At 39.6% G+C, this 72,089-nt stretch overlaps 4 protein-coding genes across 4 annotated transcripts; all 4 read left to right on the top strand.

Moving 5' to 3' along the window:
* The first annotated feature begins 14,831 nt into the window (after positions 1–14,831).
* Positions 14,832–16,330, top strand: LOC131026042 (uncharacterized). Its single transcript, XM_057955818.1, has 3 exons — positions 14,832–14,964; positions 15,046–15,937; positions 15,970–16,330. Exons 1-3 carry the CDS (start codon positions 14,832–14,834, stop codon positions 16,070–16,072), a joined length of 1,128 nt encoding a protein of 375 aa, XP_057811801.1. The 3' UTR covers positions 16,073–16,330.
* A 20,748-nt stretch (positions 16,331–37,078) lies between these two features.
* LOC130987069 (uncharacterized) lies at positions 37,079–41,792 on the top strand. Its single transcript, XM_057910654.1, has 3 exons — positions 37,079–37,200; positions 37,506–38,643; positions 41,574–41,792. Exon 2 carries the CDS (start codon positions 37,508–37,510, stop codon positions 38,609–38,611), a length of 1,104 nt encoding a protein of 367 aa, XP_057766637.1. The 5' UTR covers positions 37,079–37,200; positions 37,506–37,507; the 3' UTR covers positions 38,612–38,643; positions 41,574–41,792.
* A 7,407-nt stretch (positions 41,793–49,199) lies between these two features.
* LOC130987067 (F-box/kelch-repeat protein At3g23880-like) lies at positions 49,200–50,999 on the top strand. Its single transcript, XM_057910653.1, has 2 exons — positions 49,200–49,337; positions 49,643–50,999. The coding sequence occupies exon 2, from the start codon at positions 49,645–49,647 to the stop codon at positions 50,698–50,700; it is 1,056 nt and encodes a 351-aa protein (XP_057766636.1). The 5' UTR covers positions 49,200–49,337; positions 49,643–49,644; the 3' UTR covers positions 50,701–50,999.
* Positions 51,000–58,789: 7,790 nt separating this feature from the next.
* Positions 58,790–60,327, top strand: LOC131026041 (uncharacterized). Its single transcript, XM_057955817.1, has 2 exons — positions 58,790–60,163; positions 60,295–60,327. Exons 1-2 carry the CDS (start codon positions 58,790–58,792, stop codon positions 60,325–60,327), a joined length of 1,407 nt encoding a protein of 468 aa, XP_057811800.1.
* The last annotated feature ends 11,762 nt before the right edge of the window (positions 60,328–72,089 follow it).

Raw genomic sequence — 72,089 nt, 5'->3', positions numbered from 1 at the left:
CTAGCTGCTTGAGATGAAGAATTCGGTCCTATGCTAGTGTAGATACTAGTAAGGATTTGTGTACACTGAGATGGTCGTGAGTCATCGAGCGGGTTAGCCGATCACAGTGCTGCAGAGGGAGGCCTCCCTCTCAGTACTCGGCTTAACTAACCTTAGTTAAGGCGGGCTGCGACACAGCATCAGAACCCCCCGGCGATCCGGACCTGCCGGAAAAGTCATACTCTTAGATACAATAAAAAGTTTAAATCTAGCCCAATGGCGTAGACTTAAACTAGGGGAATCCAAGGGTGTACATACACCCGATGCAAAAAGAAAATAGTTTGAAGGCACAAATGCCTGATTACACATTAAATATCAAGGGCACACACACCCCGCCAAACACTATCATAGAAAAACAATGTCGATCATCATCAGCAGCACCATCATCGCTTGAGGGCTGAGTGGCCTGGCCTTGGATATCCTCCCACAATGTGAGAGTCACAGCAGTGTCCTAATCTTTGCAGGACCCGTCCAAATACTGTTGAGTCATTTCGGCCTAGGCCCGGGCGTCCATCTCATAATAAGTTACTTTAAGCTCATTGCATCGAGACGCTTCCATCTCAGCTAACTCAGCCTTCCCTATCCTTTGTGGCCAACTGAGCCTGAAGGTGCTCCCTCAAATCTGCTACCTGCTTATGACCAGCCTCAACATCTTTCTTAGCAAGTTGGAGATCCTTCCTCAGTTCAACCCTTTCTGCACGAAGAGACTCCAACTCTTTCTCGCGCTCAACCATGAGTTGTTTTAGATAAACAACATGTTGGTAGCCCTGCACACACGAAAACAAGAAAAAGTTAATCAATGATAGCAATATCCAAAATTAAAAAGGTAAACAAATAATAGTACCGCAAAGACAGTAGAGGCAGCTATGTCAAAGGCCTTGGGAGTTCCATAGTCGACCATAACAGCCCATGTCCTCCTCAAGCAATAGCTTCTTAAGCTGCCCGGACAACTGGTTATAGCCAGTTAAGGCTGAAGCACCAGGAGGTAAAGCCACAGTAGCAGAGTCGTCGGTCAAGAAAGCCTCGTCAAACTTGGCAGCCCTCTTGCCCCTAGAACGACTTGAAGGAATTTCGACGGGGTGATCAGTCATGATAGCCTGACTACCCGGTTCACCCGATCCTCCACCCTGCTTCTTCTTTTTCTTCTTTTGTTTCATTTCCAAACAAGCATCACGATTCATCTCCAACGGGTCATAGCGAAACTTAAGCTCCACCATCCAATTGTCTGCATACACTCGTTGCTCTGGGGTCAGTTTATCCAAAAGGGTAGTTTACGATTCTCCCCCTAAAATTTCTAAAGCTCTAGGACCTAACACAACACTAGATGCAGCAGAAGATTTAGGGATATAGGTACCTTGCGGGAGAGCAGGTATTGCAGCCCAAATAGATGTTTGCCTGATGTGCTTTTCGTCTAAAAGAAACTCCCAATCCTGATACCCTGAAGGAATACTCAAGAACCTGTTGTTCCCCCCAGCAATATCCAACTGCACCGGAATGGTTTTCAAAGGACCTGTACAACATACGTGTTAGAAAGTATAAATATAAGAAATGAATGACAAAAGAGCAATCATATCCCAACACTCACAAGAGTTAGACCAAGCAGAAGGAATGTGTTTCCCATCCGGAACACTCAGAGCATCATACTCTATGAAAAAGAATTTATCCTTCCATTTTCTCTCACCATCTCCTATATTGGTAACTAAAAGTTCTACATCCCTCTTCTTGGGGAGCATGTAGCGACCCTCATCCTTCGGAACACTCAACAAGTCATAATTCCTTTTGATATCAGCAATAGAAACATCAATCTTATAGAATTCACTAAGAACCTGCAGACTTAGTAGAACCCGCCAAGCATTCGGTGTGAGTTGCCCCGGTGAAATACCATGATAATGGCAAAACTCCACGATCAAATGTGGCAACGGAAGTCGTAGCCCCTGATCAAAAGGAGGTTGATACATGCATACCCAGCCCGGGGCATAAAAGTTGGCCCTCAAGTGACTCCCCGGAGCATGAAGAGCAAATTGACTAGGTATGTTATACTTCTTCCGAATACCCCACATTTGTCTCGGATCTACGAGAGTAGACTTGGGATTAGGCTTGTTCGTAAGCATCCCCGGTATAGGCGTAGCCCCCTGAAGTGAACCAAAGCTATGGACCCCACCCTCAGAACAACTGAGGCAATCGTCACTCCCTTGCCGCATTTCCATTTCGTACCCCGTTACACCCGTAAGATCATCGACACAACTATCTTAATTCTCATCATGTAAGTACATAGCCTTACTTGACGAACTGATAGAACCACCCCGGTTGCCTGACATAATAAGAAAATCTCCTAAGTCAAGAAAAATACTAAGTTCAATCAAACGAGTCACCCTGATCACCCAACCACATGGTCACAAGATAGGAAGAAAGACATGAATTCAACAAATTGATACCCCGATCGCAAGCTACCCATTTAGCTATGTATATATTGGAGCAATATATGCAAACAGCGACACTCGTAACACCACGAAGACACGAATGAATTGCGTAAATATTCAAGGGAATATCATCTACTAAGCATTCAACCGTATCACCCGAAGCACCCGCATGAGCCAGCTCTACACTATCATTTAGACTTAGTATAAATCTCTACATACTTCTACAAACAAATAAAATGCTCAAACTAAAGTAGTCACGGATCAAACAATACTTCTACAAACAAAGAATCAAAGCTATACAAGAGCACAATACGACATAACTACAACTATTCATTCTTAGAATATTCAAAGAAATACTTGAAGAACCTTCGAAGAAAGTGGGGAGAAAAAACCAACCTCTAAAGCTCTCCCAAAATCTTCTCTCTACTCCTTCTCCAAGCTCCAAATGCTCCAAACTTTTGTGTGGGGAATAAGGAGACAAGCTCCCCATTTTATAGAAAAAGGAACGGACTCCAAAAGATACTACTCCCTCCGTCCACCAATTAAAGCCCCATTTGAGTGTCGGCGCGGAAACTAAGAAAGCTGAAAAAGGTGGTGTAAAGTGGTGTAAAAGACTAAAAGGGTAGTGTTATTTTATAAGCTATTTCCTTCTTTCTTTTTTTACTCTTTAATTAAATAAACTGAAAACTGGAAATAAATAAATAAATAAACTGAAATTCAGAAAATAAATAAACTGGAATTAAATAAATAAATAAACTGAAAATTCAAAAATAAATAAATAAATTAATTAAAATCAGGAAAATTATTTTTTTTAGAAAATAAATAAACTGGAATTAAATAAATAAATAAACTGAAAATTCGAAAATAAATAAATAAATAAATTAAAATCTGGAAAATTTTTATTTTTAGAAAATAAATAAACTGGAAATAAATAAATAAATAAACTGAAAATTCGAAAATAAATGAATAAACAAACTGAAAATTCAGAAAATAAATAAACTGGAAATAAATAAATAAATAAACTGAAATTCGAGAATAAATAAATAAATAAATTAAAAACTGGAAAATAATTTTTTTAGAAAATAAATAAACTTAAAGTTCGAGAATAAATAAATAAACTGAAAATTCAGAAAATAAATAAACTGGAAATAAAAAAATAAAAAAATAAATAAATAAATAAACTGAAAATTTGAAAATAAATAAATAAATAAACTGGAATTAAATAAATAAATAAACTGAAAATTCGAAAATAAATAAATAAATTAATTAAAATCTGGAATTTTTTTTTTTGAAAATACTGGAAATAAATAAATAAATAAACTGAAATTCGAAAATAAATAAATAAATAAATTAAAAACTGGAAAATAATTTTTTTAGAAAATAAATAAACTTAAAGTTCGAAAATAAATAAATAAACTGAAAATTCAGAAAATAAATAAACTGGAAATAAATAAATAAATAAACTGAAATTTGAAAATAAATAAATAAATAAACTGGAATTAAATAAATAAATAAACTGAAAATTCGAAAATAAATAAATAAATTAATTAAAATCTGGAAAATTATTATTTTTAGAAAATAAATAAACTGGAAATAAATAAATAAATAAACTGAAAATTCGAAAATAAATGAATAAACAAACTGAAAATTTGGAAAATAAATAAACTGGAAATAAATAAATAAATAAACTAAAAATTCAGAAAATAAATAAAATGGAATTAAATAAATAAATAAACTGAAAATTCAGAAAATAAATAAACTGAAAATGAATAAATGAATAAATAAAGTGGAATTAAAATTTTCAGAAAATAAATAAATAAATAAACTGAAAATTGAAAAATAAATAAACTGAAAATTCGAAAATAAATAAACTAAAAATTCAGAAAATAAATAAACTGGAATTAAAATTTTCAGAAAATAAATAAATAAACTTAAAACTAGAAAATAATTTTTTTAGACATAGGGTAGTAATTTAAAGTAAAGAGAGAGGGTAAAAGGGTACAAAAAGCACAATAGGGCTTTAATTGGTGGACAAAAATTTAAGGGCAAGTAGGGCTTTAATTGGTGGACGGAGGGAGTATAACATTGAAGTACAATACTATCAACTTGACTTCAACTTTACCCTTTATTTTGAGGGACCTACCAATATATCTCTTTCCTAAAAAATAAGAATGGCACCCTGCAGAGCCGAACACCCTGCACATCGGGAACAGAAATACAGCTGGTGAAAAGCAAGAAGGGTTGCATCTTCCTATGCCACATACGCCATGCACGCTATGCTCACTATGCACACCCTGCACTCCAGCCAATTATGCGGCACACCTACATCATCCCTTTTTGGGTGGCCTCAGTCGCATCTTCCTACACCACGTACGCCATGCACGCTATGCTTGCCATGCATGCCCTGCACTCCAGCCAATTATGCGGCACACCTACATCATCCTATTTCGGTGGCCCCCAAAAAAAGATAATGAAGGACCGCAAAATACAAAGGCACCGAATGTCTCGAACACCCTGTAATTCTCCCGAACAACAACTCTTTAGTTATAATGAAATGAATATACATACATTATAACTAAAGAGTGGGGGACAAACTGTAGTGGATAAAATTCGTATAAAGCCGAAACTATACAGCCCAACGAGCCAGCCCAGCTCAGCTCTGCCCGGCAGCGCTCGACTGACCAGCGCAGCCTTGTCTGGCAGCGCTCGACTGACCAGCTCAGCTCTGCCTGGCAGCGCTCGACTGACCAATGCAGCCCTGCCTGGCAGTGCTCGACTGCCCAGCTCAGCACTGCCCGACAGACGCTCGACTGACCAACTCAGCTCTGCCCGGCAGCGCTCGACTGACCAGTGCAGCCCTGCCTGGTAGTGCTCGACTGCCCAGCTCAGCACTGCCCGGCAACGCTCAACTAACCAGCTCAGCTCTTCCTGGCAGTGCTCGACTGCCCAGCTCAGCTCCGCTGGCAGCGTTCGACTCACCAGCGCAGCTCTGCCCTGCAGCGCTCGACTGAACAGCGCAGCTCTGCTTGGCAGCGCTCGACTGCCCAGCTCAGCTCTGTCCGGCAGCGCTCGATTGATCAGCGCAGCCCTGCCTGGCAGCGCTCGACTGCCCAGCTCAGCTCTGTAATGCAGCGTTCGACTAACCAGCTCAGCTCTGCCTGGCAATGCTTGACTGCCCAGCTCAGCTCCACCGGCAGCGTTCGACTCACCAGCGCAGCTCTGCCCAGTAGCACTTCACTAACCAGCGCAGCCCTGCCTAGCAGCGCTCGACTGCCCAGCTCAGCTCTGTCCGGCAGCGCTCGACTGATCAGCGCAGCCCTGCCTGGCAGCGCTCGACTGCCCAGCTCAGCTCAGCTCTGCAATGCAGCGCTCAACTGACAGCGCAGCTCTGCCCGGCAGCGCTCAACTGCCGCATCCTGCCATTTTAATGGGTGAAATGCGTATGCCGAAACCATACGGCCTAACAGGCCAGCCCGATAAAGCGATCCATACCACATTCATAATATAAGGTCCAATGTAGGCCCATGTGCGGGGGATACGTGAACCCACTAAGTAAAACCCTAAACTTAACAGTTAATTAGTGACTAGGTCAGACGAAAGTCATGGCAGATGGTTTCTTAAGAAGTCGGAACCGCTAGGGTTTCAAGGAGTACTCCAGCAAAACCTAACCCTAGCCACTTCCCTGCAGGCTCGTAACCTATATATACTAATTCACTAACGTAGTCAAGGCATCCGCAGTCACTCGCATTAACTCTTGCAATCACACACGATCTATCATTCTCCTGATCTCCCGCTCTCCCCACTCTTCCGTTCCGCCTCCACGCTCACAACTCTCAAGGGTTCCGATTGCTCGACTAGCCCTGCTAGCCTGGACGTCCGTCGCCCCTTATTCCATATCGCTCATCAGCTTTGATTCAACTTCCGGGACACCCCGATCTTCCGGATACTCCATTTACTACTGTCTTTTCTTTATCATCTATTTATTTTTGTTACGTTGCATACGTTTAAAACTTATATCAGTTAACTGACTCGAGCGTCGGAGGACTTCCATCGACACCCCCACCGGTGCACTTCGGAGGGCTCTAACGTTGCTTGTGGTCTCAAGTTGCTAGTTCCCGTCGATCCAGACGTGACTGATGTCGCTTCCGTAATTGTTGGATTCATCCCCCACAAGTACACCCTGCAATTCTTGCACGACACCATCATTGTATTTCCGCACTTCAGCCCATTCTTCTTCAACGACTGCGTCGTCTTTCAAGTTAGTCGGTAATTCATGAACTGCATTAACGTCGAGTTGTAGCTTGTCCAAAAATTTATCTTCAATGGCCACCTCATCTAGCAGGTTATCAAGAAACTCATGCATTATTTCGTCCTCTTCCGGGCAGGTGCTCATCAATTTCTCCTCAACATAATTTTGGCAAGTGCTCACCAGAGCTGGCGGCCTCGTCAGAGCTGGCAGGCTCGTCAGAGCTGGCGGACTGGTCAGAGCTGACGGCCTAGTCAGAGTTGCCGGGTTGGTCAGAGCTGGCGGACTGGTCAGAGCTGGCAAAAGATTATCAGCACTGAAAATTTCCACTTCTTCCACATGGTCAGAAATCTCAACATAAGAATATATATGCAATAAAGAAGTGGAATTGGCAGGCTTCTTATCGAAAACTGAAAACGTTACCGATCTACCTGACCCGGCCATACTCAAAGTTCTATATCCCACATCAATGCGAGTCTGGGTAGTAGCCATAAAAGGCCGGCCAAGCAGAACAAGATGGTCGTTCTCTCCTCTAATGCCTTTCCCTGCATCGAGCACCACAAAATCTGCCAGCATTTTGATTCCTCTCACCGTGACTTCGACATCCTCCAAGAGTCCACGTGGGCTGCTTATAGCATCATCAGCTAGCTGAAGTCTCATATTAGTGCACTTCAGCTCATCTTCGTTCCTACCCAACTTCTGAAAAATATCAAACGGCATCAAATTGACTGCCGCACCCAAGTCTAACATGCCCGAGACCTCCCCAGCTCTACCCAAGCCAATACTAAAAATGAAGCTGCCTGGATCTCCTTGCTTCGGTAGTCGTTGGGTTGGATCAACAATCACCGGTGGCAGAGGTGGACTGGGACGTTGGCTAGCTTTGAAGGCTTCCACAGTTTTGCTCCTCCGCCTTTTTGTCTGCATCTACTATTCTACCTTCTCTTCCTGGCAGGGGTTCGTCAGAGCTGGTCTCGTCAAAGCTGGGCTCATCAGAGCTGGCGCCCTTATCGAATTTGGCGATCTTATCTGCTCTGGCGTCCTTATCAGCTCTGGTAGGGGATTGTCAGCGCTGGCAACTTTGATAACTGTTATAGCGTGGGCTTGATGTAGCTGTGGGTTTCCAGTTTGCTGCGGCTGCTGCAACTGATTCAAGGCCCCTGTGAGTTGCCCAACTGTAGTCTCGAGACGCTTAATGGTAGCACTATGAGCCTCCATCGCTTGCTTGCTAGCTTGCATAAATTTCTGCATTGTCTCCTCCAGTGAAGGTCCTAAATGTCGGTACTGTTGCTGCTGGTGCTCGAAAGTGTTTGGCTGCATGAACCCAGGATTGTACTGCTGAGGTACATTCTGCTTCCGGACAGGAGGAACTTCTAAGTTGCTCATCTTAAGCTGTTGTACTTCTCTCATAAGGGTAGCCAACTGTTTTTGCAGCTCGCCAATCGGTGCTACTGCGTTGGCCTCAACCCGGCGTCCATGGGTCGACTTCTGCTGAGAACTCTCAGCCAGAGTCTGGAAAATCCGGTTCAGCTCTGCAGCTGTCTTTCTAGCTATGTTCCCGCCTGTAGTGTTGTCCACCATAAATTGAGCAGTTTGAATCAGCCCGTGATAGAAGAATTGCATCAACATTACATTGGGCAGTTGATGCTGCGGGCACTGGCGGAGGAGTTCTTGAAATCTTTCCCAGGCCTCATGGACGAGCTCGTCGTTCCTTGGATGAAGTTCATGATTTGAGCTCTAATCTTCTGCGTCTTGTGATTCGGGTAATATTTCAGCGTGAACTTTTCACACACCTCTCCCCAAGTGGTTATGGAGGTGAGCGGCAGAGATAGCAACCACGTCCTCGCCCGATCCTTAAGTGCATAAGGAAAACACTTGAGCTTTAATTGATCCTCCGTAAGAGTCAGCAGTGGGATGGTTTGCACTTGAGTGCAAAAATCGCGAATGAACTGCAGGGCGTCCTCATTCGGCATCCCATGGAACAGAGGTAGCAAACTTGAATCATTCGGCTTCAAGTTGTAATTTCTGACTGCGGTGGGGAGCACAATAGCCGAGGTGTTAGTGTCCCCTATGACGGGCCGGGTGAAGTCTTCCATATACTGCATATTATTTTGTGCCATCTCTTCTTTGTTGTGGTTTGCTGGCTCTTCTTCCACAGACTCGTCTGAACTGGACTTGTCAGCGCTGGATTTGCCAGCTCTGGACTTGTCAGCGCTGGACTCATCAGTGCTGGACTCATCAGCGCTGGACTCGTCTGAACAGGACTCAGTTTCCTCCTCTCGTTGGTTAGGAAATAACTCCTCGATGTTCTTTCTGAACACACCACTGGTCCGATTAATGTTGTCGTCGTAGGGCACCAATTCCTGATTTAGGCTTTGGCGACCCTGCATGGGTAATGAACACGTATCATTATAATTTTTTTATGAGAATAAATAGTAAAATTATTTATTATATATCAATTCAAATATATGGCCCCAATGTAATATAGAAAATGGCGTGTACGAGGATTGAGATCCCACTGGCGTACAAGAAGTTAAAATTTTCTCTAAATTTTGCTTTTTCATATAAATTATAACACCAAATGATACCCGTCGAAATTCGACGGGTTACACACTAGTTTTTAAATATACAGTTTGAAGAATTAATTGTTGAGAATTTGAGAAAGTTCGTGTACCTCTAATTATAATTTATACTTTTTAAAATTTATTTAGTATTCAATTAATTACATAAGATTATTGAATTAGTGTTCCCTAATATAAATTATAATATATACTCCCTCCGTCCCGCCCAAGATGCTACATATTCCTTTTCGGGCCGTCTCAACGAAGATGCTACATTTCTATATTTGGCAAAAATAAGGAATTTTAAACACTTAATTAACACTAATTAAATATTTCTTTTATACCTTATCTCTCATACTTTATCACTTTATTACTTTCTCTTTTTTACTTTATCACTTTATTATTTTCTCTCTCCTACTTTATCACTTTATTATTACACACTTAAAATATTAATCTACAACTCCTTAAATCCCATGCCGAAAAGCAAATGTAGCGTCTTGGACGGGACGGAGGGAGTAATATATATCATTTATGATAATTACATAATATGCTATTAATATTTTTTTGTTATAAAATAAATAAAAATGCATAATTTGATAATTTCATAAAACTGAAATACGATTCTGATTTCAAGTTAAATAACATTACTTTTTGAAGAAATATTATTGTGATATATATATATATATATATAAATTATTTTATGTATTATCATTTTAAATTATCATAACTTGCTTATTTTAAATCTATTTTTTTACATATTATATATCAAATTAAAGGTCATTTCGTGAGCTTTCATTCAAGATGCACATTACATATTTTATCTAATACATAATTGCTTAAAAATAAAAAAAAATGTATTCTATCTATAAAATTAAAAAAAAAAGATAAAAAAAATAAAAGATTAATTGAATTTGACGGTTTCTTTTGAAATTGGATTGGACGGTTTCTAATTTTATTCCTTAGTTGTGGGATAATTTTTTAATTTTTTTTAAGTGGATAAAATATATTGAATTTTATTTTTATTTTTTAACTGCTCATTTTTTTCCAATTCCAATTACACCCTTGCAATTGAATTAACTTATACTCCCTCCGTCCGCCAAAAGTAGACTACTTTGGTTGGGCACGAGATTTAATAAAATTGTTGATGATTTTGATGTACTGGAGAAAGGGTCCCACCACTTTATGAGATGTGTGGTTTAGATTGAATTTGGGGTGGGTTTTTTTGTAAATAAAGAGTATTTGTAAGGATAAAAGATTAAAGTGGGTGGTGGGACCATTTCCATAAAAGGAAAGTGGTCTACTCTTTGCGGACGCCCAATATAGTAAAAATGGTTTACTTTTGGCGGACGGAGGGAGTATTTACTTTGCTTTTAATATATATAAAGATAAAGATAAAGATTAACATTTAGGGGGTGTATTCGTTGTGGAATTTGATGGATTTCTATGGATTTTAAAAGTCTGGGTGTATTCGTTCAAGACTTTTAAAAGTCTGCAGAAATCTGGGTGTATTCGTTCAAGACTTTTAAAAGTCCATATAAATCTGGGTGTATTCGTTCAAGACTTTTTAAAATCCATACAAATCTAGGTGTATTCGTTATTCCATTGACTTAAAATCCGGAATGACTTTCATGTATTTCATCCAAAAAATACACACGACGAAATCCGGCCAAGAACCACGAGAATTGAAATCCATGAAGTTTTAAGCGAGCGCTGAGTTCCAGCGCCTGCGGCAAGAAGCCAGCGAGCGCTGGAACTCAGCAATCGTTGAGACTCCCACCCCCTCTCAATTTCTAAACACTTTTTATTCAAGTAGCTGCACAAAGTAGTTCAGTAATGGATGCATCAAAGCTGAATCAGCTGAAGCAATTCATCGAACAGTGCAAGGCAAATCCGTCCATGCTCTCCGATCCAAATGATCTAAATGATCCAGAATTTTGAGACGATCCGTCCATGCTCTCCACACTAACCAATTTCTCTCACATTTTTAGCTTCATTTTCAACAATATAACTCCGAACAAATCTAACCAAATACACACTAACAACGATTCAACAATATGGCGCCGGCGGCCGGCGTATTGTTACTGGGCGACCGGATCCCGGCTAAGCCGATGGTGGTGCCGCAGCTCCGGTCGGTGCCAGTACCGGAGGTTGTCGCCAAGGACGCTATCATCGCGTGGTTCCGCGGCGAATTCGCGGCGGCGAACGCCATCATCGACGCACTCTGCAGCCACCTGCAGGAGCTGGAGAGCATCGGCAGCGGGGCGGATTACGGATCGGTCTTTGCGGTGATTCATCACCGGCGGCTGAATTGGGTGCCGATCCTTCAGATGCAGAAGTACTACCCGATTGTTGATGTGATGGCGGAGCTCGAGAAAGTCGCGGAGAAGTGATAAATTTTCCAGCATTTATTCAGGTAAGTGAATGAATCATCGATCATTTTTGTGATTAGTTTCCTCCAAATTTTATCATTATATACACAATTTGGGTAAGTGATAAATTTTCCAGCATTTTTCGCGATTTCACTGATTAAAATAAGCAATAAATTCTGGATCATTTAGATGACCAGTTTGGATCATTCATCGAACAGTGCAAGGCTATCATGCTGAATCCTACTTCTGCAATTATGTATGCAACCCGAGGTGTATTGCCCTGTCCCTTTCTTTTGTATTATTGATTTTCTTACATCATAAATGCTCGCTGGAACCCAACAGTCGCTGGGTTTCCATCGCTCGCTGGAACTCAGTGGTCGCTGGGTTTCCAGCGGTGCTGGGACTCCGCGGGCGCTGGTTTCATGGAATTCAATTCCAAAATTATCCCGTAAAGTCTTCGAAAATCAGTGAAAATCGGGGTGAAATCCAACCACGAATTCTTTGAAAGTCGTCTGGAATCTATGTGAATTCCATGGAATTTAAATTCCATAGACTTTTTAAAGTCTGTGGAAATCCACAACGAATACACCCTTAGTTAGTTTCGCATTTTTAATTTACTAGTACATCCTCCCGTGCGATGCACGATAAACACCGATATTAAATTATATTTTAAATAAATAAATATAAATATAAAATATAAGTAAATATAAATTATTAGTTTTTAATAGAATCATTCACATCAACTACTTAATAAATAACTTGAATCTAAAAATATTTAAATTTTAAACTTTAATTTTTCTAATAGTTGAAACTAATTATTTTTTTAATTGATCATGAGTATAAATATACAACTTATTCAGAAAAGCAAACATAAGTGATAATGAGTAACAATTATGTATTGTATACATATAATTTATTTGAGCTATATTTTTTAAATTTTATTATCTTTAAAAGTGTAATTTTCTTTCTTGAAATTATAGAATAAGCACCATTCATATTTGAAACAGAAAATTGAAATAGGTAATTTTCATTGATAATATAAATTAGATTATATATATTTATATAGTCTAAACTAATTAGCCCAAAATAATATAAATAAATATTTAAGAATCCCTAAAAAATATATTTAAGAATTCCTACTTTGTTTTATCAATTATGAGCCGCTTCTGCCCAAAAAATATATATTTATGCGCCCATCTTCTTCTCTCAATGCCCTTTTCTTTTTATTTTTATTCTATCTCCTGCAAATTTATATCTAATTCATCGTCACATTGCAAATTTGGAAGAAAAATGAGCTCATCAGAGCTGAAAGCAACATAAAAAGGATTCGTTGGAATTGAAAGTGGTTACTTTCAAATGCTTTTTCTCATCATTATACATCTTAAAATTTCAATCGTCTCTTTCAATTAAGAAAGAAAGAAAGAAAAGAAAAGAATTTTTTTAAGAAAATGTCATCATATAAGATGCCAATAGAGGCAAGTTTTTTTCTTCAGTTCTATTCCTTTTTCTTTTAATTATTCTTCTTATTTACCACGGTGAATAATTCAAAAGACATATTTCCTTCAAAAAATGTGTATGTTGTTTCCTTCAATTGCTTAAGAAATCATCAAATTTAAATGAACTTCAATCAAATCTCTCTGTCGGTGTTGTTCAAATCTGTTAAAAAAATTGTTGGTGCTGCTACTGTTGAATTTTGTTAAAACATAGGAAAATTATAAGATCTATAGAGAAATTAAGAGAGAAACTAAAAAAATGTAAACACGTTTGTTGGAAATATTTCTAAAATTTTAAGAAGAAAAACTGTCAATTTTTTTACCGAAAAAATATTACTTTTAAAAAACTGTATTTTCATATAATATATAAATAGAAATTTAGGTCATAATAATTACTTATTTCTAACTTTTTAATGTATACTACCATTTACTATTTATTTCATTGTATAATTAATAAAAGTAAATGAATAAGACATAGTTTCAATTTTTTTGAAAGTTGTATTTAAATTAATATTTTATATAATAAATAAATAAATAAAATCTAGTTAGTGGTCCAAAATTAAAAGCCCAACTAAATACATAAATACCTAAAAAAAAGCCCAAACCAATTAGCACTCTATATTTCTCGCCGCATTCTTCTTCTGCAATTCAATATTGCGTTCTAATTCTACTCTTGCAAAGCACCACTCTTTTCCTCTTTGTAATCTATTCATTTGATTCCTCCAGGTACGTGGCAATTGTTTTTCCACTTTTCGTTGCATCTTGCAATTTTTATTATGGATTAATGTAGAAGAAAAAAAAAACCAAATCTCTTCAAGTATCTTACACACTCTGTGTGTTCAACTCTAAGAAGGCCCGAAAAAATTTTGAAGCAATCCTTCACCAATTTTACAATTTTATAATTGAGTTGAAATAATTTTGGAATCCTTATGCCCACCAATTTTGTGATTTTATAATGATTTTGGAATTCTTTGATATACTTGTTTTGCGATTGTGTATTTGGATTGAAGTAAGAAACTAAATTTGTTGGAAAAACTACTGTGGAAAAAGAGTAGAGTAAAGAAATTTATTGATTACTATAACTTTGGAAGGAAGTGGTGGCGTATAAAATGGAGAGATCATGGTGTGGAATTTTTTTTCATGAAAGATAAAATTTGGCGGTAAAAAGTGCACATTAGAAATTGTATTTTCATATAATATATAGATTACTTATTACTACTAGAAATTAATAACCAAAGTGTTGATCGTCTCAGATACTTTTCTATAACAAAAAGATAAAGACAGCGGAAGGAAAAGGGAAAGGGGAAAATATTAGGGCTGCTGCGTTTCGGCGAATTTTGGTTGCCCCTTGCTTGAACCAAAACGTGATCTTCGATTCGATTGCACAGTACAAGACGAGGTTTGTGGATTTACGAATTGATGATATTGTTTTTCCTTAATTTTTTCTCTTTTACGAGATCGAACGAGTTAATTATTTCGAATAGTATAAAAAATTGTGAACTAGAAATTTGTTATGTGACTGCAGAGGATTGGAGGATGATATAAATTGACTGTATAATTTGTTTTGATGAAAGTAATTAATTGTTTCTGTTTTTAAATATTGACCTAGAAATTTGTTATATGCGCTTTAGATGCAGATGAGGATGATGATAACATTTTTTTTGTAATAAAATAATATATATTTTTTTGTTTTGTATTTGGTAGGAATGGCTGGGTTTGCTGTTGTTAGTGAAGATGAAAGAAACAAGTATCGTTTATCAGTTATGTGTCCAGTAGAGCTGTCTGTATCTGAAAATTTCAACGTTAATTCCTTTAAAAAGCATGATACAGTTCTTGGTGGTAGTTGTGGTGGATTGTTGTATTTCCATGGCAATTATGGCAACAGTTTCATTTGTAACTTAAAAACTAACCAAATGTAAGTCCTTACTCCGCCCAATTTCTTACCCCCTCCAAATGATGGCATTGTGACATATAGTGGTCTGGGCTATGATGCTAAATCTGGAGACTTAAAGGTGATAAGACGATATGTTCAACATTATATACGTAAAATTGATGAAACAGATGGAGCAACTGGTTATCATGGTTGCAAGTCTCACACTGAGTTGTATTCGTCGAAAGATAATGAGTGGAAGAAGATTAAGCATGCTGTTGGTTGTGTCGCCGCTGGTGTTGGTGTTTCTGTTGAGGAGACTGGGAGTTGTTATTGGGTAGTAAGGGTTGACCCCTCGGAACAAAAGATAAAAGAGTACCTCGAGAGGCACTCGATTACTGACCCGTCGGCTCTTCATGTTCTGTCATTTGATTTTGCTACTGATAGCTTCGAACTCATCCCTTTACCAGCCACAACCATCAGAGCTTACTTTTTACTTTGTAAGGTTCGTGGTTCGATAGGTGCTCTTGCCTATTGGAAGTCTTGTTCTTCTGAGTTGTGTATTAAGGCTTTTGTACTGGAAGGAACATCGTGGGGTGTATTATGTGATGATATCCCCCCACTTGGTGATGTGGAGAGACCCTTGGGTTTAAAAGATGATCGCTGGTTGTTTGTTGAAGCAAAAGCGAGTGATAGTGGGCAGCTTATGGTTTATGATTTGTCTGAAAAAGAGTCCAAGAAACTCAATATCTACGACTATCCCGTACGCATGCGTGGTATTTCTTATGACGCCGAGAGCACAGATCCACCACTGCCATGTTCTACACCAATAAGTGACTATTATCTGTCCAAGGTGAGGAGCGGTAAGGGGAAGGAGAAGAGCATGGAGGGGAAGGTGAAGAAGATGAGCCGCGGGATGAAAGGGAAGGAGAAGAGCATGGATGAGGCGCGGAAAGGGGAAGGAGAAGAGTGGAGGGGAAGGTGAAGAAGATGAGGCGCGGGATGAAAGGGAAGGAGAAGAGCATGGAGGGGAAGGTGAAGAAGATGAGCCGCGGGATGAAAGTACTTAATATGTAAGTACTTTGGAGAAACTCGTGCTAGCTTGTTGTTGGATTTCCAATATGGAAAGTAGTAGATGCATGTTTATGCTTGCACAATGGAAATGATACATTGCAAGAAATTCCGTTCCAGGTTGATTTGTGTTTGTTAGACTGAATATATTCTGCTTATGTTTTTACTATAATTCGTTAATGCTAGTCATATGTACCACAACAATGGCTGTTGAAATGGACTAGGCTAGCTGTTGTTAGAGGCGCAGTTCTCTCTTTATCTCTATCTAATGCCTTTGGATCGAAATAATGTTTTATTATTTCATTCTTGTATGTAGGGATGTCAATCGGGCCGGCCCTATCGGGTTTCGGGCCAGCCCTATCGGGTTTCGGTTTAATCGGGTACGGGCTAATCGGGTTGGGGATTTTGTCGGGTTATAAATTTTCAACCCTAACCCTAAACGTTCGGGTTTCGGGCTAGCCCATCGGGCTAATTGGCTTAAAGGCGTAAAAATAAATTAATCATTTGTATTTTATTATTTTCAATAATCTATGTATAATGTATAAAATATACATAGAAATCAAAGATATAAATTATATAGTAAACATGAAATGCAAAAATATAAGATATTTAAAAAGAAACATCAAGATTACATAGCAAAAATAAGTTTTTAACAATAAAATATTTAACTTTGTTAAAGAAAAACAATAAAATATCTAACAATAGTTTGAACTCATAGAATCAAAGCATCTCAAAACTACAGAAAAGTAAAATAATGAGACTTTATAATATTTTGTCATCTTTAATTTTTATATCTACATATTCTATGTTAAATATTCGGGTTTCGGGCTAGCCCATCGGGTTGGTCGGGCTGACCCTATCGGGTTCCGGGCTATTCGGTTACGGGCTAGTCGGGTTGTAATTTTTATCGGGGTGAAAATATTCAACCCTAACCCTCTCGGGTGGCGGGTTAATCGGGTCAGCTTATCGGGTTTCGAGTTAGATTGGCATCCCTACTTGTATGATTTTGTTTCTTATCCTGCACCTGAATGTTTCTGGCTGGATAGATCAGAATCGACTCCCAATAGCACTAGGGATGGAATACAAAAGTTGCTACTCCCCTCCAATAGCACTTGAGCACATTTATATTGAAGGAAAGGTTGTAACCTAAATCCTTTTCCCATTCTTTTAATCCATGTATCTGCATGCTTTTAAAAAGTATTATTATTATTATTGAGTTAATAGTTAACCTAAATATGATACTTTTGGTGGGCATGGATTTTAATAAAATGAGTGATGACCACGCGTCAGCTCTGTCGACCACGCGTCAGCTCTGTCGAGCACGGGTCAGCTCTGTATTCACTACACAATGAAGTACATACCTCAAAATTCATAATTTGATGAACGAAGATGAAGATGAAATAGAAATTAATATTGATCCGAATGTATGTAATTTGATTGGGGTTAAAAGGTAGAGTGTTCTGACCATTATTTATAGTTGAAAAAAATGTATGAAGCGCAGTAGCCAAATTGGAGGCTGATTATTAGCTTTTTAAAAGTTTAGATAATCAAAAGTTTGACAAAGATGATGTTCATTTCAAAAATGATGAAATTTACCGTGAAATTTCATTGACTATGGATACATAAGATTACAGTAAAAAAGAAAGGGCGGAAAAGGTTGGAGAGAGAGAGAGAGACAATCGTGGTTGGTTTTATAGTAGTAGGGATTAAATTAAGGGTAAATAATTAGGAATGGATTAAAAGAAATATAGAAACATTACTGATGCAGCCCGAAAAGAGCTAAGCTCGCGCTAGAGCAGAGCTGAATTCCGTGCCAGACCAAAGCTAAACTCGCGCCAGAGCAGAGCTGAATTCCGCGCCAGACCAGAGCCAAGCTTGCCAGAGCTGAAGTCGTTGTGCCAGAGCAGAGAAGGTCTACAGAGCAAACGAAATGTTAGACCAAAGCAGAATGAAACGCCAGAGCAGAGCAAACTTCGAGGATGCCAGAGCAGAGTAGACTTCCAGAGCATAGCAGAATTCTAGAACATAGCGGACTTCCAGAGCAGAGCAGACTCCAGAACCAGACCGTACTTCCAGAGTAGAGCATACTTCCAGAGCCAGACCGTACTTCCAGAACATAGCTAAGTTCTAGAGCTGACTGAAGTCCAGAGCAGAGCTAAGTTCCAGATCTGACTGAAGACCACGGATCACTAAGATCTAGAGCTGGCGGATTTTCCAGAGCGTGCGTTTTCCAGAGCTGGCGATCATTCCAGAGTTGGCAGCCACCACCAATGTTGTCCCGTCGATTGTGATCTGATCTTTGTGCGTTGGTGAATGCTTTAAGGGGGAGGGAGGTGTAAATTGTTACTTGTAAAATTAAAAGTATATATGGTTCCCATCCTTGAAAAAAGCGATCCAAATAAATATTCACAAGTCATCAGATTTCTACATCCACAATATCAAAAATATTATGAGTCTCCCAATATTGATTTCCCTCAATGCATTTATATAATATTATTTTAACTTTGACTTAAAAATACCTTATAATAATTGACCCAATTGGACGTTTGCACTTTTTGTAATGATCTCCGATAGTGCTTCCTTTGGCAATCCCTTTCAAGCATCTATCATTTCGACATGCTTCCTTTGTATATATACTACACGGTCTTTCTCAACCACTTTAATTCAATCATGGGTAAGTTTCATCTTATATTTTCATTATTTACAAAGCCGGGTCGAATGAAGTCCTCTTAACATAAAAGTCATTGCGCAGGAATACATGCGACGAATCACGACGTCAATCTTGTGAATAACAGATTTTTATCAATCGTTCATTTTCTTTTATTTCTCATGTAATATAATAATACTTTATATTAAGATAATATGGCTAATTATGGAAATATTGAACGATTGATATTATAAAGTTTTATTAAATTAACTTATAATTTGACTAATTATGGACAATTATGGAAATATTGCACGTCAATATATTTCCATTTTCTTTTGTCCACTTAGAATTTAAGGGGAAATTATGAAATTTTATTAAATTAACTATTCATGAAACCATAAAGCACTTATTTAAATAAAACATACGAACAGGAATTGTAAACATAAAACATGAGATTTTTAGCACTAATCTTCACACTCGTCCATCAATTCCGCCTCATCTTCGGATGGATCCTCCTCCGAATCACCTATCTCAATTGGTTCATAGTTTTCGTCGATAACTTGGACACCCAGATATAAAGCTCTAAATTTGTCCTCCAAGGCGATCTTGAAACGCTCAAACTTAATTTTGTCAACGCGCCCCGGTCTTTTAACGACCATTTGATTATATATCTCGGCGACCGTGTAGTAGAGATCTTGCGGAACATAATCAATAACTTTAAGTGCAGCCTTAACATCACTAACCTGTCGTCCGTATTCCATGGTCCTAAGCCATAAAAAACGGATACGATCAAGATTCTCTAATATTCCCATTCGCTCGTTCCATTTGCGGTTAAAGAATCTATGTTTGGAGGCCTTGTGCAGTTCTTTCATTGTTACGTGGATGCCGGCCATTCTAATGAAGAGAAACCAATTGTAAGAAAAAATAATCATGGATTAGTGATAATATGGGGATTCACTTTACTTTATAAAATATAAGTGGGTTCAAATGGTTTATTTGAAAAATAATGAAATGCTAAACCGGTCAATAGGCAGCTTAAGTCTTTGATTTCTTTATATAAGAGAGAAGCATCCAAATGAAAGCAAAACTCCATATATTTTTCATATTCCCACTACAAAACAGAGTATTGAAATCGAAAAAATGGAGAAAAACCGAGCACATGCGTGATTACCTAGATAATACGAAACAGAGAAAGAGCAGATCCTTCAATCATCGGCACCGATGTCCGCGTCTGTAAATTAATTGGCTACGGGAGGGGTCTGTGGTAGTAATTGTCTGCAAATTCAGAAATTTATATAAAAAATCAAGGTGTTGAGCAATATGTGAAGGATGAAATCCGCACCTTTCCAAATCTATCACTACCAATTACTTACCCTGATTCATGGATCTACGATGATGGGGAAAAAACGTCTGCAACCATGGATGAAACACCTCCCAAATTTGGGCCCTCGAAATTGAAAGAGAGATATACTGAATCTGCCTTCTTTTGCAGCCATGAATGAATCTGTAGTTGTTGAGAAGAGGCGTTTGCAGCCATGGATGACGCACATCCCTAATTTGTGTCATCGAAATTGAAAGAGAAAGACTGAATTTGCGTCTATAGTTTGAGAAGGAGCCTATTTGAAGATTATGGAAAGTGATGCGGATTTGAAGATTGAGGGATTCCAAAGCTAAGTGACTATGAATGGGGGACAATTTACGCTAATAGCTAATTGCAGCTACGGGATTCAATATATATATACCATATTGATATTGATAAGTTAACAAAATTTGATTTAGTTATATGTGCAAGCCCTACCCAAAAAATGGGCTTTTCTAAACCTTATATGGAATTGTATTATAAAATATCGATTTGACCTAGTCCATAATTTAAATTATTTCATCCATGGATTGATTATCTGGCTCGGACATATTTTTGAACCATTGAAGATTTAAAACTAATGATTTAGTTTGATATTGTCCAAAAAAATAATTTAGTTTGATATTATACTTCTTTTAATAAAGGAAAGGGTACAATGGTCGCCAGAGCTGACTCGTGGTCGACAGAGCTGACCCGTGTTTAACAGAGCTGACTCGTGGTCGACAGAGCTGGCAGGTGCTCGACAAAGCTGACTCGTGGTCGACAGAGCTGACCCACCCGTGCTCGACAAAGCTGACTCATGGTCGACAGAACTGACCTGTGCTCGACTGAGCTGACACATGCTCGACATAGCTAACTCGTGCTCGACAGAGCTCACTCGTGCTCGACAGAGCTGACCCGTGCTCGACAGTGCTGACCCGTGCTCGACAGAGCTGACACGTGGTGGACAGAGCTGACACGTGCTAGACAGAGCTAACTCGTGTCGACAGAGCTGACTTGTGGTTATACAGAGCTGACCCGTGCTCGACAGAGCTGACCCGTGGTCGATAGAACTGACCCGTGGTCGACAGAGCTGACTCATGGTCGACAGAGCTGACCCGTGGTCGACAGAGCTGACTCGTGGTCGACAGAGCTGACCCGTGCTCGACAGAGTTGACTCGTGGTCGACAGAACTGACCCGTGCTCGACTGAGCTGACACATGCTCGACATAGCACACTCGTGCTCGACAGAGCTGACCCGTACTCGACAGAGCTGACACGTGGTCGACAGAGCTAACATGTGCTCGACAGAGCTGACCCGTGGTCGACAGAGCTAACATGTGCTCGACAGAGCTGACCCGTGCTCTACAGAGCTGACACGTGCTCGACATAGCTGACTCGTGCTCGACAGAGAACACTCGTGCTTGACAGAGCTGACCCGTGATCGATAGAGCTGACCAGATCGACAGAGCTGACACGTACTCGACAGAGCTAACCCGTGCTCGACAGAGCTGACCCGTGGTCGACAGAGCTGACCAGCTCGACAGAGCTTACTCGTGCTCGACAGAGCTGACCAGCTCAACATCTCCAAATTTTCAACAGACACTGATTTTGAAGATGGTAAAACAAATTCGGGTGAATATTGTGTAAATTGTGGCAGGTAATTGCATATTATGGAATTTTAAATATATAGGTTCTTAATATTGTGTAAATATATTTAAAGAGCTGTTTCTTATGCGCACACCATATGTTCGATAGAAATCAAAAGTGAAGAAAACCAGCAATTCGATGTGAAATATAATCCAAATTTGAGAAAAATCACGCAAAACAATAGCATGGCCTGAAAGATTAATTGACATTCGATTTCTTTGGCCTCTTTGTTGCTGAAAATTGTATATCACCACCATCTACATCCGTAGGGGACAATTTCATCCGAGTACATTTCTTGGGAGTGACTAAGGTGGTCGTTGAATTCGAACATGTCTCTTCATTCATCTCAACAGGATTCTGCAATATTAATATTATATTAGTCGTAAATAAATAAATTGAATAATCAATACAAAAAAGTATATCCCTCTTTAATATAAGTCCATTTTACCTCTTCTTCTGGTTCGTCCTCAATAATATTGCTACGATCTTTATACTTGGAAGCAACTTCCTGCAACTTTTGCAATGCAACATAAATTTCAATAGATTAGTATAAACAAATAAAACACAATTTAAATTAAATCATGAAAAACACTATAAAATTTATTTTTCAGATTGTTGAAATTTTAAATTACATATCAATGAATTCCACTTACACCAACATTTACACCAGAGGGAAATTGAGCAATGACACGAGCATCTTCTGTTACATTTTTTACCGTGTAGACACGTTCACCGAATCTTAAACCAACCTCAACTTTAAAGAGGCACTCTCTCTCTAGCATGGTCGACAACATTTCAGGTGTTCCATTCCTGTCACCGGTCTGATAACAAAATGAGTCATTATAATTGATAGATTTTTATATAATATCGTATACAATCCTATGTCATTGTGAATTAAATTATACAATTCATTGATAAATATCATGTTGCACCATTTCCTCCATGACTTGGGTAGCAGTCCTTTTCAAAAGATACAGAGCACAATTCTCAAAAATCGTGAAATCTGTCTTATCAATTTCATCGCCTACAAGTACCTTCATCAAGTACCTAATGATGATACAAAATTAAAAATATATATGGTTCCCATCCATGAAAAAAGTGATCCAAATAAATATTCACAACTCATCAGATTTCTACATCCACCATAACAAAATATTATGACTCTCCCAATATTGATTTCCCTCAATGCATTTATAGAAACATATTTTAAGTTTGACTTAAAATACCTTATAATAATTGACCCAATTGGACGTTTGCACTTTTTGCAATGATCTCCGATAGTGCTTCCTTTGGCAATCCCTTTCAAGCATCTATCATTTCCACATGCTTCATAATACCACGACTCTTGCGGGTGAAAGTCCAATATTGTCCCTTTGCAGTTAAATGTTCCACACTACAGATTTTAAGAGCACAAATATAATAAATATGTTTTAGGAAATTACACACTAAAATAGCTCGTAATAAATAAAATATTAACTCTTCTGATTTTATTAAGTCGCATAACCTTCTAGCATGAGCAGCATCCAACCATTCATTCCTATTCAGTGCTTGTTGACCGATAGATATATCGGTAATGGTATCATTACAGCTAGAAGATCTACTAACACCACGCCTTAACGTAATGTAAAAATAGTCATTATATATTGGAACAACGTAAAATGCAAAACTTATACATAAGTGTAGATGTATGAATCAAAATTCTCATTTACCTAGACAATGTTAAGCAAACACTAATAATAATGAATTATTATTAAAGTTGGCAGTATAAATTGTTAACAATAATTGAATTATCAAACACAATTGATACTTTCATAATTACTTCGGCAAATAGCTAAATCATCTTTATGCAGTTCATATGCTATATGAATTATTTTATTTACTATTATTTGCATAATGGATTTCTATAAGTGTTAGATGCTGAAAATTTTATACCATAAGCTATGCATATAAATACAAACCTTAGTATAAAATCTTTAACTTCTTTTATATCTGGACAGATGAAAAATTTGCTCGCATTCTTCATCGAGGAAACCTTGATTTGGCCTACAAAAAATTGAATTAGTAAATACGACAATGGAGTTTGGATATAGGTAAGTTTTATCTTTATGAATGTTTATGTTTAGTCATAATAATTAAACCCCGGAATGTGGATATCATTGCAAATTGCAATGCCACCATTACAGGCTCTTTGTCTTCTGCTGATTTGTTCTCCATAAATGTTATCAATTCATCGGCAAGTCATCCCCATAAGACACAGGTTACTTGCGTGCCGCTGTTATAAAGACATCAGTAGAACTAAATATTAACACAAAAATAGAAGAGAACAGAGGAGAAAGAGAAAAGAGCGGACAGAATAGAGCAGAGTAGAGAGAAGAGAACAGAGCAGAGATAGAAGAGAGTGGACAGAGTAGAGAGAAGAGAGAGCGAGAGAGCAGAGCAGATTGCAGGAGAGCAGAGCAGAGATAGAGCCGAGCAGAGAGAGCAGAGCTCGAGATAGCAGAGCATATGTTATATATAACCAAAATGTATTAGATAATAAATATAAATTAATAAAGACAATCATACTCTGCATCAGCTAATGTTATGTCACACTTGGATGCCTTGCCAGTTCTCATTTCGACCAAATCTATGTTAATAGTGTGGGTCATAACCTCCCCAAGAATATCTGTGGTGAAGCATGAAATCTTACCCTAATTAAGAAATGATAAACGGGACAAGATGTACGTGGTTCGATCATAAATGATCTACGTCCACGGGAGTTCTTCGTTGGTTTCACTATACTTTGAGAGAGTCTTTACATATTACAAGTGTTGCTCAGAAATAAATCATCCTCCTCAATGCTAATTCTAAGCTTCTATTTATAGATGTGAGAGTGAGCCCTAAAGGCCTTAGGCCCATGAACTATAACAATTGGATTTAGGCCCTTTAAAGCCTTAATACACTTTAGTCTTAATTTGACCCATCTGCGTTGTCCTTCGTTGGTGAAGCGGATAACTCTGGCTCTAGCAAGGCGGCGCTGCGTTAGTGAGGGAAAGAGGCGGCTGCGCTGCTGTTCTACGCTGCTCTGGCTGCGCAGCGCTGCTGCGCTACTCTGGTCTATGCTGCTCTGGTCTGGCTGCGCAGCTCTGCTGCACTGCTCTGCTCTGGCTGCGCAGCTACGCTGCGCTGCTCTGGTCTAGGCTGCTCTGGTCTGCCTGCGTAGCTATACTGGGCTGCTATGCTCTAGTCTGCACTGCTCTAGCTGTGCAGCTCTGCACTTTGATCAAGGCTGATTGACTCTTCGTATTCATTTGTTAGCAAGTCTTTTTAATTAGACCTGCGCTCGTTAGTTTCTTTGATAATAATAACAATAATAGTAATCAAGTAAAATGTTCTTGTGTTGCCAAGCACAGCGCTGATGAGTATTCTAGTCCTCATCAGCTACTCCCCCCTAGTCTGGTTGAACTGTGTCTTCTCTGTTCAACCAGTGGTGCGTGATATAGAGTCGGCGCTGTGCTGCTCACCCGAGTAGGGTCCAAGTGTTTTTTAGCCCTGCAGCCCTGTAACTTATCCCGAATCGAATACTTGTAAGCTTGCAAAATAATCAATGATAAAATATTATATCCCTGCCAATTTGTCAACATAAAAATATCCCAACTCTGTCAAAATATTTAGAATAACAACAAGAATAATAAGAGTGAAGCAACTCCCTTTCGAACGTGCTCGTTGAGCCGCTTTTTGATTATTATCATTGTGCTCGTGCTAAGGCAGCTCCGGGAGCTTTGTACTTAGGCAGCTCTAAATTTCTTAGGCGGCGAAATTCCCCAAACTTCTCAAACTTAAAAGCATAATCCCCAATATAGTCATTAAAGTTCAGTTGCACATGCAAAAGATGATGTTCCCAATAAAAGTAAAAACAACTCGGGAAGTTAAGGAGTGATACAACAACACCCGAATCATGAATTGAGTTCAAAGTACGTGATCAGCGCAATCTTAACAATCAGCAAGTACAACCCAAGAAAATAACTAATTCATCAAGAATTAACATAATGAAAGGAGATAACTTAGCTTCCTCTTATATTAGTGTTTATCAACGCCGGAAATTCAGCGCAGACGATGAGATGGACCGGTATATGGCTAGGGATGGCAATCGGGTACGACGGGTACGGATAGTGACTATCCATACCCATACCCACGAACTAAATGGATAGTGATTTTTACCCACGAAACTATCCATGGATATCAAATGGTATCCAAACCCGCTACCCGCGGATACCCGCTACCCGTCGGGTATCCACGAACCCGCTATCTGACGGGTATCCGTCACCCGCTATTCGCCGGATACCCACTATCCGCCGGATACCCGCCACCTACTATCCGCCGGATACTCACGAAACAAAATTTAAATATAAATTTACAACAAATTTAATAGAAAAAAAATCAACATAAATAACATAGTTCAAATCCATATGTTGAAATCCACAAAGAACAATGTTTAAATTCAAATTCATCAACTAAAATATAAAATCCAACAAAATTCTATAATTGCTCAACAAAATTCAAATTTAAATTAGACTATTAGAATTTGGGCCTTAGTTCAGTTTCTGTTTAGGCCTATTTTAAGATATAATATGCTAGTCCATAATCTCAAAATATATATTCAAAGCCCATATTTTATGGAATTTTTTGTGGATATTTGACGGGTAATTCACGGATAATTGACGGGTAATTGGCGGGTATTTTTTGCGGGTAAACGGGTTTCGCGGGTATGGATAGTAAGTATCCAAACCCATACCTACGAACTAAATGGATAGTGAATTACAACCACGAAACTATCCGTGGATATCAAATGGTATCCAAACCCACCCTAATAGGTTCGGGTTTTTGCGGATATCCGTTACCCGCGGGTAGATTGCCATCCCTATATATGGCATTGACCTGGTGAAGAACAAAGAATGCGCCGCAGCGCTGGTGAAGAGCAAAGCATAACATCACAGCGCTGGAAACTTCGTTGTATCAAGATCAATAAATCCCATAGAGTTGAGACGCTAGAGTAATTTGTTTGGCTTGGTGATCATAAAAACTGAGACTTTGTCATCCCAGCTAGTTCACCTCAGTGGTGGGTGTGAGTTGCCGACGACGTGATTTAGATTTCGAAAGGCGACATCTTCGTATGTCAAGGAGCTCTGAAGCTGAGAGTGCATCTTCAATAATATCAGCCCATCTTAATCACGAGCGGCAACAAAGGAGAGAGGCGGCGCTGGCTGCGTTGCCGAGCAGCAACAAGCGAGAGAGGCGGCGCTGCCGAGCAGCAACAACCGAGAGAACAAGTTAGAGAGGCAGCGCTGCCGAGCAGCGATAAGCGAGAGAGGTGGCGCTGCCGAGCAGTACCAAGCGAGATAATAAGTGAGAGAGGCGGCGCTGCCGAGCAGCACCAAGCAAGATAACAAGTGAGAGAGGCGGCGCTGCCGAGCAGCGACAAGCGAGAGAGGCGGCGCTGCCGAGCAGCACCAAGCGAGATAACAAGTGAGAGAGGTGGCGCTGCCGAGCAGCGACAAGCGAGACAAGCGAGAGAGGCGGCGCTGCCGAGCAGCACCAAGCGAGAGAACAAGTGAGAGAGGCGGCGCTGCCGAGCAGCGACAAGCGAGAGAACAAGCACAAGCCCCTTTCCCTTAGGTTTTAAATTTTTTTATCACTAAAAAATAGGATATAAGAGGTGATGGGGGCATACACCCCCTACTCCCCCCAGTGTCGTGCGCGTACTTTAGAAGTCAAGCACGATTATTGAAGACTTGGAAGAGTTGAGAATGCCCCCGAGTAGGGTTGAAAAGCCGGTGCCGAGGAGTGACCCGGGAGAACGGCTGAATTGCCCCTTAAGGCTCATCCTCAGTCTAACTTTCGCGGCTTACGATGTTTCTGCGCGGAGCATAGACATTGAGGCCTTCATCGTGCAATTAATGCCTTGAGTTGTGCAATTAATGCCTTGAATTTTGCAATTAATGCCTTGAGTTATGCAGTTAATGCCTTGAATTTTGCAATTAATGCCTTGAGTTATGCAGTTAATGCCTTGAATTATGCAGTTAATGCCTTGAATTTTGCAATTAATGCCTTGAGTTATGCAATTAATGCCCCTGTCTAACTTTCGCGGCTTACGATATTTTCGCGCGGAGCATAGACGATCAAAGAACCCTGTCTAACTTTCGCGGCTTACAATATTTTTGCACGGAGCATAGACGATCAAAGAACCCTGTCTAACTTTCGCGGCTTACAATATTTTTGCGCGGAGCACATACAATCAAAGAACCCTGTCTAACTTTCGCGGCTTACGATATTTTCGCGCGGAGCATAGACACCGTGAACTGACCACGACTCGGATATTCTGCGCCGACCGAGATAACTGTTTTGCCTGTACTTGATATAGATGCTCTGACTGCGCTGAGATAGTCACACTGGTCACGCTGACATGATCACTCTGACTGTACTAAGATAGCCGCACTGAGATAGCCACACTGGCTGCGCTGATATAATCACTCTGACTGTACTAAAATAGCCACACTGGCTGCACTGAGATAGCCACACGGGCTGCGCTGAGAAAGCTCAGATACATTCTGAGGTTGATAGCTGCGCAGACTGAGATAGCCTGTCCTAATTGTGCTGAGAAAGCTCAGATATATTATGAGGCTTACAGATCTGGATCGTGGTTAAGTTACCATTTAAGGTTTTAATATCCGCTACGCGGCTGAGTTGCCGTTAAGGCTCAAATATCTTGCTAAGTTTTTCGAGAAAACACACATGGTGGCATATACTCCACTCCCCCCCTTAGTAACATGTGCATGAGTCAACTAAACATGTTATGTGTATACTTGTGCTTGGTGTCCTTACTTGTGATGCTAGTGGCGGCGCTGACATGACTACGGTCCCGAAGTAAGTTATTCAAATTATGTTTCAAGTCCCTTTATGTACTTAGTCAATTTATATTTCGAGTCTAGGCACATATGTAGAAAGTGTGCAGCTTCATACTAGTTAATATTAAATTTTCACATCCCATCAAAGATAGTATAAATCACTGGTATGCCCAAATGTTCAAGTAGAATGTCTTTCAAATCCCAACCATGCTCACGTGCCTCGATAACTAAGATCATGTAATAAGCGACTATAGTTCTGCGCAGTACCTGAGTCACCACTTGTTAATGGGTGACCTTTTCATGTATATGGTGTTCACCATATTTGTTCAAGTCTTTCCCCAAAGATGTTTATCCTGTGCTGTAAGAATTCTTAAGCAAAAGTATTAGTAAAATATGAGGGCCCCTTAAACAGGGTTGTGAACTCATTCATGACAAAGATATATATGATGGAAGACCTGCCTGATAAATCATATAAAAATGAAACCCGACAAGCAAATCAGAGAAACCAATGAACAAATCAACACTATTCTGATAGTCAGAAAATCTTGAAGTTCTAAGGTCTGGAAGAATATATATATTCAAATTTAAACATAATAAATCCCCTCAATGCCCCTGTCGGAGCATCGCCGTCAATAGTTAATGCGTGAGTGCGAAGCGAGATTCCCAGAGTATATAGGTATCTTGCTGTGTGCCTGTAGGAGCGATAAGCTGGGCTGCCATTAACTTGACTTCGGGGCTGCTCAACGTCCCCTCCCATCTTATGGATAAATGCAGAGCTGGTAGTCCCCAAAAATTCCGGTCAACGCTGTCGCGTACCGCCCACTAATTCGAGAGTTCTCGTGAATAAATATAAGTGTGGAAATACCCATTTTGATGGCCCTTATAAAGAACAAAGTAAAACTAGAGCAAAATTAGTTCAAAGACAGATTTGAAACCAAAGATTATAACCAAAGCAAGTAGACGAAGATAAGGATGAGCCAGAGTTGGCTGCGCAGCTGAGGCGCTGCGCTGCTGAACCGCGACGAGAGGGAAAGGCAGCGCTGGCTGCGCTGCTGAACCGCGACGAGAGTGAAGTCAGCGCTGGCTGCGCTGCTGAACCGCGATGAGGGAGAGAGGCAGCGCTGGCGTTATACATTTCTGTGGCTCTCAGTCCCTCTGACCTAAGCGTCTCCACCATCTTCTTCGCTGTTTCCAGCTGCAATAGAGTTTCTCCAACGAGCGTTTGCGCCTCAACTTCGGATTCTTTGCTATGCATTACCTGCTGTTTCACTTCTTCCACAATCAAGAGTGTTTTGGACAAGTTCTCTTTCAATTTAAGAAGATCTCTTTGCTCAGATTCCAAGTTCTTCGATTGAGTAGTCTCGGATTCCGCTGCCGTCACAATCTGCAGCTTAAGCTGCTCGATCAATATGGAAGCGTAGCAATTATCCTCAAGAACTGTATACAAACATAGATATCGAGTCTCTACAATGAGAGGATAAAAGCAAAAGAGCAACAACTAGATAGAACTCCCAAATACGAGGGAGAAAGGCAGTGCTGGCTGCGCCGCTGAACCGTGGCGAGGGAAAGAGGCTGCGCTGGCTGCGCTGCTGAACCGTGGTGAGGGAGAGATGCAGCGCTGGCTGCGCCGCTGAACCGTGGCGAGGGAAAGAGGCAGCGCTGGCTGCGCCGCTGAACCGTGGTGAGGGAAAGATGCAGCGCTGGCTGCGCCGCTGAACCGTGACGAGGGCAAGAGGCAGCGTTGGCTGCGCCGCTGAACCGCGGCGAGGGCAAGAGGCAGCGTTGGCTGCGCTGCTGAACCGTGACGAGGGAGAGGCAGTGCTGTGGTGCTGCTGAGGAGCAACAGAGGAGAGAGGCGGCGCTGTTGAGAGGCGGCGCTGGCTGGCTGCCGAGCAGCAACAGAGGAGAGAAATGGCGCTGGTTGAGAGGCGGCGATGTAGAGAGGCGGTGCTGTTGATAGCAGCGGCAATGGCGATTTCATTGGATGATTGCCCCCTGAGTCGTGAATTGGGGGTTTTCGAAACCCTCCATTTTCTTGGAGAACCCAGCGAGAGAGCTATTGAGGCAGAAGATATTGACCCATGAATCTAGAGTTGGGAGCGACCATTTTTCAGAAAATCAGAGGGAAATCAACGGAGTTGCGCCGCATTTTTCCAGATTTGGTTCTTAACCCAAATTCAGAGAATCGAAACCAAGAAATTCAGTGGAATTGTAGGCAATCCCGGTTTGAGTTTAGAAACCGAGAAGGAAAATTTAGTCACGCCCAAAACTTCGCAGATCGAGAAGAAAACCCATATCAGAACTGAAGCATCTTGGAGATGGTGACGACCCCAAACCAGAGCTGAATAAGTTGAATTTGAATCTAGTATTTGCCGGATCCAGACACAAAAATTGTCAGTAATTTGCTGCGAAACATAGAGAAACACAAGAATCATCAAGATTCACTCAAATTTACACGAAATTGCTAAGAAATATATATTGGTTAAGAAATTGGGGATCTTCCCCTGCCCATGGTCGAAGAGTCATTATTGCTCGTGAAATCAGCGAATGGTTCATGAGCCCTTCGACGTTCCTCGATATCTGGCGGAGCGGAGATGGTCTTCTGGGATTTCGATTGGAGATATCGGTTGTTCTTCGATGTTCAGGTGGCGGTAGGTGTTGCCGGAAAATAGGGTCGCCAGCTTTGCCTGACTGGAGACTGTGCAGCCGCGGAATCTTCGAAGAAGAGAACCGCCGATCTGTGCTGGGATTGGGTGAGGTTTGCTAATTTTGAAATCAGATTTTTTACTACCTCCGATTCCAAATTGCTCAGATTTATCCCCAGAGAGATTGGGGATCTGGAGATCGTGTTTCCAGATCGGGAAATATGTTCCCGCAAGAACCGAGCCCTCCATTTTCTTTTTTTGAAATTGAAACGATGAACAGTAGCCTTTCATTTTCGATGAACAGTAAATCTGAATCTGGAAATTCCGAAAATCGAGAAGAATGTTCCTCGAAACTCACGCCTTAGCTCAATTTCCCACAGACGGAGCCAGTTAGTGAAGCATGAAATCTTACCCTAATTAAGAAACGATAAACGGGACAAGATGTACGTGGTTCGATCATAAATGATCTACGTCCACGGGAGTTCTTCGTTGGTTTCACTATACTTTGAGAGAGTCTTTACATATTACAAGTGTTGCTTAGAAATAAATCATCCTCCTCAATGCTAATGCTAAGCTTCTATTTATAGATGTGAGAGTGAGCCCTAAAGGCCTTAGGCCCATGAACTCTAACAATTGGATTTAGGCCCTTTAAAGCCTTAATACACTTTAGTCTTAATTTGACCCATCTGCGTTGTCCTTCGTTGGTGAAGTGGATAACTCTGGCTCTAGCAAGGCGGCGCTGCGTTAGTGAGGGAAAGAGGCAGCTGCGCTGCTGTTCTACGCTGCTCTGGCTGCGCAGCGCTGCTGCGCTGCTCTGGTCTATGCTGCTCTGGTCTGGCTGCGCAGCTACGCTGCGCTGCTCTGGTCTAGGCTGCTCTGCTCTGGCTGCGCAGCTATGCTGCGCTGCTCTGCTCTAGTCTGCGCCGCTCTAGCTGCGCAGCTCTGCACTTTGGTCAAGGCTGATTGACTCTTCGTATTCATTTGTTAGCAAGTCTTTTTAATTAGACCTGCGCTCGTTAGTTCCTTTGATAATAATAACAATAATAGTAATCAAGTAAAATGTTCTTGTGTTGCCAAGCACAGCGCAGAATGTCCGAGTCGTGGTCAGTTCACGGTGTCTATGCTCCGCGCGAAAATATCGTAAGCCGCGAAAGTTAGACAGGGTTCTTTGATCGTCTATGCTCCGCGCGAAAATATCGTAAGCCGCGAAAGTTAGACAGGGTTCTTTGATCGTCTATGCTCCACGCAAAAATATTGTAAGCCGCGAAAGTTAGACAGGGTTCTTTGATCGTCTATGCTCCGCGCAAAAATATTGTAAGCCACGAAAGTTAGACAGGGTTCTTTGATCGTCTATGCTCCGCGCGAAAATATCGTAAGCCGCGAAAGTTAGACAGGGGCATTAATTACATAACTCAAGGCATTAATTGCACAACTCAAGGCATTAATTGCACGATGAAGGCCTCAATGTCTATGCTCCGCGCAGAAACATCGTAAGCCGCGAAAGTTAGACTGAGGATGAGCCTTAAGGGGCAATTCAGCCGTTCTCCCGGGTCACTCCTCGGCACCGGCTTTTCAACCCTACTCGGGGGCATTCTCAACTCTTCCAAGTCTTCAACAATCGTGCTTGACTTCTAAAGTACGCGCACGACACTGGGGGGGAGTAGGGGGTGTATGCCCCCATCAATCTGCACCATGAATATATTTTTCAATGTCAAAATATAGTCTACAATACACATAAATTGTAATATGACTTTCATGATGCTTGGTTTAGCAAATTATACTAACCCAAAAAGAAAGTGGGATCATGTGTAGGAATATCTGTAAAGGGAATAAAATTAAATCCATTTTCCAGAATTTCGAAGCCTTCATCCGGTTGCTCAATTTTGGTGGCAAGGCCGAAGCCAATCATATACAAGTGGTCGACCTTGGCCATCTGAAAATTGGGCTTGTTCTCCATTACTTGGAAATTTTGTATCATAGTTATATTTCCCTCTCTCAAAAGAAGCATAAACTTCGTTTATTTCCGACAGAGATAGATGCTTGAATTTGATTGCCCTACATGACAGATAAATTTTTTAAAAGGTAAACTAATGCTTGCATAGAGTAATTAGTTTATATAAAATCTAGATTATCTCAAATAAAGTTATTATAAAGCATTACTCATTCATCAATTAAAATCATCTCCAAGCCTTCTCGGCCTGATAAATCCTTTTGAACCCAAAGCCGCAATATTCTAACGACGACACTTTTATTCCAAGTTTTTTTTATCGATGGAGTTAAGTTGGATGATTCCATTCCTTGTAGTCATTTCCTTTGTTGAGAACAAAACAGATAAATATCTGCTGAAATAGAAAGTTTTATTAAAAAAGAATAAAAAACAAAACATATAAATAGCAGAGAGAGAAGAGAGCGGACATAGTAGACCAGAGCAGATATAAGAGATCAGAGCAGAAAGAGGAGATAGCGGACAGAGTAGAGAAGAGCATAGAGAAGATAACAGAGCAGAGATAGAAGAGAGTGGACAGAGTAGAGAAGAGCAGAGCAGAGCAGAGAGCGAGATAGCAAAGCAGAGAGCGAGAGGACAGAGTCAAATATGTGGAACAGAGACTAATCAAAAATCACCAACCCCATTTCACATCCAATACAATTAATTTAACCCACTTAGGGTAGAAAACGATTTAAAATACATGAGGAGACTGAGAGTTGTGATCAGATCAAATATGAAGATGATGATGATGAAGAAACTTTCCAAAGTAAAGTAGTTGACTTGGACATATAATTGCTCGAGTTTTATATAAAAAAGTTGGCTAAATATTTATTAGCAATTGACAATTACTTGAAAGAGCCATTAAAACCAAGCTTTTAATTTACTAAATTATACTACTCTTTTACTGAACCTCTTTGCAAGCTAAATCTTTGGCAGGAAGAGGAGAAGATCAAGGGCAGTTGCCTAAGGTGAAATGAGGGATATTTATTGTTTTATCAAAAAAAAAAAAAAAAGACATTGTCAATGATAAACTAAAAGTTGTCTGCATCTATTACTATTCTCACCGGTAAACTTAATTTGATGGTGTGTTTAGAAAGTTAGACCAGGACATTTTAACACTTAAACACCAAAGTAAGTTCGCAAAAAAGGATGATATTGAACTAACCTTGCAACAATAGAATCCCCAGACGAAAAACAGTAGTACCTGTGCACAAAGTTAGATTAGAGATGTCAAGCTATTGAGCATAATCCAAAATCACCAAAAATATCGCAGATATACACAGAAGTGAAACTCATCCAAATAGACCACTGTTACCCAAAACATTATCAAGTTAGGAATATAAGAAACCTATTGATGCGCATTTAAATATATAAGTAGATATGATGGTATGAGGAATAGATTATCCAATCTAGATCATAGATAGGTGAACATATTGAGTTCCTAAGGTGTTAGGGAACTCAAAATACATCATAATTACACCTTTGAGGTACACGATCGAGGAAAAAATGAAACTCAAAAGTGTTAGAAACTGAGCTCGCTGCTATGGCTCTGTCACTGCCGGTCAGACTGTCAATCTGGCTCTGGATGTTCTGGCTATGCAGATCTGGTGTTGGCAGTTCTGGATCTGGATGCTCTGGTTCTGCTGCTCCTGATCTGGCTCTGGTATTGGCTGCTATAGTGTCGTCAACTTTGGTATCTGCAGCTCTGGCTCTGGATGCTCTGGCTCTGCTGAATATGATCTGGATTTGCTGCTCCTGCTCTGGTTTATTGCGACTGGATTCCTCTTCATCTTCCTTTAGCAAACTTGGGAGAAAGAGAGGCCCAAGAAATTTTGAACAGAACAGAGAGAGAAGGGAGCAGACAGAGTATAGTGGAGCAGAGAGAAGAGAGTAGAGTAGAAAGAGAAGAGAGTGGACAGAGTATAGCAGAGCATAGAGACCTCCAGAGCAGAGCTAACCTCCAGAGCAGAGCTGACCTCCAGAGCAGAGTTGACCTCCAGATCAGATCTTACCTCCAGAGCAGAGCTGACCTCCAGAGCAGAGCTAACCTCCAGAGCAGAACTGACCTCCAGCGCCAGAGCTGACTTCCAGAGCCAGAGCTGTTCAAGAGCCAGAGCTGACCAGAAGAGCCAGAGCTGACCAGAAGAGCCAGAGCTGACCAGCAGAGCCAGAGCAGACCAGTAGAGCCAGAGCAGACCAAACGACAGTGCCAGAGCTGAGAGTCCAACGAGTCCTGGATGCTCGGGCTCTGCTGAATATGATCTGGCTCTACTGCTCCTGCTCTGGTTGATTGCAATTGGATTCCTCTTCATCTTCCTTTAGCAGACTTGGGAGAAAGAGAGGCCCAAGAAATTTTGAACAGAGCAGAGCAGAGAGAGAATAGAACCATGATCGAAATAAAATAACATTAAACCACACATGGCAATAAAGTTCAATGAGCCAATAAGTTCGAATCTTCAACCACATATGCTTCATTATCTCCAAATAATTATAGATTGCATATCTTCTTCTGTTATAGTCCAACCATTCTTATCTCCAAAAAATAGAACTCAATAAGTTCAAACCTTCCCACAAAACTCAGAACCTCAAAGTTGAAAGAATTACCTGTTCTTGCTCCACGGACGAAGAATGACCTGCAACTTTTCCCTCTCTCTGCAATTTCTAAAGCCCACTTGTAGAAGAATAGCCTGCCAAGAATTTAAATAAAAAATCAAGGTGTATGGGTAGGATTAAATCCGCTGATTTGCCTTTCCAAATCTATCACTCCAAATTACTTACCTTGAACCATGGATCTGTAGTATGGGGTGCAGCCATGGATGAAGCACCTCCCAAATTTGTTGCAGCCATGGGTGAAGCACCTCTCTAATTTGTGCCATGGAAATTGAAAGAGAGAGACTGAATCTCCCAATTACACAGCCGATTGTTTGAGATTTGTGGGAAGATTCGGCGCCAATTGTTTGAGAATGAGCGAGAGAGACTAAATCTCTCAATTACACAGTGGATTGTTTGAGATTTGTGGAAAGATTGAGACTGGAAACTCATATTGTGAGAGAAATTGAGACTTTGAGAGATGTAACGGCTGAAGCGAGGAATTGAGACTTTGAGAGATGCTGAGGAATTGAGACTTTGAGAGCTTTGACTTTGTAACGGTTGAAGCGAAGCAGCGAAGCTTTGTAAAATTGTGAGAATTGTGAGTAAAAAGCGAGATAATGTAAAATAAAGCATTGTGAGTGTGCCATGTAGGAGAGAGAAACAATATGGGGGCTGGAATATGTATTGGTTTATAAAATTGATAGATGCCACAGAGAATGGAGGCCGGATAACATAGACTTCTGCTATGTGCCAACCTATCTATTTTGTGATCAAACTTATATAGTTATATTTGACCTTTTATTATTTAGTATAACATAAAATAACTTATGCCATTTATAAATTTACTAATCACAAACTTATATAGTTATATTTGACCTTTTATTATTTAGTATAACATAAAATAACTTATGCCATTTATAAATTTACTATCGCTTTTGTTTGGTTGATATCCTCATTTATTTAGACTTTATAATCAAGAGGAGTTCTAGCATAAGTCATCGTGTGCATTAAATATATAATGAAAACTATTTAGATATGAAAATTGATTAAAAATTTAGAAAAAAATAAGAATGAACGAAAGTTAAGAAAAATTATAATGGAGTGATTATACAATGCCACATAGGATAAGATTTATTTTGATAAAAAAAATAAGAATAAATGAGAATTAAAAAAAATTATAATGAAGTAATTATATGATGCCGTGTAGGATAAGATTTACTTTGGTATTATATATAGATTACTACTAGAAATTAATAAGCACTGTTGATCGTCTCAAATACTTTTTATAACAAAAAGATAAAATTAGGGCTGCTGCGTTTCGGCGAATTTTGGTTGCCCCTTGCTTGAACCAAAACGTGATCTTCGATTCGATTGCACAGTACAAGACGAGGTTTGTGGATTTACGAATTGATGATATTGTTTTTCCTTAATTTTTTCTCTTTTACGAGATCGAACGAGTTAATTATTTCGAATAGTATAAAAAATTGTGAACTAGAAATTTGTTATGTGACTGCAGAGGATTGGAGGATGATATAAATTGACTGTATAATTTGTTTTGATGAAAGTAATTAATTGTTTCTGTTTTTAAATATTGACCTAGAAATTTGTTATATGCGCTTTAGATGCAGATGAGGATGATGATAACATTTTTTTTGTAATAAAATAATATATATTTTTTTGTTTTGTATTTGGTAGGAATGGCTGGGTTTGCTGTTGTTAGTAAAGATGAAAGAAACAAGTATCGTTTATCAGTTATGTGTCCAGTAGAGCTGTCTGTATCTGAAAATCTCAACTTTAATTCCTTTAAAAAGCATGATACAGTTCTTGGTGGTAGTTGTGGTGGATTGTTGTATTTCCATGGCAATTATGGCCACAGTTTCATTTGTAACTTAAAAACTAACCAAATGAAAGTCCTTACTCCGCCCAATTTCTTACCCCCTCCAAATGATGGCATTGTGACATATAGTGGTCTGGGCTATGATGCTAAATCTGGAGACTTAAAGGTGATAAGACGATATGTTCAACATTATATACGTAAAATTGATGAAACAGATGGAGGAACTGGTTATCATGGTTGCAAGTCTCACACTGAGTTGTATTCGTCGAAAGATAATGAGTGGAAGAAGATTAAGCATGCTGTTGGTTGTGTCGCCGCTGGTGTTGGTGTTTCTGTTGAGGAGACTGGGAGTTGTTATTGGGTAGTAGTCGTTGACCCCTCGGAACAAAAGATAAAAGAGTACCTCGAGAGGCACTCGATTACTGACCCGTGGGCTCCTCATGTTCTGTCATTTGATTTTGCTACTGATAGCTTCGAACTCATCCCTTTACCAGCCACAACCATCAGAGCTTACTTTTTACTTTGTAAGGTTCGTGGTTCGATAGGTGCTCTTGCCTATTGGAAGTCTTGTTCTTCTGAGTTGTGTATTAAGGCTTTTGTACTGGAAGGAACATCGTGGGGTGTATTATGTGATGATATCCCCCCACTTGCTGATGTGGAGAGACCCTTGGGTTTAAAAGATGATCGCTGGTTGTTTGTTGAAGCAAAAGCGAGTGATAGTGGGCAGCTTATGGTTTATGATTTGTCTCAAAAAGAGTCCAAGAAACTCAATATCTACGACTATCCCGGACGCATGCATGGTATTTCTTATGACGCCGAGAGCACAGATCCACCACTGCCATGTTCTACACCAATAAGTGACTATTATCTGTCCAAGGTGAGGAGGAGCGGTAAGGGGAAGGAGAAGAGCATGGAGGGGAAGGTGAAGAAGATGAGCCGCGGGATGAAAGTACTTAATATTTAAGTACTTTGTGCTAGCTTGTTGTTGGATTTCCAATATGGAAAGTAGTACATGCATGTTTATGCTTGCACAATGGAAATGATACATTGCAAGAAATTCCTTTCCAGGTTGATTTGTGTTTGTTAGACTGAATATATTCTGCTTATGTTTTTACTATAATTCGTTAATGCTAGTCATATGTACCACTGCTGAAATAGAAATTTTATTAAAAAGAAAAGAAAAAAGAGAGACCAGAGACAAAGGATACAAGCAAAAGCACCCGCAAGAAACCCCGGGTAACCAAAAAAAGAAACCAAGACTAAGAGAACATTTTAAGAGGGTGGTCCTCGTCTAAAACTTCGTCATCTTCATCGTCCAACAAATCGCCCCATTTTTTAGAGGCCACAACCGACATAGCATGGGCTGCATCGGTAGAGTTAGAGGAGTTGATTACAAAGTTTTGCAGAATCTGTCCTCTAGACTGAGCATACTTCACTTTATTCAGGAACTCCACAGGCGAAGAAGTGTCAAGACCTGGGCCCTGCATATCATCACGGCGTGGTGAGTTTTGAAAATCCGAGGACATGCCATTCATTATGATACGACGGAGCCTGTGCTTGATAGAAGAATCAGAAACTCTCCCCTTCTTGTTGATAGCCCCTTTCGGACGCCCTCGTCTACGAGAAATGGGTCCTGTCGTCCCAGTCAAAGTTAGCAAATCGTTGTTGTCAGTCATCACAGCAAGCGGCTGAACAACCAAAGGTGCAGAAGTCCTCTCGTGTTCCTGGTCCACTACCTCAATTTGGCTCTTTTCGTCATCTGACTCAAGCTGTTCCATATCCTTTCTATCCTGATTGTCCTGATAGATGCAAGCATCTGAAGCTCGGCCTCCATCAGATGGCGGCTTTTCCATGTTATCATCACAAACAAGTCTATGTTCATCTTGCAACTCTAGAGAAACCAACACAGCAAAGGGATTGGATGAGGTAGGAGAGTCTGAAGAAGAGTTCAGTTTCTGTCCAACCTCAGCAAAAGCCTTTCCAGCCCTTGCTGGAGATTCCTGATTTCCGGTGTAGGGACGAGGATGAACCCTGTGGGGATTGGATGAGGTAGGATCTGAAGATTGTCCAATCTCAGCTAAAGCTTGTCCAGCCCTTGTTGGAGATTCCTGATTTCCGGTGTAGGGACGAGGATCAACCCTGTGGTCATCCACCTTGTAGTGACCACGTTCCCGGCCCTGATGTTCCGTAAAGCCCATCGTGGTCGTTTTACTCTTTCTGCATTGGTTAGCAGTATGTCCCACTACATTGCAAACGGAGCAGTAAAAAGGCAAATTCTCATATCGAAACTTGACAGTAAAATCAGTGTCGCCACACTTAATATCTAAAGCCTCAGGAATATCAGCCGAAACATCTAACTCAACAAGAATTCTAGCAAAGTGACCCACATGAGCCTGTGCAGACTGACCATCAATCAAGATAGGCATTCCCACTTCTCGTGCGACCCCGGAAAGAACCTCTGGGTGCCAATATTCATGCGGCAAGTTAAAGATTCTAATCCATACCTGAACAAGGGTAGAATGCGTTTTGTAGGGATCAAAATTCGGCACCGAAGCCTGGAGATGTAGTATACCTGAGCGTAGACGCCAAGTCGTTTTAGTGAAAGCCGCTGCCTTATCCTCGTCGGTTGTGAAATTAAAAGTGAAGAAACCTTTTCCGAGAGGATGAATTGACCAACCGACAGACGGTTTCCAAAGCTGCTGAAGTTCCTCCCAAAGATCCGCTGCAAACCGAGGTGAATCACCTTTGCGGAGGATCAGTCGGCCGTGAACCGCATGGGCGAAACGCCGGACTTGTCGTTGGTGGAAAGAAGGGTCCAAAACAAGGCAACGCTTGAGATCCACCAACTCCGGCCGGAGGATTGAATAGTCATGAGCCGGGACGTCCCTAGGTTTGGAAACTTGCTTGGTCGGACTGCCATCCCTAGCCTTCAACTTATCTGCAAAAGAGGCATTCGGCTGAGGAGGAGGCGACACCTTCGGACCAGACGGGGGGGCCATCGAAGGGTTCGGAAGAGCAGCAACACCCGAACTTCGATCCAGAGGAGCGGTCTCGGAGTTCTCTCCTACAACGAAGGAGGAACGAGGAGTATTTGGGAGAAAATTTGTAGAGACGACCGGCAGATTGAGCGCACCTCTGTCGCCCGGTGAACTGAGTCCACCGGAAGCCAAAGACGGCGGCGGGAACCAACCAACGCTGGAGGGGCCATTGCCGCCGTTTGACGCCATCGGAAGATCAACGGCGTGTGGTCGCCGAGGTCGCCTTTTTCAGCCGTTTCCTCCTGCAAATAATTCGGCTCCTCCGCCAAGGCTCGCATCCACCACTATGTGAATCGACCTGCCGTCGCCGCCGCCGCCTCCGTCTCAGTCGCGAATCGGTCCAGATTCCGCCGTGAGAAGAGGACAGATCGGGCGAAGAGCTCGCGAGGAAGAGGTGGAGCACGCGAGGAAGAAGCTCGCAGCAGCTGCTGCTGCGCCGCTGTGAAGAGTGCACAGCAACGGCTCCAGGCTGCGGTTCTTCAGCGGACGAGCAGCAGATGCGGCGACGTGGCTGGCGTCGCTGCTGTCAATCCGCGGCGAGGTTGCTCCGAGCGCGGATGGCGGGCTGATGGGAAGTCAACGCCGGGCTTGTGCTGATTGCTTCGGTTGATAGAGAGAGAGAGTTGAGGCAGAGGTGTTGCTGTCACGGCGGCAGCAATTCTCGCCGTTAGAAGAGAGAGGGACGACGGCGGCGGAGGCTGCCGCCTGTTGCGAGATCGGGTCAAAATTGGAACAGGAGATATCCTCCCGTCAAACAAAAATCCGTCCTAGTCATATGTACCACAACAATGGCTGTTGAAATGAACTAGGCTAGCTGTTCTTAGAGGCGCAATTCTCTCTTTATCTCTATCTAATGCCTTTGGATCGAAATAATGTTTTATTATTTCATTCTTGTATGATTTTGCTTCTTATCCTGCACCTGAATGTTTCTGGCTGGATAGATCTGAATCGACTCCCAATAGCACTAGGGATGGAATACAAAAGTTGCTACTCCCCTCCAATAGCACTTGAGCACATTTATATTGAAGGAAAGGTTGTAACCTAAATCCTTTTCCCATTCTTTTAATCCATGTATCTGCATGCTTTTAAAAAGTATTATTATTATTATTAATTATTGAGTTAATAGTTAACCTAAATATGATACTTTTGGTGGGCATGGATTTTAATAAAATGAGTGATGACCACGCGTCAGCTCTGTCGACCACGAGTCAGCTCTGTCGAGCACGGGTCAGCTCTGTATTCACTACACAATGAAGTACATACCTCAAAATTCATAATTTGATGAACGAAGATGAAGATGAAATAGAAATTAATATTGATCTGAATGTATGTAATTTGATTGGGGTTAAAAGGTAGAGTGTTCTGACCATTATTTATAGTTGAAAAAAATGTATGAAGCGCAGTAGCCAAATTGGAGGCTGATTATTAGCTTTTTAAAAGTTTAGATAATCAAAAGTTTGACAAAGATGATGTTCATTCCAAAAATGATGAAATTTACCGTGAAATTTCATTGACCATGGATACATAATATTACAGTAAAAAAGAAAGGGCGGAAAAGGTTGGAGAGAGAGAGAGACAATCGTGGTTGGTTTTATAGTAGTAGGGATTAAATTAAGGGTAAATAATTAGGAATGGATTAAAAGAAATATACAAACATTACTGATGCAGCCCGAAAAGAGCTAAGCTCGCGCCAGAGCAGAGCTGAATTCCTTGCCAGATCAGAGCTAAACTCGTGCCAGAGCTGAGCTGAATTCCGCGCCAGACCAGTGCCAAGCTTGCCAGAGCTGAAGTCGTTGTGCCAGAGCAGAGAAGGTCTACAGAGCAGACGAAATGCTAGAGCAGAGCAGAATGGAACGCCAGAGCAGAGCAAACTTCCAAGATGCCAGAGCAGAGTAGACTTCCAGAGCAGAGCGGAATTCCAGAACAGAACGGACTTCCAGAGCAGAGCAGACTTCCAGAGCAGAGTAGACTCCAAAACCAGACCGTACTTCCAGAGCAGAGCATACTTCCAGAGCCAGACCGTACTTCCAGAACATAGCTAAGTTCTAGAGCTGACTGAAGTCCAGAGCAGAGCTAAGTTCCAGATCTGACTGAAGACCACGCATCACTAAGATCCAGAGCTGGCGTTTCCAGAGCGGGCGTTACAGAGCTGACGGATTTTCCAGAGCGTGCGTTTTCCAGAGCTGGCGATCATTCCAGAGTTGGCAGCCACCACCAATGTTGTCCCGTCGATTGTGATCTGATCTTTGTGCGTTGGTGAATGCTTTAAGGGGGAGGGAGGTGTAAATTGTTACATGTAAAATTAAAAGTATATATGGTTCCCATCCTTGAAAAAAGCGATCCAAATAAATATTCACAAGTCATCAGATTTCTACATCCACAGTATCAAAAATATTATGAGTCTCCCAATATTGATTTCCCTCAATGCATTTATATAAAATATTATTTTAACTTTGACTTAAAATACCTTATAATAATTGACCCAATTGGACTTTTGCACTTTTTGTAATGATCTCCGATAGTGCTTCCTTTGGCAATCCCTTTCAAGCATCTATCATTTCGACATGCTTCCTTTGTATATATACTACACGGTCTTTCTCAACCACTTTAATTCAATCATGGGTAAGTTTCATCTTATATTTTCATTATTTACAAAGTCGGGTCGAATGAAGTCCTCTTAACATATGTCTGATCAATTTCATCGCCTACAAGTACCTTCATCAAGTACCTAATGATGATACAAAATTAAAAATATATATGGTTCTCATCCTTGAAAAAGTTATCCAAATAAATATTCACAACTCATTAGATTTCTACATCCACCATAACAAAATATTATGACTCTCCCAATATTAATTGATTTCCCTCAATGCATTTATAGAAACATATTTTAAGTTTGACTTAAAATACCTTATAATAATTGACCCAATTGGACGTTTGCACTTTTTACAATGATCTCCAATAGTGCTTCCTTTGGCAATCCCTTTCAAGCACCTATCCTTTTCACATGCTTCATAATACCACGACTCTTGCGGGTGAAAGTCCAATATTGTCCCTTTGCAGTTAAATGTTCCACACTACAGATTTTAAGAGCACAAATATAAGAAATATGTTTTAGGAAATTACACACTAAAATAGCTCGTAATAAATAAAATATTACCTCTTCTGATTTTATTAAGTCGCATAACCTTCTAGCATGAGCAGCATCCAACCATTCATTCCTATTCAGTGCTTGTTGACCGATAGATATATCGGTAATGGTATCATTACAGCTAGAAGATCTACTAACACCACGCCTTAACGTAATGTAAAAATAGTCATTATATATTGGAACAACGTAAAATGCAAAACTTATACATAAGTGTAGATGTATAATCAAAATTCTCATTTACCTAGACAATGTTAAGCAAACACTAATAATAATGAATTATTATTAAGTTGGCAGTATAAATTGTTAACAATAATTGAATTATCAAACACAATTGATACTTTCTTAATTACTTCGGCAAATAGCTAAATCATCTTTATGCAGTTCATATGCTATATGAATTATTTTATTTACTATTATTTGCATAATGGATTTCTATAAGTGTTAGATGCTGAAAATTTTATACCATAAGCTATGCATATAAATACAAACCTTAGTATAAAATCTTTCACTTCTTTTATATCTGGACAGATGAAAAATTTGCTCGCATTCTTCATCGAGGAAACCTTGATTTGGCCTACAAAAAATTGAATTAGTAAATTCGACAATGGAGTTTGGATATAGGTAAGTTTTATCTTTATGAATGTTTATGTTTAGTCATAATAATTAAACCTCGGAATGTGGATATCATTGCAAATTGCAATGCCACCATTACAGGCTCTTTGTCTTCTGTTGATTTGTTCTCCATAAATGTTTTCAATTCATCGGCAAGTGATCCCCATAAGACACAGGTTACTTGCGTGCCGTTGTTATAAAGACATCAGTAGAACTAAATATTAACACAAAAATAGAAGAGAACAGAGGAGAAAGAGAAAAGAGCGGACAGAATAGAGCAGAGTAGAGAGAAGAGAACAGAGCAGAGATAGAAGAGAGTGGACAGAGTAGAGAGAAGAAAGAGCGAGAGAGCAGACAGAGAGCGATAGAGTCGAGCAGAGAGAGCAGAGCTCGAGATAGCAGAGCAGATGTTATATATAACCAAAATGTATTAGATAATAAATATAAATTAATAAAGACAATCATACTCTGCATCAGCTAATGTTATGTCACACTTGGATGCCTTGCCAGTTCTCATTTCGACCAAATCTATGTTAATAGTGTGGGTCATAACCTCTCCAAGAATATCTGCACCATGAATATATTTTTCAATGTCAAAATATAGTCTACAATACACATAAATTGTAATATGACTTTCATGATGTTTGGTTTAGCAAATTATACTAACCCCAAAAGAAAGTGGGATCGTGTGTAGGAATATCTGTAAAGGGAATAAAATTAAATCCATTTTCTAGAATTTTGAAGCCTTCATCCGGTTGCTCAATTTTGGTGGCAAGGCCGAAGCCAATCATATACAAGTGATCGACCTTGGCCATTTGAAAATTGGGCTTGTTCTCCATTACTTGGAAATTTTGTATCATAGTTATATTTCCCTCTCTCAAAAGAAGCATAAACTTTCGTTTATTTCCGACAGAGATAGATGCTTGAATTTCATTGCCCTACATGACAGATAAATTTTTCAAAAGGTAAACTAATGCTTGCATAGAGTAATTAGTTTATATAAAATCTAGATTATCTCAAATAAAGTTATTATAAAGCATTACCCATTCATCGATTAAAATCATCTCCAAGCCTTTTCGGCCTGATAAATCCTTTTGAACCCAAAGCCGCAATATTCTAACGACGACACTTTTATTTCAAGTTTTTTTATCGATGGAGTTGAGTTGGATGATTCCATTCCTTGTAGTCATTTCCTTTGTTGAGAACAAAACAGATAAATATCTGCTGAAATAGAAAGTTTTATTAAAAAATAATAAAAAACAAAACATATAAATATCAGAGAGGAAAGAGCAGAGCAGAGAGAGAAGAGAGCGGACATAGTAGACCAGAGCATATATAAGAGATCAGAGCAGAAAGAAGAGATAGCGGACAGAGTAGAGAAGAGCATAGAGAAGAGAACAGAGCAGAGATAGAAGAGAGTGGACAGAGTAGAGAAGAGCAGAGCAGAGAGCGAGATAGCAGAGCAGAGAGCGAGAGGACAGAGTCAAATATGTGGAACAGAGACTAATCAAAAATCACCAACCCCATTTCACATCCAACACAATTAATTTAACCCACTTAGGGTAGAAAACGATTTAAAATACATGAGGAGATTGAGAGTTGTGATCAGATCAAATATGAAGATGATGATGATGATGATGAAGAAACTTTCCAAAGTAAAGTAGTTGACTTGGACATATAATTGCTCGAGTTTTATATAAAAAAGTTGGCTAAATATTTATTAGCAATTGACAATTACTTGAAAGAGCCATTACAACCAAGCTTTTAATTTACTAAATTATACTACTCTTTTACTGAACCTCTTTGCAAGCTAAATCTTTGGCAGGAAGAGGAGAAGATCAAGGGCAGCTGCCTAAGGTGAAATGAGGGATATTTATTGTTTTATCCAAAAAAAAAGACATATTGTCAATGATAAACTAAAAGTTTCCAGCATCTATTACTATTCTCACCGGTAAACTTAATTTGATGGTGTGTTTAGAAAGTTAGACTAGGACATTTTAACACTTAAACATCAAAGTAAGTTCGCAAAAAAGGATGATATTGAACTAACCTTGCAACAACAGAATCCCCAGACGAAAAATAGTAGTACCTGTACACAAAGTTAGATTAGAGATGTCAAGCTATTGAGCATAATCCAAAATCACCAAAAATATCGCAGATATACACAGAAGTGAAACTCATCCAAATAGACCACTGTTACCCAAAACATTATCAAGTTAGGAATATAAGAAACCTATTGATGCGCATTTAAATATATAAGTAGATATGATGGTATGAGGAATAGATTATCCAATCTAGATCATAGATAGGTGAACATATTGAGTTCCTGAGGTGTTAGGGAACTCAAAATACATCATAATTACACCTTTGAGGTACATGATCGAGAAAAAAATGCAACTCAAAATTGTTAGAAATTGAGCTCGCTGTTATGGCTCTGTCACTGCCGGTCAGACTCTGCCAATCTGGCTCTGGATGTTCTGGCTATGCAGATCTGGTGTTGGCAGTTCTGGATCTGGATGCTCTGGTTCTGCTACTCCTGATCTGGCTCTGGTATTGGCTGCTATGGTGTCGTCAACTTTGGTATTTGCAGCTCTGGCTCTGGATGCTCTGGCTCTGCTGAATATGATCTGGCTCTGCTGCTCCTGCTCTGGTTTATTGTGACTGGATTCCTCTTCATCTTCCTTTAGCAGACTTGGGAGAAAGAGAGGCCCAAGAAATTTTGAACAGAGCAGAGAGAGAATAGAGCCGACAGAGTAGAGCGGAGCAGAGAGAAGAGAGCAGAGAGCAGAGTAGAAAGAGAAGAGAGTGGACAGAGTATAGCAGAGCATAGAGACCTCCAGAGCAGAGCTGACCTCCAGAGCAGAGCTAACCTCCAGAGCAGAGCTGACCTCCAGCGCCAGAGCTGACTTCCAAAGCCAGAGCTGTTCCAGAGACAGAGCTGACCAGAAGAGCCAGAGCTGACCAGCAGAGCCAGAGCTGACCAAATGACAGTGCTAGAGCTGAGAGTCCAGCGAGTCCTGGATGCTCTGGCTCTGCTGAATATGATCTGGCAATGCTGCTCCTGCTCTGGTTTATTGCGACCGGATTCCTCTTCATCTTCCTTAATTTAGCAGACTTGGGAGAAAGAGAGGCCCAAGAAATTTTGAACAGAGCAGAGAGAGAATAGAACCATGATCGAAATAAAATAACATTAAACCACACATGGCAATAAAGTTCAATGAGCCAATAAGTTCGAATCTTCAACCACATATGCTTCATTATCTCCAAATAATTATAGATTGCATATCTTCTTCTGTTATAGTCCAACCATTCTTATCTCCAAAAAATAGAACTCAATAAGTTCGAACCTTCCCACAAAACTCAGAACCTCAAAGTTGAAAGAATTAACTGTTCTTGCTCCACGGACGAAGAATGACCTGCAACTTTTCCCTCTCTCTGCAATTTCTAAAGCCCACTTGTAGAAGAATAGCCTGCCAAGAATTTAAATAAAAAATCAAGGTGTATGGGTAGGATTAAATACGCTGATTTGCCTTTCCAAATCTATCACTCCAAATTACTTACCTTGAACCATGGATCTGTAGTGTGGGGTGCAGCCATGGATGAAGCACCTCCCAAATTTGTTGCAGCCATGGATGAAGCACCTCCCTAATTTGTGCCATGGAAATTGAAAGAGAGAGACTGAATCTCCCAATTGCACAGCCGATTGTTTGAGATTTGTGGGAAGATTTGGCGCCGATTGTTTGAGAAGGAGTGAGAGAGACTAAATCTCTCAATTACACAGCGGATTGTTTGAGATTTGTGGAAAGATTGAGACTGGAAACTCATATTGTGAGAAAAATTGAGACTTTGAGAGATGTAACGGCTGAAGCGAGGAATTGAGACTTTGAGAGATGTTGAGGTATTGAGACTTTGAGAGCTTTGACTTTGTAACGGCTGAAGCGAAGCAGCGAAGCTTTGTAAAATTGTGAGAATTGTGAGTAAAAAGCGAGATAATGTAAAATAGGAACTGAGACTTTGAGAGATGCTGAGGAATTGAGACTTTGAGAGCTTTGACTTTGTAACGGCTGAAGCGAAGCAGCGAAGCTTTGTAAAATTGTGAGAATTGTGAGTAAAAAGCGAGATAATGTAAAATAAAGCATAGAGAGAAACAATATGGGGGCTGAAATATATATGTATTGCTTTATAGAATTGATAGATAGATAGATGCCATAGAGAATGGAGGCCGGATAACATAGACTTCTGCTAGGTGCCAACCTATCTATTTTGTGATCAAACTTATATAGTTATATTTGACCTTTTATTATTTAGTATAACATAAAATAACTTATGCCATTTATAAATTTACTAATCACAAACTTATATAGTTATATTTGACCTTTTATTATTTAGTATAACATAAAATAACTTATGCCATTTATAAATTTACTATCGCTTTTGTTTGGTTGATATCCTCATTTATTTAGACTTTATAATCAAGAGGAGTTCTAGCATAAGTCATTGTGTGCATTAAATATATGATGAAAACTATTTAGATATGAAAATTGATTAAAAATTTAGAAAAAAATAAGAATGAACGAAAGTTAAGAAAAATTATAATGGAGCGATTATACAATGCCACATAGGATAAGATTTATTTTGATAAAAAAATAAGAATAAATGAGAATTAAAAAAAATTATAATAAAGTAATTATATGATGCCATGTAGAATAAGATTTACTTTGGTATTATATATAGATTACTACTAGAAATTAATAAGCAAAGTGTTGATCTTCTCAAATACTTTTTATAACAAAAAGATAAATTAGGGCTGCTGCGTTTCGGCGAATTTTGGTTGCCCCTTGCTTGAACCAAAACCTGATCTTCGATTCGGTTGCACAGTACAAGAGGAGGTTTGTGGATTTACGAATTGATGATATTGTTTTTCCTTAATTTTTTCTCTTTTAGAGATCGAACGAGTTAATTGTTTCGAATAGTATAAAAAATTGTGAACTAGAAATTTGTTATGTGACTGCAGAGGATTGGAGGATGATATAAATTGACTGTATAATTTGTTTTGATGAAAGTAATTAATTGTTTCTGTTTTTAAATATTGACCTAGAAATTTGTTATATGCGCTTTAGATGCAGATGAGGATGATGATAACAATTTTTTTTGTAATAAAATAATATATATTTTTTTGTTTTGTATTTGGTAGGAATGGCTGGGTTTGCTGTTGTTAGTAAAGATGAAAGAAATAAGCATCGCTTATCAGTTATGTGTCCAGTAGAGCTGTCTGTATCTGAAAATCTCAACGTTAATTCCTTTAAAAAGGGTGATACAGTTCTTGGTGGTAGTTGTGGTGGATTGTTGTATTTCCATGGCGATTATGGCCACAGTTTCATTTGTAACTTAAAAACTAACCAAATGAAAGTCCTTACTCCGCCCAATTTCTTACCCCCTCCAAATGAGGGCTCTTTGACATATAGTGGTCTGGGCTATGATGCTAAATCTGGAGACTTAAAGGTGATAAGAGAATATGTTCAAAATTATATACGTAAAGTTGATGATGAAACATGTGGAGGAGATGGCTATCATGGTTGCAAGTTTCACACTGAGTTGTATTCGTCGAAAGATGATGAGTGGAAGAAGATTAAGCAAGCTGTTGGTTGTCTCACCGCTGGTGTTGGTGTTTTTGTTGAGGAGACTGGGAGTTGTTATTGGGTAGCAATCGTTGACCCCTCGAAACGAAAGATAAAAGAGTACCTTGAGAGGCACTCGATTACGGACCGGTGGGCTCCTCATGTTCTGTCATTTGATTTTGCTACTGAGAGCTTCAAACTCATCCCTTTACCAGCCACAGCCACAACCATCAGACCTAAATTTTTACTTTGTAAGGTTGGTGGTTCGATAGGTGCTCTTGCCTATTGGAAGTCTTGTTCTTCTGAGTTGTGTATTAAGGCTTTTGTAGTGGAAGGAACATCGTGGGGTGTATTATGTGATGATATCCCCCCACTTGCTGATGTGGAGAGACCCTTGGGTTTAAAAGATGATCGCTGGTTGTTTGTTGAAGCAAAAGCGAGTGATAGTGGGCAGCTTATGGTTTATGATTTGTCTCAAAAACAGTCCAAGAAACTCAATATCTACGACTATCCCGGACGCATGCATGGTATTTCTTATGACGCCGAGAGCACAGATCCACCACTGCCACGTTCTACACCGATAACTGATTATTATCTGTCCAAGGTGAGGAGCGGTGAAGAAGATGAAAGTTGACAACGGCATTTAACAAGTTGAGCTCCTGCCATCGGAAAAGAAAAGATATTTGAAGAAAGCCATGCTTATTATTTCATTCTTGTACTATGATTTTGTTTCTTATCCTGCACCTGAATGTTTCTGGCTGGATAGATCAGAATCGACTCCCAATAGCACTAGGGATGGAATACAAAAGTTACTACTCCCGTTGGAGAGCTCTCACTAATTCTCTATCCTACATGACACTTCAAAATATTTTTGTTCCTATTTTTCTAAAACGTTCATTTTACCCCTTCTTAATCTATATTTAATTTTAATCATTATAATATTAGCATTATTTTAAGCATGAGGGAGGAATCTCGAATTTTTTGAAGTAACTGACGAGTATCCCATGATTTGTTTCAATTGTCCGCAATTACGGGACAAATTCAACGCCAAATTTATCTCTATGTCTTTGCTATAATTTTTTTTTCCATATCCAAAGCTTTGCATTCTCTAAGAAAACTATGCAAATGATATTTGTATATATATTTCGCCATAGTGACAGAACAAAACAAGTGAAGAAATCCATAGTCGTAAATTATTGTTATGTTTTTAGCTTGCTTTTCGTGTCCATATTTATTCAAATGTTTAGTTATATGTTTATTATGAAAAATATCTATAATGAAACTATGCAATTTACCTGTTTTCCTGTACCATCGATTTTCCAAAACCTGTTGTGTAATTCTCATCTAGCCAATATCGCCATTTCCATACATTTATTCTGCTTCTGGTTCGAAGAAACGATACTTTACTTAATTTTGTCGTCTAAATTCACCTATGAATATTTGGATGAATAAAAAATTAAATAAATGTCTACTATGAAACTTATTGTTCTATACGATTATATTATTTAAATGTCCACCTTATTTTTTTCATGTATATATATTTCTATTTATACATGGGTAATATTATAAAAATGTTTAATTCTTGCCCCCACTAGGTAGAAATTTACAGATTAATCAATAAATCACATTTTTGTACTTTTATACTCCCTCCGTCCCTGAAATAACTGAAATAAGTTCCTATTTTTCCTTTTGGGACGTCCCCCAAATAAGTTCCTCTTTCTTTCTTTCCATTTTTGGACAACTACCCCACCACTAATAATACTTTATTTATTCTTACTTTTCACTTTTTCATCACTTCCAATACTAATTATAGTAACACTTTTTCACCTTTTCACCACTCTCAATACTAATTATAACATATTTTTCTCCACTATCAATACACTTTACCACTTTTCCTTAAAACCCGTGTCGTCCCCAAAGAGGAACTTATTTTGGGGACGGAGGGAGTATATTTTTAGGCGTTTTGTACTTTATATTTTAAATTAGTATAAAAGATAATATTTCCTTGAATTTTTTCTTTTATATCTGTTCAAAAGAAAAGGGATATAATTAAACTCTATATTTTTCTCAAAAAGGATAAATTTTCTTTAAAAAAAAATGAAGAACAATTTCTTATTCCATACCAACGATTAGTTTCAATATTTCCATGAAGCTTTTCTCATTTTAACAAGACATAAAGTCATAAATTGAAGATCAAAGTATTCACAGTAGCTTTAGTGATGACAACTATAAATGTAGAAAAAACTTTTTCTACTATGAAGATTATAAAAAGTCGACTTCAAAATGGAAAGGAAGTTCGTAAATGGTTTCTTGCTTACTTATATTGAGAAGAAATATTTTTATAAAGTTGATATAGTGCCGCTATCGAATACGAGTAATTGTAAGAAATTAATTATCATATAAATATTTTATTATATATAATTTTCACAAAAAGCATTTTATTGTCCTACAAATGTCCTACATACTTTGCCCCCCCCCCCCCCCCCCATCCTCGGAGGCTTAGATTTACCATTCATTATAACAATTTATATATATATATTCATAAATTAACAGTATTAAATAAAGAAACTTAATTAAAGGTCGCGCCACATGGAACTCAAACCCAAGACCTTTGACCTTAGGCATTAATCTCTTACGCTCGGCCAACACACGCACACAACTTATATTTTTAAATTTAAATGAATTCAAATAATTAAAAATATCACTATACGAATTTGAGACGAGAACAATTTATAAAATAAAATTTTAATCATGTCAAAACGGGTATATGCATACATACATTCTAGATGTGTTCAAGTGATTGAAAACATTTTCATATATCTAAATATATTATCTCTTTAATTCGGATAATTAACAATATTAACTATATGAGACTGCTAAGGAAGTATGTAGTACCAATAATTGTAACATTTTATCTTTATAAATTTAAGTGGGTTTGGGTAACTATAAGAATCATTATACGGATTTAAGATGAAAATTAGCAGTAAAATCACATTTTAATCAGTTTTGAAACGAGTACATATGTATATATTCTAGAATATTCAAATGGTTGAAAATATTTTTATATCCAAATATATGATCTCTTTAATTTTGGTAATGAGTAGGTACTGCTATATGAGATTGGTACAAAAACAAGTAGTACAATCACTTTTTAATCCAATCTACGACGCACACGTGCACGCGCGCGGAAAAAACACACATACCCCCACCCACCCACCCACACACCCACACACACACACATATATATATATATATAGGGGAAGGCTAAAATAAGAACGTTTCTTAAAATATAAATTAGGAACCATTTTCAGCCCTTAGATCATCAAGATCTACGGTTGATTCATCACCTTGTTGGATAAATTCATGGTCCTGAGTTCGAATCCCAAAGGTAGCAAAAAATTATTTTTCGCAATTCATGCCTTTATACAGTTTATTCATGCGTGTTATACATAAAATTCATGCATTTTTGCTGGTTCGTAATTCTTAAAATAAGGGTGGTTTATTGAATAACTGCCCCCTATATATATATATCTATCTATCTATATCTATATCTATATATATATATATATATATATATCAATGTGTTAAAATATAAATTTCTTTTAAAATATAATATAAGAACCATTTCGAGTCCTTAAATCATTAAGATCTACAGTTGATTTATCACTTTGGTGATTAAATTCAAGGTTCTTGGTTCGAATCCCAAAAGAGAGTGAAAATTATAATTATTTGAAATTCATATATTTACACAGCAAATTCAGACGTATTCTACATAGAATTTAAATATATACAAGCGATTTTTCAAAAATTAAATTTCTACCGTTAGATTATGTGTATATCAATGGTGTAAATTTGTTCCTATTTTATACTTTAAGATATATATATATATATATATATATATATATATATATATGGTTAGATTCTATGGAAACACAAAGTTAGATGGAGAAAGGAGACGCAATGTGGTTCGTTAGATCAATCTTGATCAAAGGCTGAGATTAAAAGTTAATATAATTAAAATTGGTAAGATTCATATATCCCTAAAATTACTCACTTTCCATTCTCTCTCCCTCATCTCTCTCTCTCTCTCGTCCCCTCTCTCATCTCTCTCTCTCATCTCCCTCTGTAAATTCTGCCGCCCCCTTCATCTTCTCCGGCGAATGTTCAAGGTACGGAGAAGGGGGCGGTGGCCGGAGTTCAGAAGTTCAATACCACAAATTCAAAAGTTCACAGAATTATATGTATAAGTTCAATAAAATTATCTGTAAAATATGCCGCTCCCTTCCTCTTCTCCGGCGAATGTTCAATGTACGGAGAAGGGGGCGGCCGCCGGAGTTCAGAATACCAGAAAATCAAAAGTTCACATAAATATATGTATAAGTTCAATAAAATTTATGTATAAGTTCACAGAATTATATGTACAAGTTCAAAAGTTCTCCGGCTGAACTTGGGCGGCGGTGGCTCTGAACTTGAGGGCGGTCAAAGGCGGTGGTGGTTGAAGGCGGCGATGGTGGTGTGGAGAACATAGAGAGGACGGAGGGAGGCGGCGGTTGAAGATTTCGATGGCTGAACTTGGGCGGCTGTGGCTCTGAACTTGGGGGTTGAACTTGGGCGGCGGTGGCTAAACTTGAGGTCGGTCGACGGTGGCTCTGAACTTGAGGGCGAACGAAGGCGGCGGTGGTGGTGTGGACGAATCGAGGCGGCGGCGATTGAAGGCGGCGATGGTGGTGTGGAGAACGTAGAGAGGACGGAGAGAGGCGGCGGTCGAAGTGGCTCTGAACTTGGGCGGCGGTGGCTCTGAACTTGGGGGCTGAACTTGGGCGCCGGTGGCTGAACTTGAGGTCGGTCGAAGGCGGCGGTGGTGGTGTGGAGAACAGAGAGAGGACGGAGGGAGGCGGCGGTCGAAGGCGGCGCGGGTTGGGGCGTTCACGGTGACAGGGGGCGGCAGAGAGGGAGAAGAAGAGATAGTGGAAAAGGTGGCGCCGCGCTGAGGGATTCGAACCCTAGGCGGCGCGGGTTTGGGTGGTTCACGGTGACAGGGAAAGGGAGAGGGAGAGAAAGAGAGAGGAGAGAGGGGATGGGCAGAACGTGAGAGAGAGAGATGAGGGAGAGAGAAAGTGGAAATGAGTAATTTTAGGGATATATGAATCTTACCAATTTTAATTATATTCACTTTTAATCTCAGCCTTTGATCAAGATTGATCTAACGAATATATATATATATATATATATATATATATATATATAATATAGAGGAGCGTTCCAATGAGATCCCCTATATGTGGTGAGATCTTAAATTGATTTGTGGGTGTTGATTTCATGTATTCTATGGCTGATATTTACCTGGAGGGCGAAATTTTTTAGCAGAGTTCGAATCTTGGAGGGAGCGAAAATTTTACCAATTTTTTAATATCGTTATTCATCAGTATATACTGCATTATTCATCAGTATATATTGTCTTATTCATCGTACTCATGATCTCACGAAAAATAGCAATCTCACTGGAGTGCACCCCTATATATAGAGAGATTGGATTAAATAAAAACATTTCTTAATGTACAAACTAAAAATTATTTGGAATTAACTTATAAAATAATTGCACTTCAACTATAAAGTATACGCGCTTTAGTGGTCTTGAGTTCGAAACCCAAATGAAGCATAATTACAGTGCAATTTATTTTCACAAAAATGCAGATACTTTATACGTTAAGTGCAGTAACTTTATAGGTAAAATGCAAGGTTTTTAGTTTTCAAATGATACGGATTTGTGCGGTTGAACACTAGCCTTTTTATTTTAATTAATTAATGGATATATAGATTCTAGACAAGTGGTTGAACCCTAACAGCCTATTATTTAGTTTCGCCTATTATTTAGATTAACTCATGGATATTTTAGAAAACTTCACAAATTGAACATTGTACTATTATGTTTAGATATTAGAGTTTATTGAACTTGAAATGAGAATCGGTTATTAGCATGTATTTACACTATGTCTTATTGATGCTTATACTGTAACTAGTATGTCCGTCTGTGCGTTGCATGGTGAGCATCGAAATTGAACGGTATATTAAAACAAATAAATATAAACATTAAATCAAATCAAAATATAATCAAATGTAAAATCTGTTTTATAAATAAAATTAATATAAATTCGACCTTTTGAAATTCAATCTTACTTTTCTTAGTTGCATATAATGAAAATATATAAATAAAAACTATAAATATGAATATCTAATAAATTTTTTTTATAGAAAATGAAATAAAATAAATATAAAAGAAGAAAAGATACAGAACAAAAATAGTATAATAAAATAGAGAGAGAAAGAAAGTAAAATAGATAGGTTCAAATAAGTTCATGAGAAGATCGTATAAAATATAACACATTTTTGCTTACTTCGTAAAGATTTACAGTTCATTCTTATACAAATTTAACAAATTTTGGTGTACTTTTATAAATTCCTGTAGTACAAAATAATTATATACTCTATTCCAAATTTAAGATAGTTTTTGCTATTTGATTATTATTTTCTATAAAGAAAATAAAAAATAAAAATATATCCAGACATTTATTGATAATAGTACATTATATTCCTTCCGTCCCACTTCAATTGACACTTTTACTTTGGATACAGAGATTAGGTGTGTAAACTGAGTGGGAACCATTTGTTTAATATGTGTAGAGAAGGTAGAAACCACATACTATTTTTGAAAAATGTCAATTGAAGTGAGACAAATAAAAAAGGCAAGTGTGTCAATTGAAATGGGACCGGAGGGAGTATTTTTTAATTAAAAATTATAATTTATTTTTTTTATTTTATTCTTGGTAAAATAATTCAACACATAAATATGATACTCCCTCCGTCCCATGAAGCGTGACCCATTTCATTTCAGCACGAGAATTAAGAAATTGGTATTTTGTGTGTTAAGTGTGGTAGGTGAAAAAGTGAAAAGGTGAATAAAGGGTAAATTTTTTGCTATTTTTAGAAACAGGTCAAGCTTCGTGGGACAACCCAAAAAGGAAAGTGGGTCACGCTTCGCGGGACGGAGGGAGTATTTTTTTATATCAACATAGAAGAGAAGAGAGATAAATTTTGTAGGAGGAAAGAAAGATAAATAGAGAGAATATAATAACGTTGGGTGAATAAGAAGAGAGAAAAAAATGAATTAATATAGAAAAAGAGAATAGAAAAGATAGAGAAATATTTTATAAGAATGGAATTGAGAAAAAAAAACGTGTATGTGAAATAGGAGGAGAGAGAAAATGTAAAAATAAAAATGTATAGTATAAGGAGAGAGAAAATTTGCCGGGAAAAAAACTTATCTTTTCATATATAACTAGCATTGTGACAATACATAGTAGTAGCATTTTTGATAAAATAAATAAGTTTTGTATCACACCCCATAAATAAATAAGTTTTGTAGCACATTTGACCTAAAGTACATAAGTACAAGTCAATAAAGTGAATGATAGTGACATATTACTTATTTTTGTTTTAAAAATAACCAAATAAAACCAAAATCTGATTCTCTCTCTCTATTCACGTTAAAATTAAAACCGAGTATTAAAACCATATCTTATGGCATTATGGCGTGATTTTATGTGATCAAAATCTGATTCTCTCTCTCTGATTTAAAAATAACCAAAATCACGTTAAAATGTGATTTAAAAATAACCAAAATCTGATTCTCTCTCTCTATTCACGTTTATGGCGTGATTTTATGTGATCTTATGGTTGTTGGGTGCATTTACACCAACTCAAACACTTGTTAAGGAAACAACCTTAAATTCACGAAATTAAATGCTCCGTACATGGTTGCTGTAGGTAGTTAATGAAGGATACCAACCAAATGTTCATTCATCAGACATTTGAACAAGAAAGAAGAAGAAAATCCTCTCAATACACATACACGACTCATACACGGTTGCTCAAAAATTCAAAAAAAAATCATCTAAAGGCTTGTATTACATAAGGTATGTGAAATACATATTTTTTTAAAAATTTCGACTGTACACGGTTGGTGTTCTAGAGTACACGGTTGTACACGGTTTGAGTTTTAGTGATTTTTTGTTGTTTATTTCAATAATTATGTTATATATATGACTTATTACATGTTTTGGACTAAAAAACGGCATAAAAAAACACTCTGTACGCAAATTACCTTATTTTTGAACCCTTAGTGTTCTGCTGTACACGGTTAGGGTTTCCGTGTACACGGTTGTGTACGGTGGTCGAATTTGCTGTACACGGTTGGGTTGAATATGATTTTGATGTTATTTTTAGCATGTTTGTATATTCAGTTGATGTATTGGGGTACACGGTTTCCTGTTTGTGTATTTAAATGTTGTATTTTTGTCGTTTTGAAGCAGATGTCGTTTCAAGCAATCGTTATACGGCACAGTGGTCAGTGGAAATTAACTGAGTATGAAGGAGGCGATGAGGTTGTCGTGTACATGTCTAAGGAAGACCTTTGTCATGCGAAGTTGATGCAAGAGGTGCACGATCAATTAAACGAGGATGGTCGATCCACTTATATGCTTTTCTACACATCAACCACGGACGAAGGGCGAAAAATAAAAGTGGCTTTGAAGACTGATTCGGATTTGAACCGGCTGATTTCCGAGCATAAGAAATATCCCGTTGTTTACGTGATCGAGAAGGGCAAACAATCTGCGGCTCCGGTTCCTCAAGAGCGGGTATATTATGAGGGACATCGGTCTACTATGTTTCCTATTGAGACGGACATTGGAAGAAGTATCCCTACACACGATGATAGTAGGGACGATTCATCGTCGCAGGAGGAGGAAGACGAGTCCGAGTCTTCGGATGAGGAAGAAGAGGCGATACGACGCAGAGAGATATTAGATTCAGTGTCGACTGAACAGGAAGCGTGGAGACAGACAGGGCCTCAGAATTTCACATCGGATGATCAGCCCGATGTCGAGCCTCGTGTTGGAGTTCAGCAGCTTGAGGCACGTGACTGGGGGATTCCAGTCCTCGATTTTGACGATGCGCCGACATTAGGTTGGGAGGATTCTAACGTATTGGAGAGCGGGATATTATCAGTGGGGGCTCTATTCCGGTCGAAGGATGATTTGGCAATCGCTGTTGGCCTGTACCATATGGAGAATCACGTGGAGTACGCCGTGCATCGTTCCAGTACGACCCGTTTGTGGTTTGTTTGCAAGCATGGCAACGGTTGTCCGTTCATGCTGCGAGCCGTTCAGAGTGCATCGATCTGGAGAGTGATCAAGGTGGTGATGGATCATACCTGCCACACGGATTTGAATCGCACTGCCCCGAGACAGATTCCGGCGAGGGTTGTTGGAAGATATTTTGCACGGAAATTGGTAGGCGAGGGGGTCGTTTTGAAGCCGAAGAAGATGATGTCAGAGATGCAGCGCTTATTCGGTATTGAGATCAATTACAGCTTCGCTCTCCGTGCAAGAAACATCGCGATTGAGATGACGTATGGTGATTTTGGGAACTCGTATCAGATGCTCCCATCGTATTTGTATATGCTGAGAATGAGTAATCCCGGCACATTATACGACCTTGAGATGAAGGATGATGGCAAGTTCCATCATATGTTTGTTGCACTTGGACAGAGCGTGGCTGCCTTTGAGAAGGGTTACTTGAGGCCGGTCATCGTCGTAGACGGGACCCATCTGAAGGGAAGGAACGGCGGCATTTTGTTCGTCGCTGTTACAAAGGATGGGAACGAAGCAATATTTCCTCTCGCAGTTGGGCTTGGTCCTATCGAGAACGACGAGTCTTGGACTTGGTTCTTCCACCGACTGCGGACTTGCTTTGGTCAGCCGGATGATCTCTTGATTGTGTCTGATCAGCACAAGAGCATCAGAAATGCTGTGGAGTGTGTCTACCCGAACGTCCCTCACGGGTTGTGCTATTACCATATCCAGAAGAATCTCGCGCATTATGGGCAGCATGTAGCTGCAGTCTTCAAAGCAGCGGCATATTCCTATCGATCAGACGATTTCCAAAGGAATTTTTCTGCGCTTCAATTACTGAAAGTCAACGCGCACACACGTCTCGACACTATTGGTGTGGAGAGATGGGCCAGGTCCAAGTGCCCTGTACGACGCACGAGCTTCATGACGTCGAATGCTGCCGAGACGATGAACAGTAGACTTTTGTGGGCACGACGACTCCCGGTTGCTTCATTGATCGAGACCTATCGAGCCATTATGGAGAAATGGTTCGATAGGCGACTCATCTCGGCTACATCGAGGTCACATGAGTTGACTGAGGTAGTAGAGGGAAAGTTGCATGTGGCTGTCGAAGCGGGTCGGCAATTGGCTGTTCGAGGGACGACGACGCACATGTTTAGTGTTGAGGATGATCATGCATTCTACATTGTCGATCTCGAGAATCGCACTTGTAGTTGTGCTCAGTTCGACCTGGATGACATTCCGTGTCGTCATGCTTGTGCCGCTATTAGGTATCTCATTTATTACAAATTTTGCATATTGAAGTAATTTTTTGTAAATTTATCTTTTTATCTTTGCATTTTATTAGGCGTGCAGGACTGCAAGTCACGGATTTTGTTGGAGGATATTTCAAACAATCCGTGTTGTTGGCCACATATATGGAGCGTATTGTTCCCGTTCCACATCCTACGTATTGGAATGTGCCCGATGAGATATCAGCCTATGTTGTGAAACCCCCGGATATCACGGTCCATGCGGGACGACCGAAGTTGAGTAGGGCTCGTGATAACACTCATGTTTCCATGGTTTTTAGTGTTCATATGATGTTATTTTATAGGAAATTGAGTGTTGGATGATTGTTTTATGCTTAATTTGCTTTATCTTTTGAAACATGATTCTTACTCGAACTTTGAAGGAAATTTCAGGTTTATTGAGTTCGAATTTGGAAACTTTATCTGAAATACAAGTTGTAGATCGTCTCGATAGGAGTTTGTGAGCGCAAACGGATTGCAAATCCGAGTTCGGACGAGAAAGTTATGACCGAAACGAAAACATCGCGCGCAGCAGTCAGAAGCCGGCGATCAACCGGCGACCCAGCCGGCGACCGCCGGCTGATGAAGGAATTTAAGGCAGCAGCCGGCGACCCAGCCGGCGCCCGCCGCTCAGCCCGCCGAGAAATCGGCGTGGCTGGCGATCAGGCGGCGCCCGCCGGGCGCCCGCCGCGTGAAGACCATTTTTTGTGAAGAAACCGGCGACCGCCGGGTGCCCGCCGGGGGGGTCGCCACCAGTCCGCTATTTTGCGTTTTTATGCGTTTTTCAAAGTCTGTTCGAGCTCAAACTCTGTATTTTACCCTGACACTATAAATAGGTCTTCTTTTGACCTATTTTGGGTTCCCAGCTTTACTTTTTCAGTCCCAACTTTTATTTTTCAATTTCATAGCTTTAGAATTTATTGCTTTCCAGTTTTTACTGCTTGGATTGGATTTCCACAAGATTGAAGATTCAAGCTGCTACAATTGTTTTATTCAGAGTTTTATTTAATTCAGTTCTTTCAATTGCTTTCTTGTTAATTATGTTTATGTTTTATTTTATTATGTCTGGCTAGTCTTTTAATCTGAACCTAGGGTTTGTATATACCTGATTGATTATGTGTTTTTGATTTATTGATATCAATTTGCCCTCCAACTTATGATTCATGATTCCTGGTACTTAATCTCTTGTGAATTATCTGATCAATGATTTACATGTTTAGCTGTTCAGTTTGAGTCTTGAATGCGATAATTGTTCAGCCGATTCAGGAATGCATGATATAGTGTTAGCCTTGAGTCTTGAATGCGATAGGTGAAGCTATAGGAAGCTATTCTTTATGTGCTATTGGGAGTTAATTTATTCCTTGGAGTCTTGAATGTGAAAAGGGATTAATTAATCTACGTTCATAGGTGGTCGTTAGAGACGCTTGTGAATAATATAGTGATCTTTCATCAGGGTTGGATTAAAATTGGTAATTGAATCAATAGGTTGAATGCATGTAGTTGATTGGTGAAAATACATCCCTAGGGTCAGAGCTTTTCTTATATTTGAGTTATTTGTCATAGTTTACATGCTCTTTAGTTTTATTTAGTTAATCTTAGTTCAATATTCACCTTCATAATCGTTTTACTTGCATATTGTGAGAGTCTGTGTAGGAGATAGATAGAGTGATTTCGTTTTACAGTCCCTGTGGATACGATATCCGATTGCTGTTTATACTACGATTACACCGTGTTAGTTGCGGTATTTTTGTTGCTAATAAAATAGTGATCAACTTTTTGGCGCCGTTGCCGGGGAGTGATTGAGATGGAGATTGTAGACGATTGGCAAGCCTATGGTAAGTGATCTGCATTGCATTGAATTCGATGAGAGTATACACGTCCCATTCTACACATTGAGAGTTGAGTGATACATATACATAGTGAGATTCAATTGTTTGAAATTCAAGGTTGATTTTGCTTTAAGTTGTGTTTAATTGGTGAACTTTGTGTTTACTTGTTGGAGATTTGAGAATTCTAACTTTCTATTTTTTTTCTGAGGCCTCTGTGATCCAAATTTCTGCCCATTCGTGTTATTGATTTTATTCTTCCCATTATCCGAGGACGAACAATGGCTTAAGTTTGGGGGAGTTGATAACACTCATGTTTCCATGGTTTTTAGTGTTCATATGATGTTATTTTATAGGAAATTGAGTGTTGGATGATTGTTTTATGCTTAATTTGCTTTATCTTTTGAAACATGATTCTTACTCGAACTTTGAAGGAAATTTCAGGTTTATTGAGTTCGAATTTGGAAACTTTATCTGAAATACAAGTTGTAGATCGTCTCGATAGGAGTTTGTGAGCGCAAACGGATTTCAAATCCGAGTTCGGACGAGAAAGTTATGACCGAAACGAAAACATCGCGCGCAGCAGTCAGAAGCCGGCGATCAACCGGCGACCCAGCCGGCGACCGCCGGCTGATGAAGGAATTTAAGGCAGCAGCCGGCGACCCAGCCGGCGCCCGCCGCTCAGCCCGCCGAGAAATCGGCGTGGCTGGCGATCAGGCGGCGCCCGCCGGGCGCCCGCCGCGTGAAGACCATTTTTTGTGAAGAAACCGGCGACCGCCGGGTGCCCGCCGGGGGGGTCGCCGCCAGTCCGCTATTTTGCGTTTTTATGCGTTTTTCAAAGTCTGTTCGAGCTCAAACTCTGTATTTTACCCTGACACTATAAATAGGTCTTCTTTTGACCTATTTTGGGTTCCCAGCTTTACTTTTTCAGTCCCAACTTTTATTTTTCAATTTCATAGCTTTAGAATTTATTGCTTTCCAGTTTTTACTGCTTGGATTGGATTTCCACAAGATTGAAGATTCAAGCTGCTACAATTGTTTTATTCAGAGTTTTATTTAATTCAGTTCTTTCAATTGCTTTCTTGTTAATTATGTTTATGTTTTATTTTATTATGTCTGGCTAGTCTTTTAATCTGAACCTAGGGTTTGTATATACCTGATTGATTATGTGTTTTTGATTTATTGATATCAATTTGCCCTCCAACTTATGATTCATGATTCCTGGTACTTAATCTCTTGTGAATTATCTGATCAATGATTTACATGTTTAGCTGTTCAGTTTGAGTCTTGAATGCGATAATTGTTCAGCCGATTCAGGAATGCATGATATAGTGTTAGCCTTGAGTCTTGAATGCGATAGGTGAAGCTATAGGAAGCTATTCTTTATGTGCTATTGGGAGTTAATTTATTCCTTGGAGTCTTGAATGTGAAAAGGGATTAATTAATCTACGTTCATAGGTGGTCGTTAGAGACGCTTGTGAATAATATAGTGATCTTTCATCAGGGTTGGATTAAAATTGGTAATTGAATCAATAGGTTGAATGCATGTAGTTGATTGGTGAAAATACATCCCTAGGGTCAGAGCTTTTCTTATATTTGAGTTATTTGTCATAGTTTACATGCTCTTTAGTTTTATTTAGTTAATCTTAGTTCAATATTCACCTTCATAATCGTTTTACTTGCATATTGTGAGAGTCTGTGTAGGAGATAGATAGAGTGATTTCGTTTTACAGTCCCTGTGGATACGATATCCGATTGCTGTTTATACTACGATTACACCGTGTTAGTTGCGGTATTTTTGTTGCTAATAAAATAGTGATCAACTTTTTGGCGCCGTTGCCGGGGACTGTTTAGATTTTGCTTTAATATTTCCAATAGGACTTTATAGTACTGCAAGTTTTCTTTGTTTTTATTTTTCTTTTCTAATTTTATAAGTTGTGTTTCTGTAGGTTGCATATGAACACACGATCTCACGGGAATCCTCTCTTTGAGTTAGACCCTGAAATCAACAAGACCTTGCGCAATCTAAAGAAGCAGAACGATCAAGTTGAGACAGAAACGATGGCTACTCCAGAGCAAATCCAAATTCGAGCTCTGCAAGAGCAATTGAAGAAGCTGCTTGATGCACAGGAGACAAGAGAGGCTCAGAAGCAACCAGCCATAAATGAGGCATTCACACCACAGTATGTGTACCAGGAGCCCCCAAGAGTGAAAGTTAACAATTTTGAGCTGAAAACGGGATTGATCACGATGGTCCAACAGAGCCAATATGGTGGACAAGCGATCGAAGACCCTAATGCACACCTGGCGCATTTCCTGGAGCTGTGTAGCACGGTGAAGATGAATGGTGTCCCTGATGACATTATCCGTCTTCGTCTTTTTCCCTTCTCACTGCGGGATAAGGCGAAGTCGTGGTATCATACGCTGCAGCTGGGAGACAATATCGTGTGGGAGGACTTGGCTCATGCATTCCTACGCAAGTTTCATCCGCCTGGCCTTACGTTGAAGTTGAAGATGGACATCGTGCAGTTTCAACAGTACGATGGAGAAAAGCTAGCGGAGACTTGGGAGAGGTACCAGGAGAAGCTCAGAAAGTGCCCAAGCCATGGTTTTGATGAAGGCACGCTCGTGATAATGTTCTACAATGCCTGCGGGGAGCGTACAAGGATGCACATGGATACAGCTGCAGGTGGCTCTCTATTGCAGAAAAGCAGTTCTGAAGCATGGAGCATTATTGATAGCATGGCTTCTACAAGCTACCAATGGCCATCTGAGCGATTACAATTGAAGAAGGTTGCAGCTGCGTCAAGTTCTGATCCTATGGCAGCAATGGTTACTCAACAGGCAGCGATGGCTACACAGCTGGCAGAGCTGACTACAAAAATTGGTGAGTTGAATGTTGGACGTCCTGAGCAAGCTGTGATAGATCCGTCAGTCATGGAAGATGTCAATTATGTGAATGGCAGAAATTATGGGAATTTCCAGCATGGACAGCCAGGAATGTATAGCAGAGGTCAGCAATATCAGCAGGGCCAGCAGCAGTTCCAGCCAGGAGCACGCCCGCATCCGAATCTTTCTTACGGTAATCCAAACAATGCTTTGCAGCCTCCACCTGGATTTTCTGTGTCTAGCGGAGGAGTTATAAATGATCCGAAGAAGGTATCAATGGAGGATATGATGCAGCAGATGTTAATGAAGATGACTGGGATGGAGACAACTGTTAATTCAAGGATGACTAATTTGGAGTCTCAAGTGGGTCATATTGGAAATAATTTTTCAGCACTCTCCAAGCAAGTACAAATGTTGGAGACTCAAGTTGGTCAGATGGCCAACCAAGCAGCTGCGCAGCACACACCAGGAAAGTTTCCTAGCAACACTGAAATAAATCCCAAAAATCAGTGTAATGCGATCCATCTTCGAAGCGGGACTGAGTACCAGAATTTTCCAGAGCTGCAGAATGACAAGGGAAAAAGCAAAGTAGTGGAGAACGATGATGATGACTTGGAGGAGCTTGCAGCGAAACAGCCGCCTACCCCTAAGAATGATTCGAGCTCTTTGGCTGTGAAGGAGCCCAATCCTACTCCTACGTTTCCCAGGCCAGAGTACAAGCCTGTAGCGCCTTTTCCGAATAGCCTGGCAAAGCCGAAGATGGATAAGAAGTTAGCCAAGTTCATGGAGATGTTTTCAAAGCTTCACATCAACATTCCTTTACTTGATGCTTTGGGAGATATGCCAGGCTATGCCAAGTTTCTCAAGGACGCAGTCTCCAACAAGAAGAAGTTGGGGAAATATGAGACGATAAATCTTTCCGAGGAATGCAGTGCTGTGCTACAAAGAAAGCTACCATTGAAGCAAAAGGATCCTGGCAGCTTTACTATCGCGTGTATGATGGGAGGACAGAATTTCGCTCGTGCTCTTTGTGATTTAGGAGCTAGCATCAATTTGATGCCCCTTTCTATTTTCAAACGCTTGGAGATTGGAGAGATCAAGCCTACCTCTATTGCATTGCAGATGGCAGATCGTTCCATCACATATCCCAAGGGAATTGTGGAGGATGTCCTAGTTCAGGTGGAGCAGTTTATTTTTCCTGCAGATTTTGTAGTCCTGGACATGCCGGAGGACAAGAATACTCCATTGATCTTAGGACGTCCGTTCCTAGCTACCGGCCGTGCTCTTATTGATGTGCAGGATGGAGATCTCACATTTAGAGTCAATGATGAAAAATTGACTCTATCTATCTATGATGCTATGAGAAAACCAGCCGAGCCGCCGCTGGATGAGTGCAACATGATCGACTCTCTGATAGCTTTTCCTGCAGCTGTAGAGGATCCTTTGGAGGAGTGTATCACACAGAAACCTCCACAAAAGGAAGTTCCCCAGAATGAAGTGATTAATTTGGCTGACAGTTTTCTAGCAAATTTGGAGGATGAAGAGGTTGAGAAGAATGAGCTCCCCAAGTTTGAAGCCAAGAAAAAAACTCCAAAACCAAAGGAAGTTCTGACTTTTGAAAAGTGTTTGTTTTTGGAGCATGATGGGGGGTCATTGAAAACCCATACCCCCAAGAAGAAGAAAGTGAAATTCCGGATTTTTCGGAATAAGAATGAAAAGGGGGCAATGCTTGTGGAGGATGTTCGAGCCAAGAAAAGTGTTTTGGTGGAGAGGGCACCTAAGAGTAGAAAAGCTTTCCAATGGTTAGAGTGCTGTTTCCGACCTCCATGAGTTTTTGAGGTATCGTCGAGCTTTAGACGTTAAATTAAGCACTTGTTGGGAGGTAACCCAACCGTTTTTGTTTTGTTTTTCTTTCTTTTAGTTTCGTTTTGTTTCCTTTTTGTTTTGTTTTTTTTTTGTTTTGGGTTTTTAGTGCAGCGTTGAGCTTGGAAGATGCGGGAACTCGCGCTTGGTTCATACCACCACCATGGAGCATTTTTTTTTTTTTTTTCTGTGAGTAGTGACACACATATCATCATCCCTCCAAACTTATTTTCGAACTTATGTTCTGTAATAAGTTTGGGGGAGGGGGGTGAGAGTAGATATGTGTATCACTTTTATCTTTTTGTTAGCTTTATTGTTTTATCCTGCTTGGTTGGTGGTGTGTGATTGTTTTTGAGATGGTTATTACTCCATTAGAATTTTGGTGAGGGGCTTATGATGATTTCTTTGATAAAATTTTGTAGAATTCAAGATTATTTGACAAGTTGAGTATAATTTGAACTAATTTGCATAGTTTAGGGTGATTTTGACCTTGATTTTGGGACGTTGAATAAACCTGTGAGGATTTGAGCTATAACTGTTTATCATGCACAGTTTATTCTTTGTTGTGAGTTTTGTCATGCATGTGGTGATCTTCTAGAACTTGCCATGGTTTCTGTGTTGAGGTTGCTGTTGTGCCCAGGATTAGGAGATGATTTTAGGCCATCTTTTGTTAGCCACAATTTTTCCCAAACACTGTCCTTAAAAAAAATTATCCTTTGTTATCCACTTTGAGCCTATTTAGCTTTTATTCTTTAGCCGGATGATAGGGGGTGATGTAGTATATGGGGATCTTTATGTGGTGAATATTCATAGTGGGGTGTGAAAAAGAAGGGATGATTTTGTGATACTATTTACTCTTATAAGCTCTAGAAAGTTGTGAAAAGAAAAGAAAAAAAGAAAAAAAAAAGAAAAAAAAAAAGAAAAAAAAAGAGAAAAGAAAAAGAAAAAAAAATGTGAAGTCGAGAGTTTATTGAGATATTTGTTTGAAAGTCGACTTTGTTTGTTAGAAAGAAGTTGAGAGCATAAAAGAGTGTTTAGTTCTGCATAGTGATGATTAAATCCCTTGAGTTGTGTTGATTATGGTGATATTGTTGGGTGGAAGATGAAAGTTATTCCATGCTTGATTCGTGAAGTCATAAGGTTGGTGTTCTTGATTTATTTGAGTCACTTAGCCTATATTTCCCTACCTTAACCAATGTCCCTACATTATAACCCAAAAATAAAGACCTATTTGATCTTAGTCTTGGCACATTTTTAGCGATGGAGATTGTAGACGATTGGCAAGCCTATGGTAAGTGATCTGCATTGCATTGAATTCGATGAGAGTATACACGTCCCATTCTACACATTGAGAGTTGAGTGATACATATACATAGTGAGATTCAATTGTTTGAAATTCAAGGTTGATTTTGCTTTAAGTTGTGTTTAATTGGTGAACTTTGTGTTTACTTGTTGGAGATTTGAGAATTCTAACTTTCTATTTTTTTTCTGAGGCCTCTGTGATCCAAATTTCTGCCCATTCGTGTTATTGATTTTATTCTTCCCATTATCCGAGGACGAACAATGGCTTAAGTTTGGGGGAGTTGATAACACTCATGTTTCCATGGTTTTTAGTGTTCATATGATGTTATTTTATAGGAAATTGAGTGTTGGATGATTGTTTTATGCTTAATTTGCTTTATCTTTTGAAACATGATTCTTACTCGAACTTTGAAGGAAATTTCAGGTTTATTGAGTTCGAATTTGGAAACTTTATCTGAAATACAAGTTGTAGATCGTCTCGATAGGAGTTTGTGAGCACAAACGGATTGCAAATCCGAGTTCGGACGAGAAAGTTATGACCGAAACGAAAACATCGCGCGCAGCAGTCAGAAGCCGGCGATCAACCGGCGACCCAGCCGGCGACCGCCGGCTGATGAAGGAATTTAAGGCAGCAGCCGGCGACCCAGCCGGCGCCCGCCGCTCAGCCCGCCGAGAAATCGGCGTGGCTGGCGATCAGGCGGCGCCCGCCGGGCGCCCGCCGCGTGAAGACCATTTTTTGTGAAGAAACCGGCGACCGCCGGGTGCCCGCCGGGGGGGTCGCCGCCAGTCCGCTATTTTGCGTTTTTATGCGTTTTTCAAAGTCTGTTCGAGCTCAAACTCTGTATTTTACCCTGACACTATAAATAGGTCTTCTTTTGACCTATTTTGGGTTCCCAGCTTTACTTTTTCAGTCCCAACTTTTATTTTTCAATTTCATAGCTTTAGAATTTATTGCTTTCCAGTTTTTACTGCTTGGATTGGATTTCCACAAGATTGAAGATTCAAGCTGCTACAATTGTTTTATTCAGAGTTTTATTTAATTCAGTTCTTTCAATTGCTTTCTTGTTAATTATGTTTATGTTTTATTTTATTATGTCTGGCTAGTCTTTTAATCTGAACCTAGGGTTTGTATATACCTGATTGATTATGTGTTTTTGATTTATTGATATCAATTTGCCCTCCAACTTATGATTCATGATTCCTGGTACTTAATCTCTTGTGAATTATCTGATCAATGATTTACATGTTTAGCTGTTCAGTTTGAGTCTTGAATGCGATAATTGTTCAGCCGATTCAGGAATGCATGATATAGTGTTAGCCTTGAGTCTTGAATGCGATAGGTGAAGCTATAGGAAGCTATTCTTTATGTGCTATTGGGAGTTAATTTATTCCTTGGAGTCTTGAATGTGAAAAGGGATTAATTAATCTACGTTCATAGGTGGTCGTTAGAGACGCTTGTGAATAATATAGTGATCTTTCATCAGGGTTGGATTAAAATTGGTAATTGAATCAATAGGTTGAATGCATGTAGTTGATTGGTGAAAATACATCCCTAGGGTCAGAGCTTTTCTTATATTTGAGTTATTTGTCATAGTTTACATGCTCTTTAGTTTTATTTAGTTAATCTTAGTTCAATATTCACCTTCATAATCGTTTTACTTGCATATTGTGAGAGTCTGTGTAGGAGATAGATAGAGTGATTTCGTTTTACAGTCCCTGTGGATACGATATCCGATTGCTGTTTATACTACGATTACACCGTGTTAGTTGCGGTATTTTTGTTGCTAATAAAATAGTGATCAACTTTTTGGCGCCGTTGCCGGGGACTGTTTAGATTTTGCTTTAATATTTCCAATAGGACTTTATAGTACTGCAAGTTTTCTTTGTTTTTATTTTTCTTTTCTAATTTTATAAGTTGTGTTTCTGTAGGTTGCATATGAACACACGATCTCACGGGAATCCTCTCTTTGAGTTAGACCCTGAAATCAACAAGACCTTGCGCAATCTAAAGAAGCAGAACGATCAAGTTGAGACAGAAACGATGGCTACTCCAGAGCAAATCCAAATTCGAGCTCTGCAAGAGCAATTGAAGAAGCTGCTTGATGCACAGGAGACAAGAGAGGCTCAGAAGCAACCAGCCATAAATGAGGCATTCACACCACAGTATGTGTACCAGGAGCCCCCAAGAGTGAAAGTTAACAATTTTGAGCTGAAAACGGGATTGATCACGATGGTCCAACAGAGCCAATATGGTGGACAAGCGATCGAAGACCCTAATGCACACCTGGCGCATTTCCTGGAGCTGTGTAGCACGGTGAAGATGAATGGTGTCCCTGATGACATTATCCGTCTTCGTCTTTTTCCCTTCTCACTGCGGGATAAGGCGAAGTCGTGGTATCATACGCTGCAGCTGGGAGACAATATCGTGTGGGAGGACTTGGCTCATGCATTCCTACGCAAGTTTCATCCGCCTGGCCTTACGTTGAAGTTGAAGATGGACATCGTGCAGTTTCAACAGTACGATGGAGAAAAGCTAGCGGAGACTTGGGAGAGGTACCAGGAGAAGCTCAGAAAGTGCCCAAGCCATGGTTTTGATGAAGGCACGCTCGTGATAATGTTCTACAATGCCTGCGGGGAGCGTACAAGGATGCACATGGATACAGCTGCAGGTGGCTCTCTATTGCAGAAAAGCAGTTCTGAAGCATGGAGCATTATTGATAGCATGGCTTCTACAAGCTACCAATGGCCATCTGAGCGATTACAATTGAAGAAGGTTGCAGCTGCGTCAAGTTCTGATCCTATGGCAGCAATGGTTACTCAACAGGCAGCGATGGCTACACAGCTGGCAGAGCTGACTACAAAAATTGGTGAGTTGAATGTTGGACGTCCTGAGCAAGCTGTGATAGATCCGTCAGTCATGGAAGATGTCAATTATGTGAATGGCAGAAATTATGGGAATTTCCAGCATGGACAGCCAGGAATGTATAGCAGAGGTCAGCAATATCAGCAGGGCCAGCAGCAGTTCCAGCCAGGAGCACGCCCGCATCCGAATCTTTCTTACGGTAATCCAAACAATGCTTTGCAGCCTCCACCTGGATTTTCTGTGTCTAGCGGAGGAGTTATAAATGATCCGAAGAAGGTATCAATGGAGGATATGATGCAGCAGATGTTAATGAAGATGACTGGGATGGAGACAACTGTTAATTCAAGGATGACTAATTTGGAGTCTCAAGTGGGTCATATTGGAAATAATTTTTCAGCACTCTCCAAGCAAGTACAAATGTTGGAGACTCAAGTTGGTCAGATGGCCAACCAAGCAGCTGCGCAGCACACACCAGGAAAGTTTCCTAGCAACACTGAAATAAATCCCAAAAATCAGTGTAATGCGATCCATCTTCGAAGCGGGACTGAGTACCAGAATTTTCCAGAGCTGCAGAATGACAAGGGAAAAAGCAAAGTAGTGGAGAACGATGATGATGACTTGGAGGAGCTTGCAGCGAAACAGCCGCCTACCCCTAAGAATGATTCGAGCTCTTTGGCTGTGAAGGAGCCCAATCCTACTCCTACGTTTCCCAGGCCAGAGTACAAGCCTGTAGCGCCTTTTCCGAATAGCCTGGCAAAGCCGAAGATGGATAAGAAGTTAGCCAAGTTCATGGAGAT

This window comes from Salvia miltiorrhiza, chromosome 5 (assembly GCF_028751815.1).
Source record: "Salvia miltiorrhiza cultivar Shanhuang (shh) chromosome 5, IMPLAD_Smil_shh, whole genome shotgun sequence".
In the NCBI taxonomy this organism is placed as follows: domain Eukaryota; kingdom Viridiplantae; phylum Streptophyta; class Magnoliopsida; order Lamiales; family Lamiaceae; genus Salvia; species Salvia miltiorrhiza.
This window is presented reverse-complemented; position numbering and strand designations above follow the sequence as displayed.

Coding starts and splice junctions, on each gene's coding strand:
- LOC131026042 (XM_057955818.1), top strand. CDS start 14,832: ATGGCTGGGTTTGCTGTTGTTAGTGAAGATGAAAGAAACAAGTATCGT. Junction 14,965..15,045: donor GCATGATACAGTTCTTGGTG/GTAGTTGTGGTG, acceptor ACCAAATGTAAG/TCCTTACTCCGCCCAATTTC. Junction 15,938..15,969: donor GGGAAGGAGAAGAGCATGGA/TGAGGCGCGGAA, acceptor GAGAAGAGTGGA/GGGGAAGGTGAAGAAGATGA.
- LOC130987069 (XM_057910654.1), top strand. CDS start 37,508: ATGGCTGGGTTTGCTGTTGTTAGTAAAGATGAAAGAAACAAGTATCGT.
- LOC130987067 (XM_057910653.1), top strand. CDS start 49,645: ATGGCTGGGTTTGCTGTTGTTAGTAAAGATGAAAGAAATAAGCATCGC.
- LOC131026041 (XM_057955817.1), top strand. CDS start 58,790: ATGTTTCCTATTGAGACGGACATTGGAAGAAGTATCCCTACACACGAT. Junction 60,164..60,294: donor GGGCCAGGTCCAAGTGCCCT/GTACGACGCACG, acceptor ATGGTTCGATAG/GCGACTCATCTCGGCTACAT.